Raw genomic sequence first — 71644 nt, 5'->3', positions numbered from 1 at the left:
GGGCATATCTCCAACAGGTTCATACTTGTGTTTGCTTCAAACAACCTTGCTAGCCAAAGCCTTGTACTGAGAGGAAATGTTTCTCGTGCATCCAAAACCTTGAGCCAAAACCTATGCCATTTGTGTCCACCATAACTACCGATATGTGGTATTTTTCTGCCATTCCAAAGTAAATTGCTTGCGTGCTACCTTTAAAATTTCATTCCTTGTCTTTGCAATACATAGCTCATGGGAAAGTAGCCTAAAAAACTATTGTGGTAATGAATATGTCGCTTATGTATCTTAGTTCTTATAAGTTGCTTGTTGAGCGGTAACCATGTTTCGGGGACGCCATCAACTTTTTTACTTTGTTGAATATCATGTGAGTTGCTATGCATGTTCGTCTTGTCTGAAGTAAGGGAGATTTCTCATGATTAAATGGTTTGAGTATGCATATTGTTAGAGAAGAACATTGGGCCGCCAACCAAAGCCATGTATCATGGTGGAAGTTTCAGCTTGGACATTAATCCTCAATCTCTTATGAGAATATTATTCGTTGTTGAATGCTTAAGCATTAAAGAGGAGTCCATTATCCGTTTTCTATGTTGTCCCGGTATGGATGTCCTTAAGTTGAGATCTATCAAAACCGAGAAATCAAATGCGATCTATCTCCTTGGACCTTTGTTCATGTGGCATAGAGGTACCCCTTTGTGACACTTGGTTGAAACATATGTAATGCAATGATAATCCATGGAAGTCCGAGCTAATTAGGACAAGGTGCGGGCACTATTGGTATTCGATGCATGAGGCTTGCAACTTATAGGAGGTTTTATGCATAATCGATACGTCTCCGACGTATCGATAATTTCTTATGTTCCATGCCACATTATTGATGTTATCTACATGTTTTATGCACACTTTATGTCATATTCGTGCATTTTCCGGAACTAACCTATTAACAAGATGCCGAAGTGCCGCTGTCTTTGTCGCTGTTTTTGGTTTCGAAATCCTAGTAAGGAAATATTCTCGAATTGGACGAAATCAAAGCCCAGGGGCCTATTTTCTCACGAAGCTTCCGAAGTCCGAAGGAGAGACGAAGAGGGGCCACGGAGGGGCCACACTATAGGGCGGCGCGGCCCCTCCCTGGCCGCGCCGGCCGTGGTGTGGGGCCCCCGTGCCGCCTCTTGACCTGCCCTTTCGCCTATAAAAAGTCTCCGTGACGAAAACCCCGCACCGAGAACCACGATACGGAAAACCTTCCGCAGACGCCGCCGCCGCCGATCCCATCTCGGGGATCCAGAGATCGCTCCCGCACCCTGCCGGAGAGGGGAATCATCTCCCGGAGGACTCTACGCCGCCATGGTCGCCTCCGGTGTGATGTGTGAGTAGTCTACCCCTCGGACTATGGGTCCATAGCAGTAGCTAGATGGTTGTCTTCTCCCCATTGTGCTATCATTGTCGGATCTTGTGAGCTGCCTAACATGATCAAGATCATCTATCCGTAATTCTATATGTTGCGTTTGTTGGGATCCGATGAATAGAGAATACTTGTTATGTTGATTATCAAAGTTATGCTATGTGTTGTTTATGATCTTGCATGCTCTCCGTTACTAGTAGATGCTCTGGCCAAGTAGATGCTTGTAACTCCAAGAGGGAGTACTTATGCTCGATAGTGGGTTCATGCCTCGCATTGACACCGGGACAATGTGACGAAAGTTCTAAGGTTGTGTTGTGCTCGTTGCCACTAGGGATAAAACATTAGTGCTATGTTCAAGGATGTAGTCACTAGTTACATTACGCACCATACTTAATGCAATTGTCTCGTTGCTTTGCAACTTAATACCGGAGGGGGTTCGGATGATAACTCCGAAGGTGGACTTTTTAGGCATAGATGCAGTTGGATGGCGGTCTATGTACTTTGTCGTAATGCCCAATTAAATCTCACTATACTCATCATGATATGTATGTGCATGGTCATGCTCTCTTTATTTGTCAATTGCCCAACTGTAATTTGTTCACCCAACATGCTGTTCGTCTTATGGGAGAGACACCTCTAGTGAACTGTGGACCCCGGTCCAATTCTCTTTACTGAAATACAATCTACTGTAATACTGTTCTACTGTTTTTCTGCAAACAATCATCTTCCACACAATACGGTTAACTCTTTGTTACAGCAAGCCGGTGAGATTGACAACCTCACTCGTTTCGTTGGGGCAAAGTATCTTGGTTGTGTTGTGCAGGTTCCACGTTGGCGCCGGAATCACTGGTGTTGCGCCGCACTACATCTCGCCACCATCAACCTTCAACGTGCTTCTTGACTCCTACTGGTCCGATTAAACCTTGGTTTCTTACTGAGGGAAACTTGCCGCTGTGCGCATCACACCTTCCTTTTGGGGTTCCCAACGGACGTGCCAACCACACGCATCAAGCAAATTTCTGGCGCCGTTGCCGGGGACGTGAAGGAACAAGATTTCTAACTCCCACGTCAACTACGCGCCAGCAAAAATTTCTGGCGCCGTTGCCGGGGAGATCAAGACACGCTGCAAGGGGAGCCTCCACTTCTCAATCTCTTTACTTTGTTTTTGTCTTGCTTAGTTTTATTTACTACTTTGTTTGCTGCACTAAATCAAAATAAAAAAAATTAGTTGCTAGTTTTACTTTACTTGCTATCTTGTTTGCTATATCAAAAACACAAAAAAAATTTAGTTTACTTGCATTTACTTTATTCATCATGTTTCCTTTTAATTTTACCACAAAAAGCATACCGGTAGGACATGGGTCTATAGTTGGGAGAAATAATATAGAAGAATTTTTCAATCATGTTAGTACAATTGAAAATTTTGAAGATAAACACTTGGTAGACCTTGCGCCTACTTATGAAATTGCTGCTGCGCATTTAGTTCGCTTGTTGGAAACTAAATTTGTTAATCTTAATCCTATAATCCAACACATGTTCTTCACACTTGGTGATATGGAAGAAGGGGAAAAGAAAGATTTTGTGGTAGAAACCCTTCTTAGAGAATTTGGTGGTCTAGCAAGAGAAGCTAGAAAGGTGTTTGCTAAATTTAATATGCTTGGTTCTCCAACTAATTTTGTTAGTCTCCTTGAAAAGATGGATATGGATAGAATAAGATACACTAATAATATTGATGATGGAGGGGAGATCAAAGCACCAATACCATGTAAGCTCTTAGCTATGAATGATGCATTAGAAAATAACTATGCTTGGCTAGTTCCTGAAAATTTGTTTGATGAGAGTAGCACGCCTAAGACTAATGAAAAGGGAGATGCTGAAACTTATGTATCCAATATACTATGCCTAGTTGAGAAAACTCCACACCCCGCTGAGAATGCATCACCCTTCGATAATACTTGATACACACTTTCTGCGCCTAGCTGAAAGGCGTTAAAGAAAAGCGCTTATGGGAGACAACCCATGTTTTTACCTACAGTACTTTGTTTTTATTTTGTGTCTTGGAAGTTGTTTACTACTGTAGCAACCTCTCCTTATCTTAGTTTTGTGTTTTGTTGTGCCAAGTTAAGCCGTTGATAGAAAAGTAAGTACTAGATTTGGATTACTGCACAGTTCCAGATTGCTTTGCTGTCACGAATCTGGGTCCACCTCCCTGTAGGTAACTCAGAAAATTAAGCCAATTTACGTGCATGATCCTCAGATATGTACGCAACTTTCATTCAATTTGAGCATTTTCATTTGAGCAAGTATGGTGCCATTTTAAAATTCGTCAATACGAACTGTTCTGTTTTGACAGATTCTGCCTTTTATTTCGCATTGCCTCTTTCGCTATGTTGGATGAATTTCTTTGATCCATTAATGTCCAGTAGCATTATGCAATGTCCAGAAGTGTTAAGAATGATTGTGTCACCTCTGAATATGTCAATTTATAATGTGCACTAACCCTCTAATGAGTTGTTTCGAGTTTGGTGTGGAGGAAGTTTTCAAGGATCAAGAGAGGAGTATGATGCAACATGATCAAGGAGAGTGAAAGCTCTAAGCTTGGGGATGCACCCGGTGGTTCACCCCTGCATATATCAAGAGGACTCAAGCTGTCTAAGCTTGGGGATGCCCAAGGCATCCCCTTCTTCATCGACAACATTATCAGGTTCCTCCCCTGAAACTATATTTTTATTCCATCACATCTTATGTGCTTTTTCTTGGAGCGTCGGTTTGTTTTTGTTTTGTTTGAATAAAATGGATCCTAGCATTCACTTTATGGGAGAGAGACACGCTCCGCTGTAGCATATGGACAAGTATGTCCTTGGTTTCTACTCATAGTATTCATGGCGAAGTTTCTCCTTCGTTAAATTGTTATATGGTTGGAATTGGAAAATGATACATGTAGTAATTGCTATAAATGTTTTGGGTAATGTGATACTTGGCAATTGTTGTGCTCATGATTAAGCTCTTGCATCATATGCTTTGCACCCATTAATGAAGAAATACATAGAGCATGCTAAAATTTGGGTTGCATATTTGGTTTCTCTAAGGTCTAGATAATTTCTAGTATTGAGTTTGAACAACAAGGAAGACGGTGTAGAGTCTTATAATGTTTTCAATATGTCTTTTATGTGAGTTATGCTGCACCGGTTCATCCTTGTGTTTGTTTCAAATAAGCCTTGCTAGCCTAAACCTTGTATCGAGAGGGAATACTTCTCATGCATCCAAAATACTTGAGCCAACCACTATGCCATTTGTGTCCACCATACCTACCTATACTACATGGTATTTTCCCGCCATTCCAAAGTAAATTGCTTGAGTGCTACCTTTAAAATTCCATCATTCACCTATGCAATATATAGCTCATGGGACAAATAGCTTAAAAACTATTGTGGTATTGAATATGTAATTATGCACTTTATCTCTTATTAAGTTGCTTGTTGTGCGATAACCATGTTTACTCGGGGACGCCATCAACCTGTTCATTGTTGAATTTCATGTGAGTTGCTATGCATGTTCGTCTTGTCCGAAGTAAGGGCGATCTACACTGAGTTGAATGGTTTGAGCATGCATATTGTGAGAGAAGAACATTGGGCCGCTAACTAAAGCCATGATCCATGGTGGAAGTTTCAGTTTTGGACAAACATCCTCAAATCTCTAATGAGAAAAGAATTAATTGTTGTTGAATGCTTAAAGCATTAAAAGAGGAGTCCATTATCTCGTTGTCTATGTTGTCCCGTATGGATGTCTAAGTTGAGAATAATCAAAAGCGAGAAATCCAAATGCGATCTTTCTCCTTAGACCTTTGTACAGAGCGGCATAGAGGTACCCCTTTGTGATACTTGGTTAAAGCATATGTATTGCGGTGATAATCCAGGTAGTCCAAGCTAATTAGGACAAGGTGCGGGCACTATTGGTACACTATGCATGAGGCTTGCAACTTATAAGATATAATTTACATGATGCATATGCTTTATTACTACCGTTGACAAAATTGTTTCATGTTTTCAAAATCAAAGCTCTAGCACAAATATAGCAATCGATGCTTTTCCTCTATGGAGGACTATTCTTTTACTTTCAATGTTGAGTCAGCTTCACCTATTTCTCTCCACCTCAAGAAGCAAACACTTGTGTGAACCGTGCATTGATTCCTACATACTTGCTTATTGCACTTATTATATTACTCTATGTTGACAATATCCATGAGATATACATGTTACAAGTTGAAAGCAACCGCTGAAACTTAATCTTCTTTTGTGTTGCTTCAATGCCTTTACTTTGAATTATTGCTTTATGAGTTAACTCTTATGCAAGACTTATTGATGCTTGTCTTGAAGTGCTATTCATGAAAAGTCTTTGCTTTATGATTCACTTGTTTACTCATGTCATATACATTGTTTTGATCGCTGCATTCACTATATATGCTTTACAAATAGTATGATCAAGATTATGATGGCATGTCACTCCAGAAATTATCTGTGTTATCGTTTTACCTCGCTCGGGACGAGCAGTAACTAAGCTTGGGGATGCCGATACGTCTCCTACGTATCGATAATTTCTTATGTTCCATGCCACATTATTGATGTTATCTACATGTTTTATGCACACTTTATGTCATATTCGTGCATTTTCCGGAACTAACCTATTAACAAGATGCCGAAGTGCCGCTGTCGTTTTCGTCTGTTTTTGGTTTCAGAAATCCTAGTAAGGAAATATTCTCGGAATTGGACGAAATCAAAGCCCGTGGGCCTATTTTCTCACGAAGCTTCCGAAGTCCGAAGGAGAGACGAAGAGGGGCCACGGAGGGGCCACACTATAGGGCGGCGCGGCCCCCCCTTGGCCGCGCCGCCCGTGGTGTGGGGCCCCCGTGCCGCCTCTTGACCTGCCCTTTCGCCTATAAAAAGTCTCCGTGACGAAAACCCCGAGACCGAGAACCACGATACGGAAAACCTTCCGCAGACGCCGCCGCCGCCGATCCCATCTCGGGGATCCAGAGATCGCCTCCGGCACCCTGCCGGAGAGGGGAATCATCTCCCGGAGGACTCTACGCCGCCATGGTCGCCTCCGGTGTGATGTGTGAGTAGTCTACCCCTGGACTATGGGTCCATAGCAGTAGCTAGATGGTTGTCTTCTCCCCATTGTGCTATCATTGTCGGATCTTGTGAGCTGCCTAACATGATCAAGATCATCTATCTCGTAATTCTATATGTTGCGTTTGTTGGGATCCGATGAATAGAGAATACTTGTTATGTTGATTATCAAAGTTATGCTATGTGTTGTTTATGATCTTGCATGCTCTCCGTTACTAGTAGATGCTCCGGCCAAGTAGATGCTTGTAACTCCAAGAGGGAGTACTTATGCTCGATAGTGGGTTCATGCCCGCATTGACACCGGGACAAGTGACGTGAAAGTTCTAAGGTTGTGTTGTGTCGTTGCCACTAGGGATAAAACATTAGTGCTATGTTCAAGGATGTAGTCACTAGTTACATTACGCACCATACTTAATGCAATTGTCTCGTTGCTTTGCAACTTAATACTGGAGGGGGTTCGGATGATAACTTCGAAGGTGGACTTTTTAGGCATAGATGCAGTTGGATGGCGGTCTATGTACTTTGTCGTAATGCCCAATTAAATCTCACTATACTCATCATGATATGTATGTGCATGGTCATGCTCTCTTTATTTGTCAATTGCCCAACTGTAATTTGTTCACCCAACATGCTCGTTCGTCTTATGGGAGAGACACCTCTAGTGAACCGTGGACCCCGGTCCAATTCTCTTATCGAAATACAATCCATCGTAATACTGTTCTACTCGTTTTTCTGCAAACAATCATCTTCCACACAATACGGTTAACTCTTTGTTACAAAGCAAGCCGGTGAGATTGACAACCTCACTGTTTCGTTGGGGCAAAGTATCTTGGTTGTGTTGTGCAGGTTCCACGTTGGCGCCGGAATCACCGGTGTTGCGCCGCACTACATCTCGCCGCCATCAACCTTCAACGTGCTTCTTGACTCCTACCGGTCCGATTAAACCTTGGTTTCTTACCGAGGGAAACTTGCCGCCGTGCGCATCACACCTTCCTCTTGGGGTTCCCAACGGACGTGCCAACCACACGCATCAATAACACATATGAATTATTACTACCGTTGACAAAATTGTTTCCATGTATTCAAAATAAAAAGCTCTAGCACATGAGTAATCCATGCTTCCCTCTGCGAAGGGTCTTTCTTTTACTTTATATTGAGTCAGTTTACCTACTTCTTTCTATCTTAGAAGCAAACACTTGTGTCGACTGTGTGCATTGATTCTTACATGTTTACTTATTGCACTTGTTATATTGCTTTATGTTGACAACTATCCATGAGATATACATGTTACAAGTTGAAAGCAATTGCTGAAACTTTAATCATCCTTTGTGTTGCTTCAAACCTTCTATTAAGAATCTATGGCTTGATGAGTTAACTCTTATGCAAGACTTATTGATGCTTGTCTTGAAAGTACTATATGATTCAGCTTGTTTAGTCATCATCTAGACCATTGCTTCGAATCACTTCATTCATCTCATATGCTTTACAATAGTATTGATCAAGATTATGATAGTAGCATGTCACTTCAGTAAATTATCCTTGTTATCGTTTACCTACTCGAGGGCGAGTAGGAACTAAGCTTGGGGATGCTTGATACGTCTCAAACGTATCTGTAATTTCTTATGTTCCATGCTTGTTATATGACAATACTCACATGTTTTATATATACTTTACATCATTTTGATGCATTTTCCGGCACTATAACTTATTAACAAGATGCCGAAGCGCCAGTTCCTATTTTCTGCTGTTTTTGGTTTCAGAAATCCTACACAGGAAATATTTTCAGAATTGGACGAAACAAAATCCCACGGTCTTATTTTCCACGTGAGCCTTCCGGAACACCGAAGAGGAGACGAAGAGGGGACGCGAGGCGGCCACCCCACAAGGCGGCGTGGCCCCACCCCCGGGCGCGCCGCCCTATGGGGTGGGCCCCTCGCGCCCCCCGACTCGCCCTTCACCTATATATTCTCTCCGTCGCGAAAACCCTATCACCGAGAGCCACGATACGAGAAAAGTTCCGAGACGCCGCCGCCGCCAATCCCATCTTGGGGGATTCGGAGATCGCCTCCGCACCCTCGCCGGAGAGGGGAATCATCACCGGAGGGCTCTACATCACCATGCCCGCCTCCGGACTGATGCGTGAGTAGTTCATCCTTGGACTATGGGTTCATAGCAGTAGCTAGATGGTTGTCTTCTCCTGTTGTGCTATCATGTTTAGATCTTGTGAGCTGCCTATCATGATCAAGATCATTTATTTGTAATGCTACATGTTGTGTTTGTTGGGATCCGATGAATATTGAATACTATGTCAAGTTGATTATCGATCTATCATATATGTGTTATTTATGTTCTTGCATGCTCTCCGTTGCTAGTAGAGGCTCTGGCCAAGTTGATACTTGTGACTCCAAGAGGGAGTATTTATTCTCGATAGTGGGTTCATGCCTCCATTGAATCTCGGGACAAGTGACGTAAAAGTTCTAAGGTTGTGGATGTGCTGTTGCCACTAGGGATAAAACATCAATGCTTTGTCTAAGGATATTTGTTACATTACGTACGTACTTAATGCAATTGTCTGTTGTTTGCAACTTAATACTAGAAGGGGTGCGGATGCTAACCCGAAGGTGGACTTTTTAGGCATAGATGCATGTTGGATAGCGGTCTATGTTCTTTGTCGTAATGCCCTAATTAAATCTCATAGTAGTCATCATGATATGTATATGCATCTCTATTTGTCAATTGCCCAACTGTAATTTGTTCACCCAACATGCTATTTATCTTATTGGAGAGACACCACTAGTGAACTGTGGACCCCGGTCCATTCTTTACATCTGAAATACAACCTACTGCAATCATTGTTCTCTCGTTGTTCTTTGCAAACAAACATCATTCTCCACATCATACGTTTAATCCGTTGTTTACAAGCAAGCCGGTGAGATTGACAACCTCACTCGTTAGTTGGGGCAAAGTATTTTGATTGTGTTGTGCAGGTTCCATGTTGGCGCCGAAATCCCTGGTGTTGCGCCGCACTACACTCCTTCACCAACAACCTAGACGTGGCCTTCATCTCCTACTGGTTCGATAACCTTGGTTTCTTAATGAGGGAAAACTTGCTGTTGTACGCATCATACCTTCCTCTTGGGGTTCCCAACGGACGTGTGCTTTACCGTCACAAGCAAGAAGCTTCAGTCCAAGCGTGAGTACTTTGGAGACGCTCTCGAGATATGCGAAGAGCAAGGGTTGATTCCGTTGATGACCTTCACTCGCCACTTCTCCAAGGAAGAGATATGCCAGTTCTACGCCACAGTGGTATTTCTTGAGGATGAAGGTGGCTTCCGCAAGCTTAAGTGGATGACCAAAGAGCACGTGATGGAAGCCACTTGGCAGGAATTTGCTAGGGGCATTGGGTATGATCTCCCCAATGATGATAACAACTTCTTCCGGTTCATCTCCAATCCAAGCCCATGGCCAAAGAGAAGATGGTCAACCTCTACATCCCCGGAAGGACATTGTGTGGAAGTGCCTACCACCTTCTCCCCGTCTATGACATCATGAACCGTATCTACCGAAGCACCATCAACCCCAAGGACACCAATCATGATGAAGTGCATGGTTTTCTCGTCAACCTCCTTGTGCTCACCGATGAGATGAAGGGGTCCGGCAAGCAATTGGACATCATGGACTACATATGGCATGAGATGCGTGATTGTGCCTTCCTCCGCAAGCTTCCCCAATATGCACCCTACATCATGAGACTCATTTGCCTCAAGTGGGATGAAGCTCACCGTTGGGATCTCATGGAGCAATGCCGCCCTCTCACTATCCATAAGGAGAAGAGCCCTCTCGTCAAGAAGCATGATCCTCCAAGGTATGGTAAGAATGCTCCCAAGGACACCGAGGAGCAAGAAGCCGATAGTGATGATTCCGACTTCGTGCCCAACTCCATCAAGACCAAAGGCCTCTTCGCCAAGCTCAGCCGCTCGCCTCAAGAAATCCTTTTGCTTCAAGGAGGACCTCCAAGATAGGATGTACCAAGCTCACCATGACAACAAGAAAATTCGCCAACGCCAAAAAGGCGATGATGAAGCACATGGGCCTTCCCGTCTCCGAGGGTTCCGAGGACAACATCACTCCCCCGAGAATGGAAGTCCAAGCACACTTGGTCGAGCTCCGAGGACTCCATCCCCGAGCGCATTGTTCGTCCCTCTCCACCACCTCATGGCAAGGGCCAAGTTGAAGATGAAGACGACGATGAAGAGGACGAGGACAAGGAGATGGACAATGATGAGGAGGAGGGCGATGAGGATGATGATGATGAGTGACCCCCTTGGGACGTTAGTATGCTTCTTCTCCCTTTTTGGTGTTTCGATGCCAAAGGGGGAGAAGTTGATCTATTTAGGACGGGAATTTGCATGGGGATGCCAAGGGCTTGGTGCTTCATTTTGGTTTTTCGGCCTTGGCATCATATTTTTCCCCTAGTTATTTGAAACTTTATTCCTAAGTGTGCTTGCTACTCTATTCGTGGATCTCCCGATCCCCCGGTTTGTATTAAGACTTAATTATTGGTAGCCTATTGGTCTTCACTCTTATCTCGTGATTGGCTACATCAATCCTATGGAGTCACTTATTGTGAGTTTGGGTTTTTCTCAAGGCAAAGGTATGAAAAATTCGCCCAAAACTCCTATATGATCTTGTGTTGCCTCCATAGTGTGCATATGCTATATGTGTGTATCATATATCTTTCTTAGCATATGTGCATGGTTTGTAGAATCTAGGGGGAGTTGTTCCTCTAGGATGTGTGCATTTGTATACAAATGCATGTTCCAAATATGCACACATCTAGGGGGAGCTCCGTCTACTTTTGCAAATCAAGAATCTCATCATAATATCTTATGCTATGTTGCAAATTCTTGTGTTGTCATCAAACACCAAAAAGGGGGAGATTGAAAGAGCAAATTTGTATCCCGTGTTTTGTGTGTTTGATGACAACACTTGAATGAATTTAACCGTGCACAAAGATTATCTTTGATAGATTTGCAAGTGTACGGTGCCCTCGCCGAACACGTTATGATCGGAAGAATGAAGCGTAGCTCTTAGGTTTTCTGGTTTTGTGTGTGTGTCGCGAGGTGACATGGTAGGAGAGGAAAAGAGGAAAAAGCAGCTTCAGCCAAGGCGGTACTGCACGGTACCGGAGCGGTAGTACCGCTACCCCACCGGTACCGCCTGGCAGCATCGCTCCGGAGATTTGCACCGGAAAAGTCTCACGTAACAAGGTGCGGTACCTTTGCGGTACCTTGAGCGGTAGTACCGCTTGAGAGCGGTAGTACCGCCCGGTACCGCTTAAGTACCGTAAATTGAGTTACGGCAGTACCGTTGTGGTACCGTTGTGGTACCGTTGTGGTACCGCTTGCTGTCCGCAGAAGCTCGGAGACCATTGCGGTACCTCGAGCGGCACCGCAAGCGGTAGTACCGCCTTCTGTCCACGTGGACCAGATCCGTGGGGATTTCGAATCCAGTAGCGGTTGTACCGCTTCCCAAAGCGGTAGTACCGCTTAGGCAGAAACTGCACATAACGGTTGGATTTGAGGAGCCCTATAAAAAGGCCCCTTCTTCCCCAGCTCGTTTTTAGCTCTTCTCTTTCTCTCTCTCTCCTCCATTGTTGTTGAGCTCAAACTTAGTGGATCTCCCTACCTACCCAATCAATCTTGCTCATACTTTGAGGAGTGGTGGAGGAGACCCCGATATATCGTTCTACTGAGAGAAATTTCACCAATTCGTGGTAGTCCTTAGTGGATCTTGTTGGTAGGGTTCCTATGGTGGGGTCTTGGAAGAAGTGCTCCTATGGAGGCTAGCTTGGAGTTGTGCTAGCCCCATAGGGTGTTGGGAGCCTCCTAGTGTTGTGGAGCTCGCCCCAACCTTGTGAAGGAACCACCGCCTTGACCGGTGCCTTAGTGGAGAAAAGGAAGCCCCTTTGTGCAGCTCTCTTGAGGAAGAAGGTGAGGCCTTCCTTCGTGGTGTGGCCGTCTAGTCTCTTGTATGAGACTAGCACCTCCTCAACGCAGACGTACTCCCTCTTGTGGGAGGAACTGCGTGGAAACAAACCCTCGCCTCGACTCCGCGCCCTCCGGTTGTCCCTTTCCTTATCCTTGTTATTTGTGTGGTTCCCTTTACTTGTTGCACTAGCCTAGGATCATACTAGGAACATCACCACCACTAAAGCTATCACCTTTACCTTCCGCTTTGCTAAAAACTAAAAAAGATATAAAAATTGAGTAACGCCCATTCACCCCCCCTCTTGTTCGCTACGATCCATTCAGATATGCTCTATTAATTCTTAATACAAGATTGCATGGAGTTTTATCTTTCTTGTGGAGTATAAGATAGATGTGTTGCATCATCTCTATGTTAGGACATGATGCCAATATGAATGCTTATCTTACTCATATTATTATTTTGCATCATCATATCTCATTGATGAATTACTATTTGTCCACTGGAACTTAAAAGAGAGAATAGTCAAGTGAACCCATGAACCCATGTCCACTTTTTATCATAAGAAACACCGTTATCTTGATTTTATCTTGTTTTCTATTTACTGCACTATTTTAATCTGAAAATACAAAAATATTTATTTTTCTTATTTGCATCCAAAACACCAAAAACAATCAACCCCTTTACAATTTTTACTTAGTAACTTTATTTTATCTAGTTTTACTCGCTTTATTTTTACTTGTGTTTTATTACTTACACGAAACCTTGTGCTTGGGAACCACGTGGTGGAGTTGGGAACACAAGGCTTTTATTTTACTTTGCAGGATTGCTAGAAGAAGAGAGAAGAGAATACTCTTTGCTCAGTTCTCCGAGAGCTCGATATAACCCTTGAGTCACCCTTGTGGGGAAAATACTTTGCTGTCGCAACACTCTACACTTGGATTCCCAAGCAACATAAGCTTGACAACAGTGGTGGAAAGTCTTGTCATAGTCGATGCTCCAAGTCCGAGAGTACCCACGAACGACCCAACACGCCTTTTAGCGAGCGAGAGTGCCATCAGAGTGAAACTTCTGACGACAAATCCACTTGACGGTGACAATGTTTGCATGTGGAGGGTGAGGAACGAGAGACAAAGTGTTGTTGTCGACAAGAGCCCAGTAATCTTCTGCCATGGCAGCAGGCCAGCGAGAATCCTGCATCGCCTGACGGAACATGGTGGGGATGGGGGGCGACGGTGGAGTCCATGCCAGAAAGGTTCAGCCAGTACAAATGGCGCACTTGACATCCAGAGTGCGTGATCGAGCTCGTGGTAGCCCTCTGGTCGATGCAACATAAAAGGCGGCAGCGGCAGCACCCTTCACCGTCGTGGCAGCTTGCCGAGAGGCCGCAACAGCCTGGCGCGTGACGGCGGTGGTAGGCGAGGGGCCAACCACGTAGGTTGTGGCAAGGAGGCAGGGGCCTCCTGGTGTGGTGCAGATGACGATGTCAATGGGCCCAGCGGAGCCAAGGGTGGTGCACCGAACAAGAAGTCGATTCGGCGGGGCGCTACATGCACGGGCGCCGATGAGGATGCTTCAAACTAAAATGGAAAAACGGTTTCACCGAAGAAAACGTGACGTGAGATTAGAATTTTCCCGGTGGTTGGATTACAGCGATAACCACGATGGTTAGACTAGTACCGAGCACTAAGCTTGTGTGTGGCAGTGAATAAAATGTCGGGATAGCATAGACATCCAAAGACACGAAGATTATCCGACCGTAGAGACGTGTGTATGGAACTTCAGAGTTTATGGCGGTACTAGGACCACGGTTTAGGAGGTAGGTGGCAGTAGCTAGATCCTTAGCCTAGAGGTGTTCTGAAAGACGAGCCTGGAACATATGGGTGCTAGTGTAATTAATGGTACGTATGGCACGTCCAGCTTTGTTGTTTTACCGGGAACTGTATGGACACGACAACCATAGGATGTACCATTTGTGGTGAGTAGAGTGTGAATAGGCTTGTTGAGGAATTCGGTGCCGTTCTCTGTCTGAAGAGAGTGAATAGTGACGCCGAACTAGGTGTGGCGTAGGCGGAAAAAAATCTGATAGTGTACGGGCAGCACATGATTTGTGACGTAAAGGAAAGAAACCAATAAAAATGTGAATAGTCGTCGACAATAATAAGATTGGAAAACCCAAGCTACTAATAATTTAAAATGTCCACAAATCACCATGTATCAAATCAAAGACGTCGCTACATGTGATAGTAGACTGACTGAACAATAGACATTACACTTGATAAAGTCTAGAAGCTCGAGAGCCGACATGGCATGGCAAGAGGTGAGCACGGCGCTGGTGCAACAAATCTGCAGTGGCGGTCACGACCACAGCGGTGCAGAACGACCAATATAAGCTGGTTTTTTTAGGAAATGTATAGAATTCTCTGTCACTATTACAACGAAGAATCACGCGACGAGTCTTCAGGAAAAAAACCAAAAGCATCAAACTCAATAGAACACATGTTATCGCAAACTTGCGAACTAAAAGAAAATTGCAAATAGAACACTGCTATACACACTATGGTGAAACCGATACGAACTGGTATTTCTATCTGGTACGATACGAAGTACGAACGAACGAAGTGAACCTTTTTCTTGGGATCGTGAACAAACAAAAAAACGCAACGTGTGAAACGTACCAAACCAAGGAAATTATTTTTCTTTTATTATTAGATATACATATACATATAGATCTAAATTAACTCATGTTGTTAAATACAGATATTTCATATATCTTTCGGCAATCGGATCAACCGAGTATCTTCAGGTAAAATATAGTGGTAATCACTTGTAAGTTGTATACTTGAATTTCCGAATCATGAGAAAATGAAACACCTCCTTCTATTTAAATCCCAAGCACAACTATATGTAGCACACAAACACTATTGTCGCAGGTGAAATTTGATCGAACAACATAAGAACGGCAAATGGCAGGCATATCCAAGTCTTGTAAATCTCTAGGGAGTTGATAGCATATATAACCAAGCATGATTTGTATAAAGAGAAAACGTTAGGTGCTACGTATTAAAACGCTACTTATTGATAAACCGATTGACGTGGGTATTATCCTTCGGATACCCAACATTGCTATACCCGGTACAGATTATGAAGATGGATCAGCACAAGGACTCAACAAGCTAGACCCATAAAGAATATCAATTTGGATTACAACAAAGAAGACTCTAATACGAATTCTGCTAGGACTCTTGTAAACCCTAGTCTCGGTTTATATATAAAGCCAGGCAGGGGCACCCCTTAGGGCATATGGAGAAACAGAAAAACATAGAGGCGATACGTCTAGACATTGCAACCCGCAGATTAGAACTAGACTAGATACAACAACTCCGCCTATGGCGGCCTCCTGTACACATATATTCTTCATATAGTGGATTGCTAGCAAGACGTAGCGATCCTCCACCGCGGGGACGTGAACCTGGGTACGTTGTGCCTTCTCTCGCTCCCGGAATCTCCATCGTCGCCTTCCGTCAACCCTAAACTCCTCATGGTGGGCATTACCAAGGAACCGTCTCGTCAATTGACGTTGTCTGTGGAAAACGCGACGACTGGATTTTGTTATCCGGGCGGAATCCTTCATCATCAACAAAGTTCAGATTGCGTTCTAGCAGAAGATCTACTCCGATAAGTTCATCATCGCCTGAAAATAAAAATAAACACCGGATCGGATCTCACCGGAGTCAGAGTCGTGCGATCACTTGGCGAACATGCGCTTACATGGAGCCAAACCTAGGCAAAATCAGCCAAAGAACAAGTCTAGATGTGAAGACTGGATTAAAAAAAGACACTTCAGATTAGAGTAGTTGATGAATACAACCTCTCGTGGAAACTACAGTCGCCACGACAAGCTGACGTCTAACTAGCGACAAATCTGCTCACATGCCCAAGTTACGAGGAAAGAAAGCAATCAGGAGCAAACATGCATTATGAAAAGCACTCTGGCCCATTGAGTTGACGGACGAAGAAAAATTATGGAGCATACACAAGCAAAACGGAGCTGCTACAGGTCTACCAGATTTAATGGTCGCGCATCCATTTTTGTGCCGTAATTTGTCTGCAGATCAGGAATAATCTTCGACTACTCTGCTCGGTCGACCGCGCCCGCCAACGCGCATTGGTTGCACTCGGGGCTTACCTGTCTTGGACCCGATATTGCGGACTCGATATATTCGTGTGCTCGCCTCGTCGCGGATCCACCATATCAACTACGTCTTCTTCATCGGCCACGCCGCCAGGCGCCGCGCGGCTACATCGACTATTTATGGTCGGGTGATTGCTTCACCGGGCGGCCTGCCACATCAACTATTTTTTTATTGCGCAATTATTTCGACTCCATCCACCATGCGACCTGCTACCACATTGGCCTCGTCGCAGACGAGCTAATGGCTTCATCATCTATGATTATCAATGGATTTATCTTCTTCGACTCTAGATATATCTTCTCCCGATGCACTCCCGAGTCAATGGCTTCATTATTTATGGTTATCAATGGATTTATCTTCTTTGGCTCTGGATGTATCTTCCCTCGATGCACTCTCGGGTCAATGGATTCATCATCTATTGATTCAATGGATTTATCTTCTATGTCTATATAATATTGATCCGATACATTCTCGGGTCAGTGGATTCATCGTTTGGAATATTCAATGGATATCATCTTATATAATATTGATCCAATGCACTTCCATCGGGAGCGCTGGAATTACTCGGGGCTCCTAGAATATCTTCGGCTATTACAACTATCACTCCCATCGGGAGCGCTGGTTCGCTGGAATTCAATAAAACATGAAGAAACCTTATACTCGGGGGCTGCGAAGTTTTTATCTTGTAATTTTCGTCGAAAGCCTCAGGGAACATGCGAGTGCTGCAATCGATGGAAAATAAATACGGCTCAGCAAGATATGTTGCGATTACTACTGGTCCATCGGGCCTGCAACGTGAACTGATCACTCACAACTTGTTGATGACCACCATACAACAAAATATACGGCTCAGTAAGATGAAATGAGTCCGTCGTGCACATGGTTCCCTCATTGACTCGGGGGGCTGCTGCCGACATAATACAAACAAATATACGGCTCAGTAAGATGAAATGAGTCCGTCGTGCACATGGTTCCCTCGTTGACTCGGGGGCTGCTGCTGACATAATACAAACAAATATACGGCTCAGTAAGATGAAATAAGTTTGTCGTGCACATGGTTCCCTCGTTGACTCGGGGGCTCCTGCCAACATAATTCAAAATCATCGGCTCCTCCGGGACATCATCCAAATCATCGACTCCTCCGGAACATCATCAAAATCATCAACTCCTCCGTGGCATCATCAAAATCATCGACTCCTCCGTGACATCATCTAAATCATTGACTCATCTGTGACCTCATCAAAATCATCAACTCCTCTATGACATCGTCAAAATCATCGACACCATCAAAAGCATCCAAATGTTCTCGGAACTCGAAGAAATCTACGGTATTCAACTTAGCATTTTACACCCTATACATGAATACTTCATATTCATCTACATGCTCGGGGGCTACTCCCATCGGGAGCGCTGGCCATGCACCCGATAAAAAGATGGAAGCCTCGTCGATAAAGAAGAATGGACCCGAAGATTCTAATAATCCAGCTCTTCGCCATCTCTCGAAGCTTGCACCGTTTTGAAGACCCGATAGATTTAAAAGTATCGGATGATAGGATAATTTAAAGACGTCAACATCAACATCAAGCTCTTCGAGTAGTACAACTTGAGTCTACGCACGGGTGCAACCACCCATCCATAGACTAGGGGCTACTCCCATCGGGAGCGCTGGCCGCGCACCCGATAAAGAATAACTTCGACTCTACATCAAGCACAAGATTCAACAGATGATCAAGACATTCGGACAATGACAACTTTAGTCCCTGCCCGAAGCTTCACTTCGGCCAGACACTCGGGGCCTACTGATGTGGGCATTACCCTTCGGGCACCCAACATTGCTATACCGGGTATAGATTATGAAGATGGACCAGCACAAGGACTCAACAAGCTGGACCCACAAGTAATATCAACTTGGATTACAAGAAAGAAGACTCCAATACGAATTATACTAGGATTCTTGTAAACCATAGTCTGGTTGATATATAAAGTCAGACAGGGACACCCATTAGGGCATATGGAGAAACAGAAAAACATAGAGGTGATACGCCTAGACATCACAACCCGCAGATTAGAACTAGACTAGATACAACAACTCCGCTTATGGCGGCCCCCTGTACACATATATTCATATAGTGGATTGCTAGCAGGACGTAGCGATCCTCCACCGCGCAGACGTGAACCCGGGTATGTCGTGCCTTCTCTCGCTCCCGGAATCTCCATCGCCGCATTCTGTCAACCCTAAGCCCCTCATGTTGGGCATTGTCGAGGAACCGCCTCGTCACCGATATAGAGAGAGTATATAATACAAGTAAATTACATTTGAGGTGATATACTTATTCCGTCCAGTAGGGACTATATACAAATGAAAAACTATCTAGCCGTTGTGGTAGATATGATCACATCGGTAGTAGTACCCGATGCCTCTTCATTACCTACCCTTAGATGGAAGTATGGTGGGTGCTTAGGCTCCCGTTGGATCATGGTCTCTCCGCTTAACATTGCGATCACATCCAACATGGTTGGTCGATCTGATGCATTCTCTTGTACACATAAAAGCGCAATGTTAAGGCACATCATCATTTCTACCGAGTGATACTTGGGAAGCAATGACACATCAACCAGCTCGGTCCATCTTCCCTCTTCCCATAACTGCCATGCCTGTTTAATATGGCATCACTCACTTAGATATGAGACATGATGTAATCAATGTTTTCATGAGATATGGATATTATGCACTCACATATCCAATAAAACTGATGAACCCTCCGCATTGGTTGCTACCAGAATTCTTTTTCCCGCTAAGGATCTCAAGAATTAATACACCAAAGCTGAATACATCAGATTTGGTAGAGAAGAGGCCCTCGGAAGCATACTCGGGAGCCATGTAGCCACTAAAATGATATAATGATAAATATGAAGTTAATATATGGTTAGATTTCAATAAATAAGTTCATAAATTTACCAACTGATAGGAAACTTACTATGTACCAACCACTCTTCTTGTCGTGTTTTCTTCAATGTTATTTGAGGTGGAAATTTTCGCTAGTCCAAAATCTGAAATTTTAGGATTCATTTCGGTGTCCAAGAGTATGTTACTTGGTTTAAGATCTCGATGTATGACACGTAACCGAGAGTGCTTATGTAGGTAAAGAAGTCCTTCTGCAATTCCTTCAATTATCGCAAGACGTTTGTTCCAGTCCAATAAAACTTTTTTATTTTCATCTGCACATGTGAGCTAAAAGTTAATTAGGTTAACAGAGAAATTGACATTTTTTTAAAAGGGGAAGCCCTGGCCTTTGCATCAAATACCTATAACTTATTGAGAAGTTCAACTATATACATGAGGCTGGTACAACTATATTTAACATATCATTCCAAAAGTTCAAATATATACCAAATATGAAGAAGTCGAGGCTTTTGTTTGGTAAGTATTCATAGATCAGTATTTTCTCTTCTCCTTGAGAGCAACATCCCAAGAGTCTAACCAGGTTCCTGTGTTGAAGCTTTGCTATTAGCTCGACTTCATTCTTGAACTCTATGAAGCCTTGTCCTGAATTTGAAGCGAGTCTCTTAACTGCTATCTCGCTTCTATCCGGAAAGTGTCCCTAGGGGAAGATATTAAAATATTCTTTAAAGATATTATGTCGCAATACATTTTCTACAAGATACACAAGTTAACCCACGATTACTAATTATAGAGTAAACTGGATCAATTCTTTTCCACTTCATTATTGTACTATATATGCTATGATGAGGCTATGTTAGGATGCTATTTTCTTTCACGTATGGGATTAAATTGGAAAAAACTTGAAAGATAAAATGTATATATTTATACTTTTCTGATTGTAGAAGTAGGATTATAATAGATCTGCCGACTTCTATCAAATGTTTGGGGGGGGGGGGGGGGTTATTAAAATATACCTGGTGAATACGTTTGAAAAATTACAACAAGGGAAATTATCATCATTTCTACTAATCTATGGCACGATTATTTTGTTCCCTAAGAAAGAAAACACAATTCAAATTCAGAGTATAGGACAATTTGTTTGAAATGTGAGCTTCAAAATTTGCACAAAGGTTGGTAGAAATAGGGTTATGGAGGTCGCACGTGGGGTAATTAGACCAAAGCAAAGGGTGTGCATGCCAGGGAAACATATCTTAGAAGGTGTACTGATTTTGCACGGGACTATCCACTAACTTCATAGGAACAAATTAGATGGTGTACTGCTTAAAATCGATTTTGAGAAGGCCTATGATAAGATACGAGTGGCGCCTTGTTTGCAGTAAGTGCTGAGAATGAAAGGCTTCGACCCTAAATGGTGTCAATGGATAGATCATTTTGTTAGTGAAGCAAGTGTAGATATTAAAGTAAATGATGATATTGGGAACTATTTCTAGACTAAAAAAGATTCAGGCAAGGTGATCCGCTATCACCCATGTTGTTTGATCTTGTGGAGGATATGTTAGAAATTTTAGGTGAACAATTCAAAGAAGATGCGCAAGTAGAAGGCCTCATACCTCATCAGGTTGAGGGAGGAATGTCTATTTTTCAATATGTCGATGCCACAATTATTTTTATTGACACTGATATACAAAAATCATTGAGTATGAAACTGATACTTTTGGCGAGCAAATTGTTGTCATATGGGTTCCGTTTGGTTCTCATTAACTCTACTCCCTCTGGTTCATATTACTTTCCACTAGTATGAATGTACCTAGAAATAAAATATGTCTAGATACATCTATATTAGTGGCAACTAATGTGGATCGGAGGGAATATCATAACTAGTCTTCCGATGTTTATGTTTTCATTCTTTAAAATACTCAAAGGGTTAAGGAAAAGATTGGGCTTTTTTTGCTCCAGGTTTTATTGACAAAGTGATGGTCATAAAAAAAATTAGGCTTACAAAATGGAACATCATTTGTCGCCCAAAGAACCAAGGCGGTCTTGGAGTAGAGGTTCTTGATATTAAGAAAATATGTTTATTGGGAAAATGGCTTTTTAAATTAATGACCAAACAAGGTGTATGTCAAGAGTTAATAAAAAAATCTACTCTCAAAATCCATGTCCCAAGTTAATTTCAAATCGAAGGATTAACCGTTCTGGAGAGGCCTCAACTCATGAAGGTGAAATATGATTTCTTCAACAGAGGATCCTTCCATGTAGGAAATGGAGAGGATACTCCTTTTGGGGAAGACACGTGGTTACAAATACCCATTTGTATACAACAGATATCCACCTATTTAGATGTATTCACTTGGGAATTAATTAGTATTGGATATTTTACGATCATATCACTTTATCTAGACAACATGAATAACCATACGAGATTCCCTCGCAGGTACACTTTAAAAATAAAGAACCACTAGAAAATATGATTTTCATGTGACCGAGTGCTTCTTACTAAAGATAACTTAGTAAAGAGAAATTAGCAAGGTAGTAAAAATGATATTTTATGATCAAGATGAAACAGTTCAATATTTATTCATATCTTGCCCGCTAGCAAAGACTGTTTGACTGATTGTATATATGGCTTTTTAATATAATGCCCCCAACAAATGTTACACAACTTTTTGGGAACCGGCTAAGGCGAGTAGTTAAAAAAGATAAATCACAAATATGTGTAGGAGTATGTACTTTACTTTAGACCAATGCAAACTCTACTTCTTTTATGCATGTTATTCTGCTGGCTAAGCATTGAACTTGTATGTGGTTCAACCTATAGCCAACGGAGAAGCGAGAAGATTTCGATTGGGTGGAACCAGCTGAAGATGGTTGATCGGGATTTATACAGCTTGTGCAAGTAGTGTTTTGATATTCTTCGGATAACTTCATTCTATGTTGTCTTCCATTTTTTTCCAATGGCTGATCCATGTATCCACATATATGACCCATGAGGTTCGGATTTTGTAATAATTGATTGGTAATAAAGTAAAGAAGGTTGTATGCATCAATCAATGCAGAGGTTTGAAAAAAGAAGTAGGTTATAGACATGTGTTATATTTGTACCTTATATACAGGGCCGAATCCACCTTGTCCCAGTTTGTTTTCTTCGGAAAAATTACATGTAGCCTCTAATATGTCATGGAAGTTATAAACTGAAAACTCCGCTCCCATTTCCCAAACAATTTCATGATCTTGTCCTTGAGATTTGTGAGAGCTCTTTTCTGCTAGTCTTGTTGTACCTGAAAAATAAGTAATTTGTGCAATCGGTCGATTTATTTAATTATGGTTATTTAGGTAAGCGTAATACATATATTCGGATGAACATTTCACTGGTAACTAATTTAACTACCTTTTCTGAATCTTCTTCCCAGGCGACGACGGTAAAGGATGAAGCAAACTACTACTAGTGCCACAGGAGCAGCTACACATATAGCAATCACCCAAGGTTCTGTTCCACGTCCTTTCAAATTTGAACAGACATATGCAAGAATTATCACAAGTCTTTAATTAATAATATCATGACAAATTGACAATTACTTTTGCCTGGTTACTGAAACAAAACAAAATTATCATAACATGTCAAGTTTTGGGCATTTAACATGATTACTGAAACTAAATTAATTAAATTTCATCACAGCTCGTAATCATACTTTTGCCTGGCGGCGCCGGAGCGATGGACGATGGATTGATTCGCCTTGTGGGTTGGTCGAAGAACATAAACGCCTCGAACCTGATGTTGCAGCGCAGCACGAAGATCCGTCCTCCCAGTCGCATGGAAGTGGTGGCGTTGACCATGCCGTTGAGCCGCTGAAGGCACGCGAGGCAGTCGCCGGCGGACAGGTCCGGCGTGCACTGCGCCAGGGAGTAGAGCGTCTGGACGGAGTCCATGACCGTGGTGGCGTACCGCCTCGCAGTGTCGGCGGCCGCGTCCTGAGCCGTCACCGTCAGTAGGTTGTGGACGTCGGCGGAAACGACGCTGGCAGTGCCGTCGCCAGAGATGTTGTTCGAATTCCACGATTGGAAGAGCGTGGAGTTCTCGGTGATACCATTGGCTGGGCTGAGGAAGTCGTTGTCGCCGGAGAAGCCGACGACGCACCCTGACCGCTGTGTGTCGTCGTACTCGTAGTAGACAGCGGCGCCCTTGCGGTTCGGGCAAGCCTGCTGCGCGTCCTGGAACGAGGCGGCGACGCAGTCTCTGCACGCTGTGTCGTTGGCGAAGTCGCCGCGGCAGAGCGCGAGCGCGTGCACCGCGTCGGGGACTGGCCGGTGCTGCCGGCGGCGAATAGCTGTGGAGAAGAGGATGCGTTGCTAGCGAGTGTGGTGGCGAGGACGGCAAGATTGGACTGGTAGGTGCTGTTGGCCGTGTAATTGCCGCCGTTGCCGCAGAGCTCCGCTGTTGCCGTTGCCGACAGCGGCATCAAGAGGAGGAGGAGCAGGACGAGCATCATGCTCGTTTTTGCATCGACCCTTTGGAAAAAATGTAACGAGAGAAAGATTATTCGGTGGCTGGCCTTTGTCCCTTTTAGCAGTCAGTCTCAGTCGAACAGTCAAAAACTATGAAATCGTCAATCACGGGGTCCCGTTGATTGAATAATTATTCACCGCCCAGCACGATCTAATAGAGGAAGCTCACTCCATAAACTGATGTTGAAGTAATCCATCCATGCATCTATCTATGTATCTATCTATCTATTATATACTAAAAGCACAATACTGAATGTTTAAAATTTAAAATAGAGACACACCGTTAATCCACATCATTCTAATTATTTTGATGGTTAGATCTAAAATTCATGGTTAGGATTTAATAGGAGTCTAATGGTTACGTAAATGTATAATCGTGTTTAACACGTTCAACTATGTATAATTTATAAAAGAAAATTGCATCATATAAGACCAGATAAGTTAACAAAAAAATATTCCATCCGTTCCGACCTAGCTTGGCCCGAGCCATGCCATTGCTCTTTTGTTCCTACCCAAACCGGTCAGGTTGTCCTGCCAATGGAAAGAACAAAAAATAAGATGCGTGCCTAGAGTGGACTCCATGAACAGAAGACCTTCCAAAAAAAAAAACGTTCAGATGACAGCCTGTTTTTTTAAGTGATGTCATATCAGCGTATAGAACTATCTTTTACGTGCTCCATTAGTAATTTAGTACGCAAGTTTATTTTAGATTCTTATATTTTTAATAAGAGTATAATGGTTACGTAAATGTATAATTATGTTTGACACGTCCGAGTATATGTACAAATTAGAAAAGGAAACTACTGCACCAGATAAGACCAGATAAAATGTGAGTAGATTTGACCGGTTCATGTTGTTTGTTCAAATCACGCGTATGTTTCTAGGACTCCAGCTATGTTAGATTAACAAAGTCCATGTAACTTTAGTCCGTGTTAGTTATACGCGCAAAGTCTCTATGTAATACTAGAGGAATACCAGAACCGATCAATCCATCGTGTATTGGATTCGTGCATGTATGTTAAGCGTATATTGGGCTATAAAGTATAAATTGTATTCCTTTTCTAGCGTGTTTTGTAAGGAGAGACCTGCTTGTGATACGTAGTTAGGATTTAACAAGAAATTGGTATTCATACAGCCGGCAAATTCCTATTGACTTGATTTATGTAGATAGACTCTAGGCCGACTATAGCCATATAGGGGAAGCTAATACCAAAACGAAACTTTGATGACAATATAACTTGATGGCTGGTCTATTCTGATTTCAACCATATCTGAAGAAAACCTTGAAGCACGATGATGAAAAAAAAACACTGAAACCTGATTACTATGTAACAACAGCTAAGCTACACGATCATGTTTTAATTTACACATGTGATATGTGTGTCACCGGAACTACTATAAACTAGAAAAATTGATGGAAACCTAAGGGGAAAAACCTATGAGCAACTCTGAAAAGAAAAGATTTGTACATGTCATACCTAATAAATTAAATATTAAACATAAAACTGAATATCCAAGTATACAGAATAATTTCACACATGGGGCCACAAAGACATATGTCCGAACTGAACAAAATATCACAGAAACAACAAAATCAAACAAGCGGAACGACATAAAAACACACGGAGACAGATAACTTAATTTAAAATTTGATGTTCAACTCTCGCAACAAAAATCCAGAGCATGTCGTTTAAACCACTATCAAACTGTAGTAGATTAATAACACATGAACGATTATATGAATGAATTTGCTACAACAGAAGTGTCCACCTACTTGAGAGTCCCTAGCTAGGAAAACTACCAGAACTTGATTACAGTAATCACAAAGAGATGTAATGGATATTTCCTTATGTTTGCATTAAAAGGTTAATTTTAAAATAATAAAAAATAAATTATATCACATCTCACACAAAAGTAAATTCCCTCTTTATTTTCCAGATATGGAAGGAGACTCAAGGCTGGGATTCAACCTTCATACATATGTTTAACATTAATTGGGGTACTCAATGAAAGAAAGTCTTAGTGTTGATAAATTATTTTTTATGTCATGTCAATAAGCTAATTGGTTTTCTTAACGTGTTTGAAAAATCAAACATCATTTTCCAATGATTAAAGGGACCATAATTATTATCCGGAGCATGCCATAATCGGAAGGCAGATCGAAGGATGCATGTTTGATCAACATTTTGATTTTTGTACACTATTGCACATGTGAGTCTCAATAGGATTTAAGTATAAATTTTAATGACATAATCATAATTCACCACCAAATTATAGATAATAAAATATATTACAAGCGATAGTATATTTAGCTTTGCATTTCCTGCCACCAAATATTAATATAAATGAACTATAAGTTTATTCCACACACTTCCGACACACCAAAAATTATGCCCTCGCAACATTTCCTGCCACCAAATATGAATATAAATGAACTATAAGTTTATTCCACACACTTCCAACACACTAAAAATTATGCCCTCGCATTTGCGAGCGCCACCTTGCTAGTTATGTAATAAAAATAAAATAGAGGTGTCACGTTAATCCACATCATCAAAATTACAGTTACATCTGCAATCTACAGTTAGAATTTAACAATCGATTGCGTAACTTTATCGTCAAGTCGCGAACACTATGCAAATAATACTTATACTTTGGATTCACCCGGCACGAGGTAAATTGGTCACCACACAAAGCAGTGCCAAGATAAGAAGAAAAAAGGATATGCTTAGATGAAGCACCCTGCACAATAAGAATTGTACAGAAACACAACCAAACGTTTTGTTGCCCCAGTAAACCTCAACAGTCAAGTAGTCAACATACATGCAAACGTACCAATATTTTCCTTTCCTTCCATGCGTGGCCACGTACAAAGGAGGATAAGAAGCAAAACTAATTCCGATCATAGCAAGGATGAAATTAAAATATATTCACCATACTACTAACAATTCAAATAATGTTGTAAGACAATCATTCACATGTTTTCTATTTGGTTTCATGCATACACTGCCATCTAGAATTTTCACAATCTTGGCCACGTAAAATACTCGAGATAAGACGTGTCTAAATATATTTAAATATATCTATCTTTTATATGTGAAAAACAATATACAAATATTTAATATAACCACCACGTTAAGCCACATCATTGTGTAAGTACAAAATTATGTGTGGATTTTGTACACGCACGCATGGGTGTGGGTGTGTTCTAGACCGTCAATTTATTCTTCCAGATTTCCGCTTGTCTTGATAGATGAAAATATTATTTTGTCTCTCCTCATTTTATCCGAATCTCAAAGCAAAACGGACGGTGATAGAAACACCCACACATTCAAAACAAAAAAGTACAAAAGTATTTCATGTTGGATCCAAGATTGGTGGCTAGGATTTAACCAAAAAATATTAGTTATGTCATTCAGTAATCTGGTTTCACATGTTCAATAATAAAAAAAATATACAAATGTTTAATAGAGCCACCACGTTAAGCAACATCATTTAAAAATTTGATAGTTTGATCTAGAATTGTGGCTAGGATTTAAGAGAGATTATAGTAACGTAATTTAGTAATATGTTTTTTTCACATGTTCAATATTGAAGCTACTTATCAATTATAAAAGTAATAGATATAATGTGGAATCTATTATATAAAACGAACTAATATGACATGCAATTTTTTTTGGTCAATTCTATATATCAACATAGCACTCTGTATGCGCTCTCTAGAAATATTAGAAAATATAGTAATAAGAGTACTTGTCATTTTAAAGAGAGATCATAATTTGTATCCAATATTATGCTTATAATGCAAATCTATCTATCTATTATATACTCAAAATACTAAATTCAATATACAGATCTTTAACACAGTCAGAACGTTATACCACACCATCAGTATTATTTTAACTAAATCTCAAAAAAATATTATTTTTAACTGTTAGATCTATAATTTTAGTAGGGAATATTTAAAAAATTACATATATTTTGTGAGAATAAATTAGGTCATATTTGACACGTACATGTCCCCGTCCCGTAGGAAAAACTAAAAGGAGTCGAGAGGCTTCCTAAAAAAAGAGTGTGGAGGCAATGATTACTTATAGCATCAGTCTCCAACTTTTTTTTAGCCTCAACCCCTGTTTTATAAATTACAGGGATATTCACACCCGCAGGTGGATCTACTAGCCAAACTAATCGGTCAATGTCACTGTGAACAGCAAACCTTTTGGATGAACAATCCAAGTGAACCAACGAGGAGGAGAAGATAGTCCGACTACACCTAATTGACGTTATGTCTAGACTCTACATCCTCTACGCGTTTAACTTGAAGTAATCATGTGATTTTTATGATATTATTTTGCATGGGAGAAATTTTAACTTGTGCTAGTGACCTAGTGTAGCCACACCCGTCCTCCAATAGATTCTAGACACAACAATATATGAAGGCATACATTTCCTTCTTGGTCGAGTCATGGTGGAGTTAGTTTCACATTTTAAAAAAAGCTGATCATGGTCAGTCGGAACTAAGAGAGTGCATGACTGTTGATAGTGTGACTGGAAAAAAATTCGAGTATCAGCGAGCTGGTGGTTTATGGTACTTTGGGAAAAGTCATGAACTGATGCTGGTGAGAATGATGTGCGTGGTGCTTTGGGCATAACTATTGAACTTATGCAAGTGAAAGCGATGGCTGAGAAAAAGATAGTTTCACACCCTATACTTGGTGTGCTTGTGGTCGCAACTGTGACTAGTTGCTTTGCTCTATTGTGCCCTAGGTCTAGTTTGCTTAAGTTGTTTTCCCTTTGTGAGATGTTTTGTGTAGATTCCTCTGATTGAAGTTCATCGCTTACCATGCAAAATGTTCTACAACGAATTGTTTAAATATTAATGTAATACGATGGAACAACAAATTATATATCCAAATAGGAAGGCAGCGACCAGTTAAACTTTCACATGAATATACATTAGGATACTAGAAACCACATAACACGTCTAAAACTCTATCTCCCAACTACAACAGATATGGTCATATCATTAATACTACATGACTCAGTAGTGGTGGACGGCTCTTCATTTCCTACCCTAACATTGAAGTACGCCGGTTGCATGGGCTCAGCAAGGATCATAGTGTCACTACTCAGCATTGATTTAACATCTGTCATGGTTGGTCGATCTTCTGCATTCTCTTGTACACACAACAAGGCTATGTTAATGTACCTCATCATCTTCACCAAGTTAATTTTGGGAAGCAATGTTGCATCAACGATATCAGCCCACCTTCCTTCTTCCCACAATTGCCACGCCTGTTTGCAATTTTGAGGTTGTATTATATCATCGAGTTTGTAAAAAATGTAGGGTGCATGGAAAATTAAAGAAAAAACATGTTTAAATTCTTATGTGTATGTTCATGATCTCACATATCCAAGAAGGTTGATGAAATCTCCACATTGTTTGCTTCCCGAATTCCGTATCCCGCTAAGTATCTCGAACATAATAACACCAAAGCTGAAGACATCGGATTTAATAGAGAAGATGCCCTCTGAAGCATACTCAGGCGCCATATAGCCACTAAAATGATATATGATAAATGTCAAAATTATTTTATATACTGATTTTATAATATAAATATTTATAGTAGAAATTTCTGAAACTTACTATGTACCAACCACTCTTCTTGTGATGTTTCCTTCATTGTTATTTGAGGTGAATATTTTTGCTAGCCCAAAGTCTGAAATCTTTGGATTCATTTCGTTGTCCAAGAGAATATTGCTTGGTTTAAGATCTCGATGTATGACACGCAGACGGGAGTGCTTATGTAGGTAAAGAAGTCCATGCGATATTCCTTCAATTATTGCTATGATATTGGACCAATCTAGTAAAGCTCTTGTCTTTTCATCTGCACATTTTCAGTTATATAGTAATGTAACAGAAGAAAAAAGGATGCAAAATGATGAAGTACAAGTCAGTTGCCGAGGGAGTACACTATACTAATGGGTCTAACAGAAACAAAATGTCTGGGTCAATCCTTAGCAATTCTGATGTGCTGATAAAAAGTATGTAGATTCAGTTCAGAAATGCAAATACCAAAGATGAAGAAATCCAAGCTTTTGTTTGGCAAGTATTCATAAACCAATATTTTCTCCTCTTCCTGAGAGCAACATCCCATGAGCCTAACCAAATTACTATGCTGGAGTTTGGCTATGAGTTGGACTTCATTTTTGAACTCTGTGAAACCTTGTCCTGAATGTGAAGCAAGTCTCTTCACTGCTATATCCAATCCATCAGGAAGCTTGCCCTGGGAAAAAAAATGTTTTCAAAAGTAAGGCTCTTCCAGTTCGCACCCAAATCCTCTAGGTTGGGGCTTCGCTTCCCCTTAACAAAAAATATCAGGTAGGTTGGTCATAAGAACCTAGTCTTATTAATTGATTCAGTTGATAATAACTATAATCCATTAAATCATGTTAGCAGCCTAAAGTAGTTCCTAATAAAATATAAACATAACACAGACACACATACACTAATTTACCTTGTAGACAGCACCAAATCCACCTTGTCCAAGTTTGTTTTCTTCTGAAAAATTATTTGTCGCCTCTAGTAGCTGTTCAAAGTCAAACACGGAGAAGTCTGAATTTTTTCCTTGCCAAACTAGTTGTTCCTCTCGTGCCGAATCCTCAAAACGCCTTGATCCTTGTAGTCTCAGCACTTTGCCTGAATATATGATTGAGGCCATGTGTAATTTCTCTTGAATCATAGTTACATTATCTTGATATAGAAGTACGAGTATATTAGTTGGAGGTGGATATTGGAATCAGAAACAAATTAGCATACCTTTTCTTTGCTTCTTGAGCCGACGAGAGTATAAGAAGACGCACAGAAATGTTACTGCAGCTAGAGGAACTAGAACTATGGGAATTGCCCACAGCTTGCTCATACGCCCTGACATATATGGTAACCAAGCGTGAAAATAATGATGATAAGGCAGAAATTGCAATCAGAAGTCAGGTTAACGGATTTACTCTTGTGTTCACTCGGAATCGGAGGTAGTGGCGACGGCGGCCCGAGAATTAGCATGGGTTGGCCTTGGTAGAACTGCGACGCATCGTATCTGAAATTACACCGTATAAAACTCATCTGCCCACCCATGCGAAGGGCCATGGTGGAGTTGACCATGCCGAGGAGGCGACGGAGGCACGCCAGACAGTCGCCGGCGGATAGGTCCGGCGTGCACTGCGCCAGGGAGTACACCTTCGGAAAGTTGGTGCCGCTGTCCACGACCCCCGTGGCGAACCGCCTCGGTGCTGCACTGGCCTTCTCCACGGTCCCCAGCAGCAGGTCGTGGATGAGGCCAGCGATGAGGGGCACGTCGCCGGTGACGTTCTTGACGTTCCATCTTTCCAAGCGCAGAACACCGTCGTCGATTTCGCCAAGGATGTCGGTGGCGTTGTAGACGATGGTGCAGTCGGCGTAGTAGAAGCCGGCCCCGTAGCACTGCACGCCAGGTGGCGTAGCGTTGGAGATGATTTCGAACTTGTTGGCGATGCAGTTGGCACAGGTGGAGTCATCGAGGATGTCACCGCGGCAGAGGGCGAGCGCGTAGACAACGTCGGGAGCCTGGCCGACGATGGCGGTGGCGAAGTGTACCGGGGATGAGGAGGTTTTGTTGGGGAGGGTGGCGGCCACGGCCTTGACGTTGTCGCAGAATACGGCGAACTGGGCGGCCGCCTGGAAGGGCGTGAGGCTGCTCAGTAGGAGCAGCAGAATGATCGCCATATGGCTAGAAGTGCTTCTTGTTCTTCTTCTCGCATTCAAGATGATAACTCGGTTACTGCCTTTATCTAGGTCTATCACCAGACCACCATCCCTCACCTGTAATTTCATTTTATCGAAACTTTTTTTTCAGGTGATTTCTTCCCTGGTCAACATATGAAACGATCAAGCATAACCAAGCATGCTTAATTTCTCGAATCATTCTTGACCTCACGTGGTCTTCGGTAAGTCGCATGCCATCTAGCTAGGGTAGAACAGTTCGGTGGATTTTCTTCGTTTTTCTTTCGAATCAAAACTAAAACGCGCTTCTATTTTGTCAGGAGCTTTGATATTTTCTTCTTTAGCAATGTTATCTGCACAAGTTTTTCCATTTGTCTTTGTAAGTATGTTCCTGGCCGTCCGATATAAGCAAGTTTTTCCAGTTCCATCTTTCAGAATGGACCAATGCTAGCATCGTCCGGTGTCGATCACTTTCCTGTGAACAACACATGTACTAGCAACAAATAATTTCCACACAACGTCTTGACTAGGGCACTGTGAATTGCAAAGAAACCATTTGGCGTGACGTGGCCACGACAACTAATTATGTGTTCGTCTCTAGCGCCGGAGCTGGTGGTTCCACCATACAATCTTAATGCTAGCATCGTCCGGTGTCGATCACTTTCCTGTGAACAACACATGTACTAGCAACAAATAATTTCCACAGAACGGCTTGACTAGGGCACTGTGAATTGCAAAGAAACCATTTGGCGTGGCGTGGCCACGACAACTAATTATGTGTTCGTCTCTAGCGCCGGAGCTGGTGGTTCCACCATACAATCTTAATCAGTCACCATCCTGATCGATTCGTCGCATACTAGTTAATACTAGATCTTTTTTTTTCTTTTCAAATGGTCCCTTTGCAAGTATAGGTTTATTTTTGTTTTCAATTAGCTCACCGATCGTACCGCTCGGTTTTACAAGTATAGGTTTAACTAGCTAGGTGGTCGCAAGGTACGTGTTGTCTCCAACCATGTCAAGAAATTTCAGTAGGTGTTATTAAATTTTGATTGTTTGTTTGGGAGACCGTATCTGAATTTCATGCTCTGCGATACTCCAGAGGTAGTTGATCTCGTATTTTAGTTTTTTAAAAAGGTTAAGTGCACTTTTAGTGATCCCTCAAATGTTACAGAAGTTTAACTTTAGTACCTCGTCTTTATTTTGGTCTAATCGTGCCCTCAAACACTTAATAAATTCTAATTATTGTCTCTAACAACAGTTTATTGATGACTGATTGGTTTCTGGACGGATTAAACCATGTAACATAAGCTCATCTAGCTTGGGGTTTGGTCATGGAATTAGAATTACGCTTGTTCGACGGCACAATCACGATCAGTATCTTGTTTATCGTAGGAACCCTAGCTCTTGTGCCGAATATCTCGCGGCGGCAATTTCACTTCAATGGATTGTATGTGCAAACTGAACCTTGGTTAACAGTCCAACCCGAATTGCCTCCCTAGGGTGACCTGCGCGGAGAGCCTCTCATCCACATTAAACTCCCTTGCAGAGAGGAGGTGCTCCAGGTGCTAAGCAGCGCACCTGTGTGCGGCGGCACGGCCCCTCGTAAGGTGTGGAGGCCCTCGCCGACGCATGGCGTTGACGCTAAGGCTCCAAATGACCAACGCACCAGAGCAGTAACCGTCGTCAAAGGTGAGGCCCATAGATCGGAAGAGCCATGCTTGAACACGAAAAGCGACTGGATACCGGGACACACAACTCCACGCGTCCTCCGCTGGTACTACTGTGTTGCACCACCGTAGTGAAGAGAGAGAGAGAGAGAGAGAGAGAGAGAGAGAGAGAGAGAGAGAGAGAGAGAGAGAGAGAGAGAGAGAGAGAGAGAGAGAGAGAGAGCTTATTCTAACTTTAAGATATAGCCGCCGCCTCACCATCTTGAATTGAAAAAAAAAACTAAACACGGAACAGGAACCGTCTCGCCAGCGAGGGGTTGTGGTTCACCGCACACCTCTAAGGCCCCAAGGCGCCCAGAGGCGGAGCGGACCGACAGCTTCGTCGGTGAGAGGGGCGGAACCCTAGATGGATTTTACAGTTGCCTCACAATCGCCTCTGTCCCCTATCTTGTACGTACCAGTCATGTGCTGAAAAATGATAATTGGACCTTCTTCAAGCAGGTTTAAACCAAAATAGAGTTGAGGGGTTAAAGTTGGCCATTCGCAACAACTGAGGGACCAAAATGCACGTAACCTTCTAAAAATGTATTTTAGTTTCCTTGCCCGCCAATATCATGACGTAATGTTTGGTGGTGTGATCAAGGATAATTACAGCGGAAAGAATTTTTGGAGACTCTTGCAAAATTCAGTACATTACAAAATTAGGATCCAATGCTGCCCAGGTGTCACTTCTCAGTGTACAACACATTAAATGGTAATTTCTTTGCAACGTCTTGACTAGGGCACTCATTAATTGTGAAGAAATAATCTATAATGATGTGACCAGCAACTAACTATGTGTTTGTCTCTAGTCCCTGAGGTCAGGACCGGCCATCCCCAGATAATGACAAAGAAGCGACCAAAGACCTTGGAAAGGAATGTTGGAAGAATTTTGTCCACGGCACGAATACAATCGCCAGATCCTCCAATTGCCACTGGCAAACAAGTGATCACACCAGGAGTTGAGTGGTGGGGCCGTGCCTGAGGGCTTCGACAGGATGGTGGTCACGATGTTGCTGGCCGCCGGTGGTCCTTGAAGTAGCCCTTGCCGTTCTGCTCCGTCTCCAGGCCCAAAACCCTGCAGAGCAAGTAGGGGAACGCGGTTTTCAGAAACGATCTTGTAACGCGGCATGGATTCAGGTGATTCGGAACAAGGACGCAAGGCGCGTGCGTACCCAACCAAGCTGAAAGTGTGGATGTCCGTGGTCTCGTGCTTGCCGGTGAGATGAGACAGCGCTCGTTGCCCTCGCCGTATGTGGTGATGTGCTTGTTGTGCCTCAGGTTGAGCTTCTGGATGGCAGCCACGATGGCTTCGAACGAACCCACCGTCTTTCCTCATCGACTCAGTACTGAATGCAACCCAGCAGCAATCAGCAGAGTAACACATTAAGATGAACAAAACGCCTCAAGGCTCAAGCAATTCAAGAATCTTGATGTTACCTGTAGTTTGTGTGGGCACCAGCACCGTTCAAGTCTAGTGGGATGGGCTTCAGGTCGACTCCGGGTCTCCAGCAATCTCAAGTGATCCTCTGAAGAAAGTGGGAGGATAACATTCAGTCACAAGGATATGATGACAATAAGATCATATGGGTAAGCAGGTGTCTCAAGGGGAGAATGAGGACCTGCTACTCACTTTCACGCCTGCGGAATTGGATGAGGTGCTGGCAGAGATGAAACCAGACTCGGCACCTGGACCGGACGGGCTTCCGGTGGCATTTTTTAAGAGGTTCTGGGAGAGCCTTAAAGGACCTATCCTCAACATCCTGAATGATTTTGCTCTGGGGAGAGTTGACATTGCACGCCTTAACTATGGTATTATCTCGTTGATCCCGAAGGTTAGAGGGGCGGATGAGATCAGACACTACAGACCAATTGCGCTCATTAACGTGATTTTCAAATTTGTAGCCAAAGCTTATGCGACTAGATTGACCCCGATTGCTCATAGGACGATTGACAGAAGTCAGACGGCTTTCATTAGAGGTCGGTGCTTGCACGAGGGGGTGCTAGCATTGCATGAGATTGCTCATGAGCTACGTGTTAAAAAGCTCAAGGGCCTGTTGCTGAAGTTGGATTTCGAGAAAGCCTATGACCGAGTGAACTGGGAGTTCCTCCGTGAGGTCCTGCTGAGAAAGGGCTTCTCAGCCGGGATGGTTCATAGGTTGATGCAACTGGTTTCGGGTGGGCAGACGGCGATTAACATCAATGGTGAGGTTGGACAATACTTCCGGAATGCACGGGGAGTGCGGCAGGGAGACCCCCTGTCCCCCATTCTCTTTGACTTCATGGTGGATGCCCTGGCAGCTATCCTAACCAGGGCCAAGGAGAGTGGGCACATTCAGGGGGTTGTGCCCCACCTGATTCCAGGGGGAATCACACATCTACAATACGCTGACGACACGATGATCATGATTGAGCCCTCGGAGATTGGGATTGCGAACCTGAAGCTACTCCTTCTTTGCTTCGAGAACATGTCGGGTCTCAAGATCAACTTCACAAAAAGTGAAGCGATTGTCACAGGGGTTGACGATGCGGAGAGGCGTAGGATAGCGGACTTGCTTAATTGCAACCTTGGGAACCTGCCAATGTCTTACCTGGGCCTTCCGGTTTCGGACAAGGCGCTATCGGTGTCTGACTGGTACTTCCTGACGGAAAAAGTGGGTCATAGGGTTGACCCATGGCAGGGACTTTTTCTGGCATCGGCTGGGAGGCTTGAACTGACTAACTCATGTCTGTCGAGCCTACCGATGTTCGCGATGGGGATCTATCTTCTCCACGAGGCGACACATGGGGAAATGAATAAGTCCAGAGCCCGCTTCTTTTGGGAGGGAGCTGGGAACAAGAGGAAGTACCATATGGTAGACTGGGCGACGGTGTGCAAACCCAAGGAGTTGGGAGGATTGGGAATCCTAAACACGAAACTGATGAACATCTCGCTGATGTTGAAGTGGATTTGGAAGCTCTACCAGGGAGCGGAGGGTCTATGGGCAGACCTGCTCCGGGCCAAATACCTGGGTGGGAATGATATTTTCTCCCCACTTGTGCCGACGAAGGGATCCCAGTTCTGGAATGCCATACAGAAGATCAAGTGGTACTTCAAGCTGGGAGCGAGACACAAGGTTGCGGACGGGAGACGCACGTACTTCTGGCTCGATTGGTGGACGGGGAAGGGTCCCCTGAGGCTCCTGTTCCCTCGCCTTTTCCAATGCTGTGACAACCACTTTGCCACAGTTGCGGGAGTGAGGGATGCCAATGGGTGGCACATCAGGGTTAGGAGGACCTTCGATGCAGCGGAGGTGGTGGAATGGGAGAACCTATGTAGGATCTTTGACCTCCACCCTTTCTCGACCGGGGAGGATGAGGTTTCCTGGGCCCTTGAGCCGTCGGGATGCTTCTCCACCAAGTCCATCTACGGGCGCCTGTCGCAAGGGGCGGTGGTGACGCACTTCAAAGAGGTTTGGAAGACGAGAGTTCCGCCCAGGATTAGAGTGTTCCTGTGGCAGCTCATCAGGGACCGCCTTCCGTCTGGGGTGCAGGTGGCTAAGAGGAATGGCCCGACGGCCGGGGCATGCGCTGTCTGTGGGGAGGACGAGGATTGTAACCATATTTTCTTCTCATGCCACCTTGCCAAACTGGCATGGGCGGGAGCAAGGGAGCTCCTGCAGTGTAGGATCGGAACCCGGCGAGGGCTGGGCAGTTCATCGCTCTAGCTCGAGTCTTTCGGGGTCCTTACGTAGGCTAGCTTGGTTCACCTTCGCGGCCCAATGTTGGGCGCTTTGGAATATTAGGAACAAACTAGCTATGGAAGGAAAGCTTATTAGTAACCCCGCTGATGTTTTCTTCCACATGCACTCCTATATGCAGCGCTGGAGGGTTCTGGTCAGACAGAGGGACCGTGCGACTCTGGACGTGGTGATGGAAGGGGTTAGGAGGCTCCAGACGACGACGCGTGCACAAGACGAATGAAGACTGGTCTACCCGAGCTCGGTGGTGCCTTGTGTGTGTGTGCGTTGGCCTCTTGTATCGTGTTAGCTGATGATGTGTGGACTTGAGATGTGACTGGTGTTGGTTCCAGGAACCTGCGTGTATGCTATTCGAACTATGTGGTTGCCGTATGGCTTTATATATATAAAGCCGGGCCGATGGCCTTATGTTTAAAAAGATCATATGGGTATGGCTATTTCAGATCATCTTCCAGATTGAATGATATTGATACCTCAAGAATGTAGCAAGCAACCAACATGTCACCAGCAGAAACGCCAACTCTTCTGCGTCAAAGAAAAAAATGCCAACACTCGGGCCATCTTGGAACTCTCACTGAAAAGTGGTCATAATTTTTTACCATTGTCAAAAGACAGGATTTTACAAAGAATAGTAATTTATCTCACCTGTCCTAGGATGATCTCGCGGTTGGTGCCACTGATGTTACCGGCAAAGAGGCAGCAATACTAAGGACCCTACACAACACAGTTGAGATCAGTAGGGTTGATTATATACTTAATCCCAAAAGTCAATCGATAAAACGTAGAAATGAGTACCTGAGAACCAGTGAACCCACCAACGGGCCAGCCGAGAGGTCGGTTGATACCCGTCTCTAGGAGGGTGTGCTCCTGCTCAACACCACACTGGAAGAATATCCATGAGAAGGTAGCAGATGCCTGCTCATCGCCGGAACACATTGTGATAAATCTTTGAAGCTGAGACAATGAACAGTTGCTGGAATCCTTCTCAGCCTGGATTGGTTTCCTCCACTATCTCACATATTGTTCAGTTAGCTAGTTTGGATTGGAAGCGCGTAATGAACTTGGACGAAAATTCTCCATCCAGGTAGTAAATCTGACCCATAACACTCTCTACAGATAGCTCCTGCAGGCATGAAAGAGCTATATATATGCATCTGGTTGAACCGCTGGGAAGTTTGGTAGTTTGGTGCACATTTTTGTTGTGTGATGTAAATGCATGAGGTTTTGATGTCCATGTGCAGTTAGCATGAGCCAATAAAAGTGTAATCTTATGTGCCTTAAAGCATGCCTATCTTGCCTTTATCGTGAGATTCTCCATTGTTTCCAGCTCCAGGCAGATCACGAGTTTCTTGTCTCTCTAAAAGTTGCAGTCTGGCCTAAATAGTGGGGAAATAAAGGAGTCCAAACATTTGTAAACTGTAACATGAAAGAGCAAGTAATACACTGTTTCTTTTCCAAGAACTTCGTGCCCAAGGAGAGTTGTTCCCACGTGTAAAATGTGTGGCAGTCATTCACTAACCGTGTTTCAAAAAATTTGCTTCGCTGGCAGAAAATGTAGAATGATCTATTTTCTTTGAAATCTGATCGAGTACTTATGAAGGTATCAGGGAGCAAACGCGCGCATACATGTAACTTTGTGATCAGATGCATACTTATGAAGGTATGCTGGTGTGCTTTGTTCCAGAGTGGGATTATAGCTTTCACAGTTTTTACTCTAATAACAGCAGCAACAAACAAACATTGAACCACCAAACATCACGAACGATGCAAAGTTTCACAGCAAAAAACATTATCAGATTAACTCACTGCACGACTTGAAATACATAGTTCAACAAGACCTAACAAAAGGAGATCCCCAATAAGTTCTTGACGATTTGCTAGATAATTCAAAAAGCAGACAAGCATCTAATAAGGTAATACTACTTGGCTTCCATTATTACAAAGCTGTTGCTCTCCTTAATCCACACAAAGAACATGTATGATGCCCATGTTGATAAAACAAATGGAAGAAAAGACAAGCAACCAGCTCCTCCAGATATCCATCGTTATTGTTTAGATGACCATATTGTCACCCTGGGTGCGCATCAGGAAGATGGATCCAGCAAACAAACCAGCAGCCTTTAGCACCTTCTGCAAATGAAAAAACAATAACAAGGTTAGTAAGATGAAGATATTGTCTAAACAACAATGGTACTAAATCACTATAAACCATAAGCAGTTGATCCGAAATTCTTTGAACCAATCACAATACTGCCAAGATAATAATTAGCAATAACTTCAAGCCCTTTTGCACCCAACAGAAATAAGGATTCCTATTTTGTGACCAAGAAGAATAAATCAGATATGAACATATAAAGGTTCAACTGCCACACCTAATTTACATTGCAGAGTTGGTATCCACCATGGCAGAAATTTAATGTCAAGCATAACTCAATTTAGGGTTCACCAGCAAAAAAAGATTCACTGTCACGCAGAAATTTGGTAGCTCTCAAGTATAAGTTTAAGAGATACACAGGATCACTGCCACGCATAATTTAACCAACTCTCTTCAGAAGGCAAGTAAGCAATTCATCAGTGGAGGAACCAAGGTTGTCGACCTAGATTGACTGACCATTCCTATCAGTTCTTGAACTATCCTATGACGAGTCATGGTACTGGGCTCTAGAATGATCAGCCGAATTGCGCTCATAGTGTGGAACCACCAGTTTTATTCAGCATCACGGTTCTGGAAACGCTTGGGAGTAACGCACAACAGGAAACAGAGGTGAACACAATGGAACATAGAGGTGGATATATCGACCAGGAGATGCAGAAATAACGCCACGGCCGTAGCTGCGCACAACCTAGCAGGTTAGTAGTTGTTCTATCAAATTACTAGTAACACGCCACAGAACACTATAACCAGGGGCACACACACAGTAATCACCTTACAGAAAGCCAGGTACTAGAAATTCCACAATGATAGCAAGTGCCACACCCTAATTGTACCACCATCTCTCAAAGCAGCAGCATGACAATTCACAATCAAGCTGGCCGGACACACAACCTAACGCAACAATCAAAATAGCGGTGACCAACCTACCTATGCAAACCCAAATTTACTCTGCATCCGTAACAGCTCGCGAAATACTAGGATCCTAGCAGGCAACCCTACAGCAGCAACGCCGGAAGAACATGGTAAATTAATCAAGTAGGCAACGCATAAATAGCTAGATCGATGGGGGCATAACAGCGAGAGGAGAGGGGGAAAGAGAGATGCTGACATAGTTGAGCGCCCAGTTCTCCTCGTTGTGGTACTGCGAGTCCCAGAACGCCTTGATCTTGTCCAGCGCCGCCGCCATGTCCTCCGCTCTCCCTGATTCTCCGGCGAGTTCTAGCAGCTAGGGTTTCTCTTCGCGTGGCTGCGGCTGGATACGCGTTGAGCTTTTGATGCGCAGCCGAGCCCAGCCCTTATATGGGTCTACTGGGCTTTTCACTTCAGGCCCGCGTGCACTCGTATTTGGGCCGAAAGAAGAGCAAACGAAATGGCAAAAAGGAAATCCGACTCCGCTGGGGATCGAACCCAGAATCTCTGGTTTCGTAGACCAGCGCCTTATCCATTGGGCCACGGAGTCACCTGATGACACAGACCAATTTAGAAGCTATCTATACAATAAACTTGTTAATGCATCATATCGTAAGTAAGATCTGTGAGCGCTGCAGAAATGGCCACGTCTCCCGCTTGGATAAATCAGGCAGAGGCCACACTGCCCACACATCATCTCTACCACTTCTCCTGGGAAGGGAACCTTGCACGTCGCCAAGCAGAGAACCATTTGTAGGAAGCAGAGCATAGCAAAGGATCCATCGCGACGTACTCGAGGACACCTACCTAGCGGAGGCAATGGCGTCACTCCTGTCGCCGAACACCGTCGGCGCGACCACGGCGAGGCCGAGCACCAGCGTCAGGAGAGGCCGTGTCACCGCCATGGCCACCAAGGGCCCGAAGCCCAGCTCCGGCACAAAAAGGTCATCGGTAAGCTCCTAGCGCCCACCGTTAACTCCTTTAATTTCCATACGTGTCCAAGAACGCGCGGCCGGCCGGCGATACTGACCGACGCGCGTCTGTGGCGCATGCAGGGCACGGTGACGGTGTTCCCGGTGTCGGTGGGGAGGCCCGCGGGCCCGCCGCGGCCGGGCACGACGAAGGGGTCGGCGCCGGTGAAGCTGCTGACCAACGTGCAGAAGCTGCGGCTGCTGACCAAGGCGGAGAAGGCGGGCCTGCTGTCGGCGGCGGAGCGCGCGGGGCTGTCGCTCTCGGCGGTGGAGCGGCTCGGGCTGCTCTCCAAGGCGGAGGAGCTCGGGGTGCTGTCGGCCGCCACCGACCCCGGCACCCCCGGCGCGCTGCAGGGGCTCGCGCTCCTGCTGCTCGCCGCCGGCCCCGCCGTCGTCTTCCTCGTCCCCGAGCAGTACCCATGGGAGGTCGCGCTCCAGGCCGTCGCCGCGCTCGTCTGCGTCGCCGGGGGGTCCGCTGCGTTCGCGGCATCCAATTTCGTGTCCAGGCTGCAGGGCTCCTCCGGCTGATCGGTCTTCGATATACTTATGTGCGGTTTTGGCGCGTTTCTAGCATCAGTAATCTTGCGTAGAGTTAATCTACTTGTGTAAAGATGGGCTCATATATAGTACGATGCAACCACTTCTAGTTGGTTTTCGCTGATGTACCATACTACCATGTGCTAGAAGGAATCAGACTTGCTTAAATTGATGAAGGATTCAGACGTGCTTAAAATCATGAAGGATTCAGATAATTCTTCGGACGGCCAGACCGTTCATATGCAAAACTTTGGGGGCTGTGGGAGTCGACTATTATTTTTTTGCCATTTTCAGAGAGATGCCTGACGTTTGTTAAAGTTTCAGTTCATGTTTTTGGATGGGGTTTAGGTCATTTGGGGCAAATAATAGTTCATGTATGAGGTTCCGCTATGATCCCACGTGGTGAAAATTATCGATGGTAAGCTCAGACAACAAAAGTCCAAACAACAGGTTGTTTTCAATATAGTAAATGTTTATTTTGTACGTTCTAGCTTTTTGGCCAATTTTAGCTAAGTATGAGATCTTGGTCCTGGCTAGCCAAATCGTTGATATGAACACTTGAGCACAAAGCCACAAACCAACAAAACCTTATTAAAAAAATAATAAGTTTGCATTTCTTTTACTAATTCCATGATGTGTAAGTCAACTTACTGAGAAATAACACATTTCCTAAGCAATATGAGCATATCAAATCAGATTTGTTGAATAGAAACTAGGTTTGTTTGCCTAATTATCAAACTTTTAGTTTTCAGCCAAGCTTGAACATGGTTTTTGCATTTTGTATGGATTTAAGGATATTTTAAAGGTTGTCGATCCTTAGGAAATATTGTTTTCTATATGAGCCTTTTGTACTATAAAAATTGAAGTTGTGAGATTCATATGGAAAACATTTATATGCATCCAAATTGAAAGGAATTTCGAGCATATATAAATCCTATTTTAGTGTTTCTTAAATAAGTTTAGTGCATTTGTCATTTGCTCGAATAATCGGGAGTGTAGTGTACTATTTTTTATATTTTAGATAGATTTGTGTGTTGTTTGTGACGATATCTCAACCATGAGACAAAAGTCACCCTAAATAAAATCTCACGACTCTGTCGTCGTCATTGTGTGGCTATCATGAACAACACGGCCTATATTGGAGAGCATGTGGTGTTTTGTCGCACAGATCTTTATTTGAAGACCATACAATTCATCATTTGGGGCTTGGCCTATTTGGCAAAGGTGACGGCAATGGTGGTGGTAATGGTTATCATGTTATGTTCTTTTGCGCCCGCAAACTTCTTATCAGACATCTGGTGATGAATCTGTGGTTCGACAACGTGTCTTGAAGAGGCATGTCAGGGACACATCAGGTTCAACCATCTAAGGCTCACTAGATGAGTGGCTCAAGTGTATCTTAATTTTTTCAAGATTAATTAGTCTAGCTTGTGCATATTTGGTCTTTTGCGAGTTTTAAAGCATAGGAGGACCGTCAAGATGTAAAAAGGGAGCCAAAGACGATGACTTCAAAGATCTTCTAACACATTTTTTTATTTTTTTCCAAGATATTTGAAATTTGTATATTTTTCAGTTAAGCCGGGTTAGTGTATTCATGTAAATTAATCAACGAAGTCAAACAAGAAAATGATGCTCTTCCCTCATCTCCAAAATTCATGAGTTTATTTCGAATGCATCATCTCAGAGCATCACACCAAAATATATGGTTTTTCGAGAGTATTAATGAAGTTGTACTACGTGGTATCTCAATTGTATGTCTTTCCGCCTCTTATGTTTTCTAACTTCTGCCATCAAAAGAGCACCTAAATAAAATCGTGCTACTCAAGTTAACTAAGCTTAACTAAGGGAGTAACCTATTCTCTATATTCATTTGTTTCCAACTAAGTAAAATAAACCCAAGAGCTCACATATTAATTGTAAATTTGTTGAGAGTATAACCAGTGATGCCTAGCCAAACCCTAAAAACTCAAGATACTAGGAAAAGGACCCCTTGGTCATTATAAAAGGAAGAGCATATTAAATTTTACCAAATGTTCTCCACCGATGAATTAAAACTAACAAGTACAATAAAGCTGAAATGCCTAGCCGTACCACAAAGATAATATCATTAAATCATTGATAATCCTCAAGTGCAGAGAATCACCGTAGTACAATTCGAAAAATATTTGAGTGTCGAACCCACGAGGAGATAAAGGTAAACTATCTATTCTCTACGGCCCTATAACCCACTTATATAGCCTTTCGTGCAAAGCAATGTACTAGAGTGTATAAGGTTGTTTTTACTGCTAACTAGAAAACGGTGATGTGTTGAAAGTAGAAACAGGTATCTCAAGGAAGCAAGTGTGTAGAATTTTTTTATTTCATTCGTATGGTTGTTTCAATTAGTGAAGCACATGGATAGTGTTTTTTATGTTTTTTCTAGAGATGAGCCGTAGATTGATGCAACCATAAAACATGTGCAATTACACCCCTAGTGTGATTGATATGAGTGTCGTTTCCAAGCAAACTATGGAGTTATTAAGACATTAAGTCCAAGCACAATTGTAAGTTTCAAGATCTCCATAGTTATATTCCTCGTAAATTAACCATGAATTAATATAGCATGCATATTTAAGACTTGGGACAGGGTTTTGTCAATCTTCGGCTTTCTCTCCTCCTATCATAATGCAATGGTGACAACCTTATGCATCCCGCAACATATGTGTGCACTCAAATATCAGTTCATAAGATCATCGTAGAAGATAACATATACTTGTATGCAACCAACAACAAACTATTTCACAATTGCCATAAACAAGTTACTACTCAAACATAGACATAGAGACACAATAAATTTCATCACACATCAAGTTTGCCAAGAGATTACGGTAGGGGAATGATGGATATCAAGAGCGTGGTGATTGAGATGGCGGCCATGACGCCCACGACCAAGGAGGTGGCGGTGCAGTAGCCCACCGACGTTGACAACGGACACCTAGGGTGGCGACTGCCCTAGGGGCGGAGGCCCCTTGACTTTCTTCCTCCCTTGAGTTGGTGCTGGTATGGAGGAGCTCCTCCACCTACTTGGCGGCTGCAAGAGGGATGATTTTCGTCATAGTGGATGAGTGCCTTAAAAGCAAGGTTTTTTCCTTCAATTATGGATGTGGAGATGCAATTTAGGCCATGGGATGGACTTGGATCCAACAGCTATTGGGAACCTCTAGAACCTTCATAGGACTCCTCTATGTCCTATATGAGCCCATAAAATCGTGGCTTGGCCGAAATCATCATAGATGGTAGGAGTTGGAGTCAATCACGTCACAAACTTTCGGATTCCCGAAAGTGCTTTTGGACTCCGCAATAATAGGGCTCTATTTTGGGATTTCGGAGTCTGTTTGGGGCGAATTTTATTCTCTAGACGATTGGCCGAAAATTTCCATCAACTTTTATGTTTTGACTTTTCCATTGAATGCCGTCTTCGGGGGTTCGTGGCAATCTTTGAAAACTGTCAGATTCTAGGAAACTCCGAATTTCACCAGAATAAGCGGTTTCCATCCATATTTGTGTGTTTCTTACAGAACAAATTGTAAAACAAGAACTTGTACACTTTTGCAACTATTAATAGGTATTACCAATAAATATAATAAATTTGCATAATAATAATTTTTTTTAAATAAACTACAAAGTTCATGTAAGCATTTTATATGCACCAACCATTTACCATGAACCTTCTATCAGAGTAGTGCAAATAAAAAATATCAGAGTTTTCTTGAAAATAGAAGATATGTTTGATAGAGAACCCCATTAGTTATGAGTTTTGGTGTTTGCTCTCCACACTATTACATTTTTATGTCACAAATGTGGCAAGCTGCATTCTTTTTCGTATGCCAAAATTGTTGTCATGTGTGTGTGTAAAAGTTTGATGTATATTTGGATCACGGCAGGCCCGCGCCCATGGGAGTGCGGCCCGTACGGCCGCACAGGGCCCATAATTTTTTGGGGCCCCAAAATATTAGAGTTTCTCTTTATATAGCATAAATATGTAATATAAACACAAATCGAATATAGCCCAGTCGGTTCACAACTAATGAATTCTTTTTGGTTTAGTGGGAGGTTCCATGCTCGAATTCTGGTTGTGTAGTTTATCATCTTGAGCTTTTTGCTAATGCTGTGTTTGGTTGCAATGAATTAGGCTCTGAATTGAATTGGCAATGGAAAACCAAATCAACCAATTCAATTCAATACCACAAATGTTGTTTGGATGCACGTGGTATTCAGCTATAGAATCAAAAGATCAATGGAATTCTAAATCTTGTGATGCACATTGTGTGGAATTGCAAAATTTCAATTTGAATCAGCACCGGCCGGCGTGCCCGAGATTCTTCTAACGACGGCGGGCAGGGAGAAGCGCTAGACTGCCGGCGAGGGATGAACGAGATCCGCGGCGGGACAGGGGGAAGGGCTGGAGCTGTGGCCGCGTGGAGCTGCCGGCGACGCAGGTGGAGCAACGACGGCGAGGGGGTGTCCGTGTCGTGGTGCCGAGCTGGTGCGGGGAGGCCGGAGATGCGAGGGCCCAGGCCGGCCGCGCGAGGGGAGCCGGGAGATGCGCCGCCTCCTGCCGGCCGCCGGGGAAGGCGGCGGAGCCGTGCAGGATGACGGGGAGGCGGAGGTAGCCGGGACTGCGCCGGTGGCAGAGGAAGAAGAGGTTGTGGACCGTGGGGATGGTCGGGGCCGGTCGTGTAGTTGCGGCGGCGCTCGGCTGGCCGGCGGGGACAGGGGGCGGGGCGGCGAAGTCTACTGGCGGCGCCGCCGGGAGGAGCTCCTCTCGCGTGAGCTGGCCTGTTCGGGGGCGAGGAGGCAGGCGGCGGCAGAGCTCGGGGGCGAGGAGGCGGCGGCGGAGCTCGGGGGCGAGGAGGAGGCGGCGGAGCTCGGGGGCGAGGAGGAGGCGGCGGCAGAGCTCGGGGGCGAGGAGGAGGCCTGCGGGACGGAGCGAAACGTTATGCTTCAATTCAGAGCCAATACGGAGGTCCTGACCTCTGAATTGGGGAAGGGATAAGTTACACACGCGCGGGAATGAGCTCGGAATTGGGCCCGAATTCCAAGATCCAATTCCGAGCGCAACCAAAGAATTGGCCTTTTTAGCCCTCAATTCCAATTCCGAGTCCCAATTCCGCGCAACCAAACATGGCATAATTTTGATTGGATGTGTGTGATACAAAACTGCACTTCACTGAAATATCTTAAATTCTTGGATTCACATTAAATAATAAGAACTGCCATTTTAATTTGTATAGGGTGAGGTAAATTTGATATATAGTGTTATTCTATTGATTTTATGGGGATATAATTCTTATAATGGAATTATATCTATATACATGTACTTATTAGAATAACCTTACATGCTATAAGCTTTTGAGATTCGAAAAGTTTCCTTTTTCTGTTTTTAAAACCGAAATAGTTCAATGTATCAAAATCATTAGATGTTGGTTATTTTTGGTCAGAACGTCGGTCCAACTGGCTTTGGAAACTATATATCCCTCTTAAAACAGATATTAAGATGAATTTACCACAAATTTAGAATCAAGACATTAGCTTTTCATTTCAAACGTCTACAAAAGGTATATACACACAAAATGATTATTCATTAGTTTGATTTTTCTAGGGATATAGGGGCCCATATTAAATCTTCGCAGAGGGCCTCGGTTTTTCCTGGCCCGGCCCTGGATCACGGCTAAATTCTACCATGACAATTCATCGGTCATGCTCACTCTTTTTTTTTTGATGATTGCTATTTGGTTTCTGGTTGGTGACTGATACGTCTCCGACGTATCGATAATTTCTTATGTTCCATGCCACATTATTGATGTTATCTACATGTTTTATGCACACTTTATGTCATATTCGTGCATTTTCTGGAACTAACCTATTAACAAGATGCCGAAGTGCCGATTCGTTGTTTTACTGCTGTTTTTGGTTTCAGAAATCTTAGTAAGAAAATATTCTCGGAATTGGACGAAATCAAAGCCCGAGGGCCTATTTTTCCACGAAGCTTCCGGAAGTCCGAAGGAGAGACGAAGAGGGGCCACGAGGGGGCCACACCCTAGGGCGGCGCGGCCCCCCTTGGCCGCGCGGCCCTGTGGTGTGGGGCCCCCGTGCCGCCTCTTGACCTGCCCTTCCGCCTACAAATAGCCTCCGTGACGAAACCCCCAGTACCGAGAGCCACGATACGGAAAACCTTCCAGAGACGCCGCCAACGCCGATCCCATCTCGGGGGATCCGGGAGATCGCCTCCCGGCACCTCGCCGGGAGAGGGGAATCATCTCCCGGAGGACTCTACGCCGCCATGGTCGCCTCCGGTGTGATGTGTGAGTAGTCTACCCACTGGACTATGGGTCCATAGCAGTAGCTAGATGGTTGTCTTCTCCCCATTGTGCTATCATTGTCGGATCTTGTGAGCTGCCTAACATGATCAAGATCATCTATCCGTAATTCTATATGTTGCGTTTGTTGGGATCCGATGAATAGAGAATACTTGTTATGTTGATTATCAAAGTTATATCTATGTGTTGTTTATGATCTTGCATGCTCTCTCGTTATTAGTAGATGCTCTGGCCAAGTTGATGCTAGTAACTCCAAGAGGGAGTATTTATGCTCGATAGTTGGTTCATGTCTCCGTGAATCCGGAGGGGTGACAAGAACCTCTAAGGTTATGGATGTCTTGTTGCCACTAGGGATAAAACATTAGTGCTATATTCAAGGATGTAGTCACTAGTTACATTACGCGCAATACTTAATGCAATTGTCTGTTGTTAGCAACTTAATACTGTAGGGGGTTCGGATGATAACCTGAAGGTGGACTTTTTAGGCATAGATGCAGTTGGATGGCGGGCTATGTACTTTGTCGTAATGCCCAATTAAATCTCACTATACTCATCATGATATGTATGTGCATGGTCATGCTCTCTTTATTTGTCAATTGCCCAACTGTAATTTGTTCACCCAACATGCTCGTTTGTCTTATGGGAGAGACACCTCTAGTGAGCTGTGGACCCCGGTCCAATTCTCTTTACTTGAAATACAATCTACTCGCAATACTTGTTCTACTATTTTCTGCAAACAATCATCTTCCACACAATACGGTTAATCCTTTGTTACAGCAAGCCGGTGAGATTGACAACCTCACTCTGTTTCGTTGGGGCAAAGTACTTTGGTTGTGTTGTGCGGGTTCCACGTTGGCGCCGGAATCCCTGGTGTTGCGCCGCACTACATCCCGCCGCCATCAACCTTCAACGTGCTTCTTGACTCCTACTCGGTTCGATAAACCTTGGTTTCTTACTAAGGGAAACTTGCTCGCTGTACGCATCACACCTTCCACTTGGGGTTCCCAACGAGCGTGTGCTTTACGCGTCATCAAGCTAAATTTATGGCGCCGTTGCCGGGGATCTGAAGAAAAGTTACACCACAGAGATCTCTAACTCCCACGTCAACTTCGCGCCAGCAAGTAAATTTCTGGCGCCGTTGCCGGGGAGATCAAGACACGCTGCAAGGGGAGTCTCCACTTCTCAATCTCTTTACTTTGTTTTTGTCTTGCTTAGTTTTATTTACTACTTTGTTTGCTGCACTAAATCAAAATACAAAAAAATTAGTTGCTAGTTTTACTTTACTTGTTATCTTGTTTGCTATATCAAAAACACAAAAAAATTAGTTACTTGCATTTACTTTATCTAGTTTGCTTTATTCTGTTGCTAAAATGGCCAACGCTGAAAATACTAAGTTGTGTGACTTCACAACCACAAATAATAATGATTTCTTATGCACACCTATTGCTCCACCTGCTACTACAGCAGAATTCTTTGAAATTAAACCTGCTTTACTGAATCTTGTTATGCGAGAGCAATTTTCTGGTGTTAGTTCTGATGATGCTGCTGCCCATCTTAATAATTTTGTTGAACTATGTGAAATGCAAAAGTATAAAGATGTAGATGGTGATATTATTAAATTAAAATTGTTCCCTTTCTCATTAAGAGGAAGAGCTAAAGATTGGTTGCTATCTCTGCCTAAGAATAGTATTGATTCATGGACTAAATGCAAGGATGCTTTTATTGGTAGATATTATCCCCCTGCTAAAATTATATCTTTGAGGAGTAGCATAATGAATTTTAAACAATTAGATACTGAACATGTTGCTCAAGCTTGGGAAAGAATGAAATCTCTCGGTTAAAAATTGCCCAACCCATGGACTGACTACTTGGATGATCATCCAAACCTTCTATGCAGGACTAAATTTTTCTTCGCGGAATTTATTGGATTCAGCTGCTGGAGGTACCTTTATGTCCATCACTCTTGGTGAAGCAACAAAGCTTCTTGATAATATGATGATCAACTACTCTGAATGGCACACGGAAAGAGCTCCACAAGGTAAGAAGGTAAATTCGTCGAAGAAACCTCTTCCTTGAGTGATAAGATTGATGCTATTATGTCTATGCTTGTGAATGGTAGGCCTAATGTTAATTCTAATAATGTTCCGTTAGCATCATTAGTTGCTCAAAAAGAATATGTTGATGTGAATTTCATTAAAAATAACAATCACAATGATTCTAGGCCATACCACGCTAATGGTAATTCTTATGGTAGATATGCTTCACCTAATGAAGAAAAGATGCTAGAAATTGAAAGATCCACCAAGAGCTTTATGCAATCACAATATGAGCAAAATAAATTGTTTACTAAAAATATGAATGAGCAATCTACCTTGTTGAAGAATATAGGGAATCAACTTGAAAATCTGAATAGGGAGATCTCGGGGTTGCAAACTAAACTTGCTAATGCTGAAACCCGAATCTCATACATGTCTGCATCACAATCTTCTTTAATTAATAAAATGGCTGCTAAACCTGAGGATTTAGATGATAAAATTACTACCACAGCAAATGCCATTCAAGTTAGAATTAATGAGAATATAAGATTAATGGTTGAACTGCGTGCTAGGTGGGATAGAGAAGAAAATGAAAAACTAGCTAAAGAGAAGAATGTAGCTAAAGTTTGGACTATTACCACCACTAGTAATGCTAATGCTACACATGTTGCTGCACCTCCTACTAATACTAATAAAAGAATTGGTGTTAGCAATGTTTGCACTTCTAATGCAAAGCGCGAAAAGCTGCTCGAAACCGCAAAACTAGCTGAAACCGCTCGTGATAAAGCTTTGCTGAAATTTTTTCCAACATTGGGGATGATGATCCCATTGCTTTAGATTATAATGGTTTGAATTTTGATGATTGCCACATCTCTGAATTTATAAAGTTCTTGCAAAAACTTGCTAAAAGTCCTAATGCTAGTGCTATAAATTTGGCTTTTACACATCATATTACAAATGCTCTCATAAAAGCTAGAGAAGAGAAACTAGAGCGTGAAACCTCTATTCCTAAAAAGCTAGAGGATGGTTGGGAGCCCATCATTAAGATGAAAGTTAAAGATTTTGATTGTAATGCTTTATGTGATCTTGGTGCAAGTATTTCTGTTATGCCTAAGAAAATTTATAATATGCTTGACTTGCCACCGCTGAAAAATTGTTATTTGGATGTTAATCTTGTTGATCATTCTACAAAGAAACCTTTGGGTAAAGTTGATAATGTTCGTATTACCGTTAACAATAACCTTGTTCCCGTTGATTTTGTTGTCTTGGATATTGAATGCAATGCATCTTGTCCCATTATATTGGGAAGACCTTTTCTTCGAACTGTTGGTGCTATTATTGATATGAAGAAAGGTAATATAAAATATCAATTTCCTCTCAAGAAAGGTATGGAACACTTCCCTAGAAAGAGAATGAAGTACCCTTTTTATTCTATTATGAGAACAAATTATGATGTTGACACTTCGTCTCTTGATAATACTTGATACACACTTTCTGCGCCTAGCTGAAAGGCGTTAAAGAAAGCGCTTATGGGAGACAACCCATGTTTTTACCTACAGTACTTTGTTTTTATTTTGTGTCTTGGAAGTTGTTTACTACTGTAGCAACCTCTCCTTATCTTAGTTTTGTGTTTTGTTGTGCCAAGTTAAGCCGCTGATAGAAAAGTAAGTACTAGATTTGGATTACTGCGCAGTTCCAGATTTCTTTGCTGTCACGAATCTGAGTCCACCTCCCTGTAGGTAGCTCAGAAAATTAAGCCAATTTACGTGCATGATCCTCAGATATGTACGCAACTTTCATTCAATTTGAGCATTTTCATTTGAGCAAGTCTGGTGCCATTTTAAAATTCGTCAATACGAACTGTTCTGTTTTGACAGATTCTGCCTTTTATTTCGCATTGCCTGTTTTGCTATGTTGGATGAATTTCTTTGATCCACTAATGTCCAGTAGCATTATGCAATGTCCAGAAGTGTTAAGAATGATTGTGTCACCTCTGAATATGTCAATTTATATTGTGCACTAACCCTCTAATGAGTTGTTTCGAGTTTGGTGTGGAGGAAGTTTTCAAGGATCAAGAGAGGAGTATGATGCAACATGATCAAGGAGAGTGAAAGCTCTAAGCTTGGGGATGCCCCGGTGGTTCACCCCTGCATATATCAAGAAGACTCAAGCGTCTAAGCTTGGGGATGCCCAAGGCATCCCCTTCTTCATCGACAACATTATCAGGTTCCTCCCCTGAAACTATATTTTTATTCCATCACATCTTATGTGCTTTTTCTTGGAGCGTCGGTTTGTTTTTATTTTTTGTTTTGTTTGAATAAAATGGATCCTAGCATTCACTTTATGGGAGAGAGACACGCTCCGCTGTAGCATATGGACAAGTATGTCCTTGGTTTCTACTCATAGTATTCATGGCGAAGTTTCTCCTTCGTTAAATTGTTATATGGTTGGAATTGGAAAATGATACATGTAGTAATTGCTATAAATGTCTTGGGTAATGTGATACTTGGCAATTGTTGTGCTCATGTTTAAGCTCTTGCATCATATGCTTTGCACCCATTAATGAAGAAATACATAGAGCATGCTAAAATTTGGTTTGCATATTTGGTTTCTCTAAGGTCTAGATAATTTCTAGTATTGAGTTTGAACAACAAGGAAGACGGTGTAGAGTCTTATAATGTTTTCAATATGTCTTTTATGTGAGTTTTGCTGCACCGGTTCATCCTTGTATTTGTTTCAAATAAGCCTTGCTAGCCTAAACCTTGTATCGAGAGGGAATACTTCTCATGCATCCAAAATACTTGAGCCAACCACTATGCCATTTGTGTCCACCATACCTACCTACTACATGGTATTTTCCGCCATTCCAAAGTAAATTGCTTGAGTGCTACCTTTAAAATTCCATCATTCACCTTTGCAATATATAGCTCATGGGACAAATAGCTTAAAAACTATTGTGGTATTGAATATGTAATTATGCACTTTATCTCTTATTAAGTTGCTTGTTGTGCGATAACCATGTTTACTTGGGGACGCCATCAACTCGTTCATTGTTGAATTTCATGTGAGTTGCTATGCATGTCCGTCTTGTCTGAAGTAAGAGAGATCTACCACCTTATGGTTAAGCATGCATATGTTAGAGAAGAACATTGGGCCGCTAACTAAAGCCATGATCCATGGTGGAAGTTTCAGTTCTGGACATATATCCCCAATCTCAAATGAGAAAATTATTAATTGTTGTTACATGCTTATGCATAAAAGAGGAGTCCATTATCTGTTGTCTATGTTGTCCCGGTATGGATGTCTAAGTTGAAGAATAATCAATAGCGAGAAATCCAATGCGAGCTTTCTCCTTAGACCTTTGTACAGGCGGCATAGAGGTACCCCTTTGTGACACTTGGTAAAAACAATGCATTGTGATGATCCGGTAGTCCAAGCTAATTAGGACAAGGTGCGGGCACTATTACTACACTATGCATGAGGCTTGCAACTTATAAGATATAATTTACATGATGCATATGCTTTATTACTACCGTTGACAAAATTGTTTCATGTTTTCAAAATCAAAGCTCTAGCACAAATATAGCAATCGATGCTTTTCCTCTATGGAGGACCATTCTTTTACTTTCAATGTCGAGTCGGTTCACCTATTTCTCTCCACCTCAAGAAGCAAACACTTGTGTGAACTGTGCATTGATTCCTACATACTTGCTTATTGCACTTATTATATTACTCTATGTTGACAATATCCATGAGATATACATGTTACAAGTTGAAAGCAACCGCTGAAACTTAATCTTCTTTTGTGTTGCTTCAATGCTTTTACTTTGAATTATTGCTTTATGAGTTAACTCTTATGCAAGACTTATTGATGCTTGTCTTGAAGTGCTATTCATGAAAAGTCTTTGCTTTATGATTCACTTGTTTACTCATGTCATATACATTGTTTTGATCGCTGCATTCACTACATATGCTTTACAAATAGTATGATCAAGATTATGATGGCATGTCACTCCGGAAATTATCCGTGTTATCGTTTTACCTGCTCGGGACGAGCGAGAACTAAGCTTGGGGATGCCGATACGTCTCCGACGTATCGATAATTTCTTATGTTCCATGCCACATTATTGATGTTATCTACATGTTTTATGCACACTTTATGTCATATTCGTGCATTTTCTGGAACTAACCTATTAACAAGATGCCGAAGTGTCGATTCTTCGTTTTCTGCTGTTTTTGGTTTCAGAAATCCTAGTAAGGAAATATTCTCGGAATTGGACGAAATCAAAGCCCGGGGGCCTATTTTTCCACGAAGCTTCCGAAGTCCGAAGGAGAGACGAAGAGGGGCCACGAGGGGCCACACCCTAGGCGGCGCGGCCCCCCTGGCCGCGCGGCCCCGTGGTGTGGGGCCCCCGTGCCGCCTCTTGACCTGCCCTTCCGCCTACAAATAGCCTCCGTGACGAAACCCCCGGTACCGAGAGCCACGATACGGAAAACCTTCCGGAGACGCCGCCAACGCCGATCCCATCTCGGGGGATCCAGGAGATCGCCTCCGGTACCTGCCGGGAGAGGGGAATCATCTCCCGGAGGACTCTACGCCGTCATGGTCGCCTCCGGTGTGATGTGTGAGTAGTCTACCCCTGGACTATGGGTCCATAGCGGTAGCTAGATGGTTGTCTTCTCCCCATTGTGCTATCATTGTCGGATCTTGTGAGCTGCCTAACATGATCAAGATCATCTATCTCGTAATTCTATATGTTGCGTTTGTTGGGATCCGATGAATAGAGAATACTTGTTATGTTGATTATCAAAGTTATATCTATGTGTTGTTTATGATCTTGCATGCTCTCCGTTATTAGTAGATGCTCTGGCCAAGTTGATGCTAGTAACTCCAAGAGGGAGTATTTATGCTCGATAGTGGGTTCATGTCTCCGTGAATGTGGAGGGGTGACAAGAACCTTTAAGGTTATGGATGTGCTTGTTGCCACTAGGGATAAAACATTAGTGCTATGTTCAAGGATGTAGTCACTAGTTACATTACGCGCAATACTTAATGCAATTGTCCGTTGTTAGCAACTTAATACTGGAGGGGTTCGGATGATAACTCTGAAGGTGGACTTTTTAGGCATAGATGCGGTTGGATGGCGGTCTATGTACTTTGTCGTAATGCCCAATTAAATCTCACTATACTCATCATGATATGTATGTGCATGGTCATGCTCTCTTTATTTGTCAATTGCCCAACCGTAATTTGTTCACCCAACATGCTTGTTTGTCTTATGGGAGAGACACCTCTAGTGAACCGTGGACCCCGGTCCAATTCTCTTTACTTGAAATACAATCTACTGCAATACTTGTTCTACTGTTTTCTCGCAAACAATCATCTTCCACACAATACGGTTAATCCTTTGTTACAACAAGCCGGTGAGATTGACAATCTCACTGTTTCGTTGGGGCAAAGTACTTTGGTTGTGTTGTGCAGGTTCCACGTTGGCGCCGGAATCCCTGGTGTTGCGCCGCACTACATCTCGCCGCCATCAACCTTCAACGTGCTTCTTGACTCCTACTGGTTCGATAAACCTTGGTTTCTTACTGAGGAAACTTGCTGCTGTACGCATCACACCTTTCACTTGGGGTTCCCAACGAGCGTGTGCTTTACGCGTCATCAAGCTAAATTTCTGGCGCCGTTGCCGGGGATCTGAAGAAAAGTTACACCACAAAGATCTCTAACTCCCACGTCAGCTACGCGCCAGCAGTGACTAAAATTTACCATGCCACATTACCAATTATCATGTGATTGGTCAACTATCTTTATACTACACGGTACTATTTATTGTCTAGATACTTTCAGACAAATATCCTTTTCAACTGGACGGAGGGATTTTCTTATTTTAGCGTAAAATTAATTGACGTAAATTTAGATAAATTTTTCCAAAATATAAGCTAAAGTAATATGAAATAAAGGGATTATCGTTTTTATTCTCTTTTTTAATGATTATTACTCTCTCCGTAAAAAAATAGGTGTCTCACTTTTATCTATATACGAATGAATCTAGATCTATTTTAGTTAGAAATACATTTGTATCTTGATAAAGTTGAGACACCTTTTAGACAGAGGGAGGGAGTAGTATATTTTAATTTTCGGTTTATCTTAAATATTTACCTGAAATTTCTGCAAGTTCAAACTTCAAAGCCACCGCATGGTTATCTAGGGCACCTGAGCGTGCGATTGCTTCCGACCCTCTGTCCACTGACAAGCGGGACCCGAAAGTCAGCGATGTGCGGCATAGCCCTCGTCCTCTCCGGCGACCACCTAGTCGTCGTCCCCTCCACCGCCGCCGCCGCCGCATCCGGAACACGGTTCCCCGACGAGGTACTGTCCCCGGCATTCGCCGCAACCTCCCAAAGCAGAACTAAACCCCTCCCTGTTGCGGTTTCCCAAACCCTAAACCCTAATCGAGCCAAGCAATACACGCGCGTGCAGGGGAAGGGCGTGTCGGTGGGCGAGCTCGAGGAGGCCCTTCGGCGGCGAGGCCCGGATAGCCTTGGACGCCACAGGCTCCACCTTTGCGTGGACGGCACGATCCTTGGTGGTAAGGGCGGCGCGCCCCTTCACTAGTATGCTTTGGAGTTTTGGTCGCTCTGGCCATTCCTTATGGCGAGTGTCGTGTGTTGCAGATGGGGTAGGTTGTGACCGTGGAGACGGGGTTGGGGGCGGCGTGGGTGCTACAGAGTTGTGCTTCATTGGCGCCACGCTGCAGCTCAGGGGAGCTGAGCCGGTTTCGCAGCCGCTTGTGGCTCAATCAGGAAATGTTCTAGTGTATAATGGTAATGCTGTTGAACTAAGAACAGTACAAATTTTTCCATTTTTTCTTCACAGATTGATGCTTTCTGATATTTGGCATATATGCTGTATATTGGGACTCGCACATTTTGCTAGAGGTTTACTTATAATCAAGCAGCTCCATATTTAGTTGATTATGTTTCTTAACTAATTTGAGACTTACATTCGGTAATCAGCCACAGTAATCCCTTTTGAATGGTACACATATAAGATGTATCTTTCTTCAGTACCAGGAAATTCATCTGAAAACCACACATTGATGTATGAATGATATTTATTCTTGCTTTCCTTTCATTTAAGTACTGCAGTCATTGCTATACTTGAAATTTTATACCGAACTTGTTATTTTCATTATAAGGTGAGATATATGGAGGAATTGACATTGCCAAAGATCAGAATGACACTCAATCACTTCTGTCTTCACTGGAATCTTGCTGCTCATGTGACACCCATGCTGTTGATAGCGATGAAGCATACCCTTGCTGTGAGAGTTCAGGGAAATCAGTTCCACAGATCCTCTCAACCATCAAAGGACCATGGGCTTTGATATACTGGCAGGCAGGTAATTGTGATGTTTGACTTGTTTGCATTATGCTGTAGATTCTGTTTCCTAACATCCAGGTCACTTTGAACTTCCAGGCAGACTCAAAAACATTGTGGTTTGGCCGGGATGCATTTGGGAGAAGGAGCCTCTTGGTACATTGGCCCACTCCTGATGATTCACGTTTTATATTATCATCAGTATCACCCCCTTCGTTCTCAGGGAATAACTCTGGTAAGATAAGTGTAATTTCGTGCATCTATCTTAGTATCTTATCAATGGTTTGTTCATCCTCCTTTCCGAAAATTCGAAAACAATTGTGAATTTAAAATAAGCTGTGATGTTGCGTCTGATGTTTCTGGTTCTGTATGCTCTGAATGTTGCAACTCATCTAATTGTGCATGTCCATTCTCATATATCACTCCTACAGCAACGGAAGTAACTGGATTGGAGTCAGGGGCAGACCCTGATATTTCTGGCTATACCAAAGTTAGCTACTGGGAAGAGCTTCCTTGTGGGATATATAACATTCACCTGAAAAGGCTTGAGAATACTGCCACATGTATGGAGAAAGGACGTGTTGTTGAAGTTAGAAAACATGACTGGACGGATTCTTCTTTGCACACATTAATACGATGGGAGAGAAAATCAACAGTTCCTACTCCCTCTGTCCCGAGCAACAGTTCTGTTGACGAAGGTAACCAGCAATTGTCCCCAAGTTTCAGAAACTTGAGAAAAGTTGAAGATAGTACAAGTATTGGGCTTGAGAAAGGAGACCTCCCAAACTGCATAACACAGTCAGGTGCATGATATGTTTGCGAGAAATTAAGAAATCATTCAACTTTACAAAGTTGCTAATTCTGACACCTCTTTATCATGTTTCAGTACATAGAGTATTGATTGCACTAAGGGAATCTGTAATGCTGCGAACTAACATGAACAGATTGTATGAGGTTTGTAACCAACTCTTAAGTTTTAACTTCTGCCTTTTGTAATATCTCCTTTTAAACAACCCCATCAGCCTAATAATGATTTGAGACTTTCATACTTGAAATGGCTCTATCTTCTTTCTTGCAATGCTTCTATGTTTTCTCATGTTGCATTTTTTGTTAGCTAGTCTACCAGGCTAACGTTACAGAGTCCTTGTCTTTGACAGGGTGATCTAAATAAACTCAAGGATGAGGAGTTGGCTCCGATAGCAATCCTTTTCTCTGGTGGCTTGGACTCCATGATACTTGCCGCATTACTAGACCAGTGCCTTGATTCTAAATGTATGTTCAAGTGTGTTTCTTTGACCACATTTTATTCATGACTAACTTCTTTTGAACATATAGTGAGGAAGTTAGCTGGTTCATGGTACTCCACAAACTATTGGTTCTGAGGAAAACTAACTATGATTTTGAGCAGGGACAATCGATTTGCTGAATGTCAGTTTTGATGGTCAGCTTGCTCCAGATAGGGTTTCTTCACTGGCAGGACTAAAGGAGCTACAAAGAATCTCCCCTCTGCGGAGGTGATTTGACCTGAACATTACATGTTCTTTGCCTTGATGGCTCGTATCTGGTGCTGAACATAGTTGACTTATACTGATGCTTGTTTGGTACACCCATCATGTTTCTGTGCAAAATGAATTCTGGACTTAGTTTCTGGGGCTCGTTTTATAGCATAATGAATTCTTCATACATGATTACCCTTATGATGTTTCTTTTGCACGCCTTCTACCCAGCTGATAATGTCCATAATCTGTCATCTGCATCCTGCATTATGCTTAAATGTCCATAATCTGTCATCTGCATCCTGCATTATGTTTAAATGTCCATAATCTGTCATCTGCATCCTGCATTATTTCACCTTTGTGCCTCCTTAGTGACTTGTATGTTCATCATCCATTTTGGTGTTCCCATGTTAGCTGTAAATATTTTGTGGGTTTAATTGGAGTGATTGATTCTGTTACCCTTGTGTATCATTCACTTCCTTGACCTTTTTTATCCTACAATTTTTTTTACCATGTTAGCGAAAATTATGCTCATGCATCTGTCTATTCTATGGAAAGAAATTTGTATAATGGTCTGACTAATACTAAATAAAGTGTTCACTATGATCTTCATTTCACTATCTTTTCTTGCAGATGGCGGCTTGTTGAGATTGACACTGATTTGGCCAATTTGAAAGGGGAAAGTGAACACGTGATGTCACTAATACACCCTTCAAATACATATATGGTGTGTATCTTCCTAGATCCTATTCCTACTAATGCTTTGTTAGGTTAGTTTCATCAGTGCACAATGCTGAGGCCCAAAATAACATATGAACGATTGAAATTATCCTTGTAGTTGCTCTCAATTTAAATCAAGATTTGGATTTTGGAATGGTGTTGTAAACTGGGCATCATGCATTTTTTTATCCGACAATATAAAAAAAAGATAACGTGTCAAGACCATCTTTTATTTTGAGATCACATTCAACATATAATAAAAGATGGAGTTTAGTACTGGTCTACTAGACTATTCCTGTTTGTTAATAACTGTGAGAGGGAGTTTAGATGAAGTAGTTTAAGGTAGGATTTGACATGGAATTTGCTTTTGGTCCTGACCCCTTGTTTTGCAAGGGATGAGAAACTATAGATGGATTTTATTTGTAGTTTTAACACATCCAAATGTATGACGAAACACTTAGATTTATGAATCTTTCTTTCAACAACTATGCACATCGAATTCCCAAACCCCTTCAGGCCTTCACTGATTTATAATGGTGGAAGTTGGACCGTCTTCCAGCTCACCTCACTTAAATTTGCATGCCCATCAACTCCCAACTGCCAAATTCCCTATGCCTTCTAAACAAGTTTATTTATAAAAAGTACTACCTATGTCTATAAATAGATGTCTGAGATTTTTCGAAATTTAGATGCTATTTAGTGTCTAGATACACCCAGATTTAGACAAACCTCAGACATCTATTTATAGACGGAGGGAGTACTTAGGTTTATCATCTTTGTTCATTAGGGTGATGGCATCTTCCTAAGGCGTGGGAGATTATGTTTTAAGAGGCTACAGTAGGATTGGTGGTGGAATGCTGGGAGTAGAATTCTGAACACCCTTTGGCATCCTTGAGACCACATTTCACCATAGTTGCATAACATGAGACAATCGTCTTCATGTGGGCGCACTACCTACTAGATAATAGATATAACATATAGAATTGCTGCTCTATTGAGTTTCTGACATCCGCAACGCCTTGATGGGGCAGCAGGGGGATATTGAAAAGACGATAGAGGCCATCTTGCAATGCCAAGGGAAGCCCACAAACTCCCTATCGTCTTTCCTAGATCTTAAATGTGATCTGGAGCACTCGAAAACAAACATATCTGTTTATTTGAAAATGTGGGCTGTTGGTAATCTTTTAGGCTCGTGCTCCTGGTAAATTCATTATTAGAGTTAAAGGTAGGATTTGACATGGAATTTGATTATAGTCCTGATCCCTTGTTTTGCAAGGGACTAGAAACTATTGGTGGATTTTATTCGTAGCTTCATCACATCCAAATGTATGATGAAACACTTAGATTTATGGATCTTTCTTTCAGCAACGATGCATACCAAATTCCCAACCACCTTCAGGCCTTCACCGATTTATAATGGTGGAAGTTGGACTGTCTTCCAGTGCTCACCTCACTTAAATTCACATGCCAATGAACTCCCAACCCCCAAATTCCTTATGCCTTCTAACCAAGTTTATTTATAAAAAAATGGTCATAGGTTTATTATCTGTGTTCATTAGGGTGATGGCATCTTCGTAAGGTGTGCTACAGTGGGATTAGGTGGACTGGTGGGAGTAAAATTCTGAACACCCTTTGGTATCCTTGAGACCACATTTCACCATAGTTACATAATATGACACCGTCGTCTTCATCTGGGTGCACTACCTACTAGATAATAGATATAATATATAGAATTGCAGCTCTATTGAGTTAAAATGACTAAATGAGAGAGGCCATCTTGCAATGCCAAGGGAAGCCCACAAACTCCCTATCGTCTTTCCGAGATCTTAAATGTGATCTGGAGCACTCGAAAAAAAAACATATCAATTTGATTTGAAAATGTGGGCTGTTGGTAATCTTTTAGGCTCGTGCTCCTGGTAAATTCATTATTAGAGTTAAAATGCTGGATCTCTTGCACAGGATTTGAACATTGGTATAGCCCTATGGTTAGCTGCTGGTGGGGATGGTTGGGTGAATGGGCAAGATGGTCATCGCCACAAGTACAAGTCAACATCTAGAGTTCTTTTAGTCGGTTCTGGAGCTGATGAGCAATGTGCAGGTTATGGTAGACACCGTACTAAATATAGAGTTGGAGGGTATGTATGCATCGATTTGATCTACTGCGTGCTAAATAATTTGAATACCATTTGGGATGCTTTTGCATAGACATTGCAAGAATTATATTAATAATTTTTTGTACACCTATTTAGATGGGTTTCACTGGATGCGGAAATGAGACTAGATGTGCAAAGAATCTGGAAAAGAAATATGGGAAGAGATGATAGGTGCATTTCTGACCATGGCAAGGAGGTAAATATTTGTTATGCTTTAGGAATTAAACTGGTCCGCATTTTACAGCTCAGCTTTGGTGTTAGGCTTTTAGCGGCTGATGTTTGTCGATGTCCACACTGCAGGCTCGTTTTCCGTTCCTTGATGAGAATGTGATAAAGACTTTGCTGGAAATTCCACTATGGGAGATCGCCAATCTTGATGAACCTGCGGGGAAGGGTGATAAGAAGATTCTGAGAGAGGTTTGTATTTTGTATTGTCTTAGCTCCATATATGGAAGACATCGTAGTCTGTTTTCCATATTTTGTTTGCCACAACTATGTACGGAAGTTGTTACATGTAGTCTGGCTTTCATCGTATTTTGCTGATCCAAATATCTGTGGCAACATTGAAGGTTGCAAAGCTGCTGGGCCTACAGGAAGCGTCTTTTCTGCCAAAGCGAGCAATCCAGGTACTACATAATTTATGACCATTTGTTTCCTTCAGTAGTATAATTACATCTCTGTGTGGTGAAAATGACACTATTTAGATTGTAGGCAAGAAGAGAGCAATTTTTAACTATGGTTGGTTTATTCGTGTGAATCTTAAAAATGAAAACATAATTAATCTTGCTCAGCTGCATTCTGGTTGTTCTCACATACGTGCACTGATGTGCTGGAAACTTATATGTGTGCTCACTCCCATTCCATCTGATGTTGTATGCAGTTTGGTTCGAGAATAGCGAGGGAATCGAACCGCAAGAACTTTGGCAGCAACCGGGCCGCGAACCAGGCGTCAGCAGGAAGCGTGGAGGTTCACAAGCGTAACCACTGACGGAGTCCCCCCCATCATCGCAAGCAGAGGACGCTGGATGTTGCACTGCCACATGCTCACCGCAACATGGGATCGCCATGGTCAGGTTTCGGTGGTCAGTTCAGCCGATATGGCTTGTAGTCGGCATGAAGAGTGATCGCCATGCTGTTTCACCCATGCAAATTTTGTTCCTTTTCATACCGTCTCAGTCATTGAACCATTGGTAACAGAAGAACAGATTTTTTTTTTTTTTTTGAGCAACAACAGAAGAACAGATGAAGGTTGTTTCTGTAGCGTCTATTTCAACTGTAACTGTAACCGCAAAAAAAAAAAAACTGTGGCTGGTCTAGCTGGGCCTTGCTTTGCGGAGGCCCGTGAGGAACACGGCGTCCATCCACGCTGGAAAGAGTCCACGGCGGACAACCAACCGTCCGCCGACATGTGTAGGCGTGTCCGCTACGCGCACCCCGACTCGCGCACACGGGGATCCGCCCGCCCTCCTCTATAAAGTCAAGACGCCTCGCTCGTCCCTTCTCCCCAAAGCCTTCCTTCGTCTCCACCGTGCTCGGACTCGGATCGGAGCCCACCCAATTCTTCCCCAAACCCTAAATCCCCAACGGTCTCCTCCTCCCAAACCCCGCGCCAAACCCAGCCATCCCTCCGATTTCCCGCCCAATCCCCGCTCCCCGCCACCGCGCGGGCTCCGCCGCGTCGTCCAATTCGAATCCCACCCAGGGACCTCGAGCTCGAGGCGGTCGGTCGCGCGATTCCGGCGCGCGGCCGCTTGTAGCACCCCCGGTTCCGGCCCGGATGCCGGCGCGGACGGCGCGGGCGGTGCAGAGATCTAACCCTAGCTCCGGATCTGGGACCGCCACGCCCTTCAGCTTCTCGACGGCATGACCCGCCGCGAATCCGCACCACCATGAGCGACCGCGGCAACGCCAGCGGCCGCGGGGACGACTACGGGCGGGCGATGGCGCGCGCGGCGGTGGCGCAGGCGCTAGAGGCCGCGGGGTTCGACTGCACGCACCGCTCCGCCGTGGACGCGCTCGTCGACGTGCTGCTCCGCTACATCACGCACCTGGGCCGCGCCGCCGCCTTCCACGCCAACCTGGCGGGCCGCACGCACGCCAACGAGTGCGACGTCATCCAGTCGCTCGAGGAGATCGGGGCCGACTTCGACGGCTTCGCGGGGGCCGGCACCCACTCCGCGACCCGCTGCCTTGCGGGCTCGGCCGTCGTGCGGGACCTCGCGGCCTTCGTCGACGCCAGCGACGAGCTGCCCTTCGCGCGCCCGCTGCCCCGCTTCCCCGTGCCCTGCGCGCCGCTGCCCGCGCCCAGCTTCGCGGCCGCCGGGCGGGACGCCGGGGGGTTGCGGCACGTGCCCGACTGGCTCCCCGCGTTCCCCGACCCGCACACCTACGTCCGGACCGAGGTGTGGAGCGAGCAGGCCGCCCGCGACCGGGTCGACATGGTGGAGCAGGTGCGGCAGCGGCGCAAGGCTGAGAAATCCCTGCTCAGCTTGCAGCAGCGGCTCGCCCTCGCCGGCGCCGACGGGTTCCGCCCAGCAGTTTCCGACCATACTCCTACAGCAAAGGGGAAAGAGATACAGCTCGCTGGGACCAAGAGGAACCCGTTCCTCCAGCCCGCATTGCCGCCCGGTGACAATAATGTTCCAGAGCTCGACATGCCGCCGGAGCGAAAGAAGCTGTCTATCCTCGAGGCGTTTGCGCCGGCGATTCAGGGGGCGGATGCCATGGAGATCGACTCTGGGACGGGCTGGGACCAGGGTCAGAACCGGAAGAGCATCGTGCCCAAGGAGAGGGCACCGGTGCGCCTGAAGATTGGGATAGACAGGAAGCCGCTGGCGGCAGCTCTGAATTCGCAGTCTGTGGATTTGAGGGAGGATCCCTCGTTTTTGAAGGAGGAAATAAAGGATGACCGGAAGCGGAGGGCTGGGATGATATTAAGGGCGTCGATGGAGAACCCGCAGGAACTTCCCCAGCTTTAGTGTGGCTGCTGGAAGGACTGCATTGCTTGCCCACAATGGTGGAGTTGCATTAAGGGGAGCTGAAATGTGGGAGTAGGGGATCTATATGTGATCAGTTCAGTTTATGGTGGATCTTCAGTTTGCGAAATCTTGAGGTACGTTGAATTGTTTTGCTTGTGGTAATTAGTGCTGTCTATCAGTTGCTTTAGATTTCCATCCACTTATACTGAACATAAATGATTTGAGATCGGACACCTATTTGTTTGTAATAAGCGTAATAACACTGAACAGGGAATTGATCAAATAATGCTAGTACCTAGGCAATGTTCTGTGTTGGTCACTTGGCAGTAGGCCAATCAGCCAATGATGCACCATGGTTGTTAATAATCTAAGTAGACTACCCCCTTTGGTGTAGAGATTATACAATAGAAACTTGAGATTCATGGATGTGTCAGAGTCACCTTTCACTTAGGGCTTCCTGTGTTTTTGTATGCTTGATAATTTTTTATCAGCCAGATGAAAATTTGAGGACCATTTAAGAATTATTCTGCCACCCTGTTACTGTTATGTGGCATTGAAAGAGAGATACGTTGTAAGTAAATAACTGTATTTGATGAAGAGGAACACGGCCGTTAGTGGTCTAGATATGCGACATGTGCTCATCATATTACCTATCAAATGGTAGTAAAGATTCTCCTGATTAGTCTCCCTTTTTGTAAGTTATAGTAGTTTGATTGATTAAATATCTAAGAAGTTAGAGATGCCTATTAATGAAGAGAAGGATTATCCTATGTGGTTTATTGGAATATAGGAAGTTGTGTGATACTGTGATACATACAAGAGGGGTCTGTATCTATGGGAAGAGCTCTTATCTCTGTATTGGAATATAGTAAAGATTCTCCTGATTAGTCTCCCTTTTTTGACGGCTAGGAGTAAGTTATAGCATGTACACCAAAAATTATATGGAGTAGTAGTTTGATTGATTAAACAACTAAGTTAGAAATATCTACTGACGAAGAGTAGGATTAGCCTATGTTGACCCTGTGAGCAACGTAATCGTGTTATGGTGGCAATGTGGTTTGTTGCAATATAGGAAGTTGTGTGATACTGTGATACACACAAGAGTATTGGTCTGTATCTATGGGAATAACTCTTACCTCTGTATGATGCACACAAGAGGATTGGTCTGTATCTATGGGAAGACCTCTTACCTCTGTATGATACACACAAGAGGATTGGTCTGTATCTATGGGAAGTACTCGTATCTCTGTATGATACACACAAGAGGATTGGTCTGTATCTATGGGAAGAGCTCTTGCCTCTGTATGATACACACAAGAGGATTGGTCTGTATCTATGGGAAGAGCTCCTATCTCTGTATGATCCTTAGCCCGCAACTCAAACTTCAATAAAACACTGAACATAATTTTTTTCATTCGGTAGAGGTGTTCTATTCTTAGTTAAGTAAATATAGCCTTCAGTTCTACACCTGCACTAAATGTTCAAGGGTACCACTACAGGTTTGTTTGCAGCTGAGTGTTGATGCTGCATGTACAAAACCAAGGTTTGAAAAGCGCTAGTTTTGCCTCTGGCTAGAGTCTATTTCGCCTAAGCGCAATCCTAGGTGCACAGACAGAGTGCTAGGCGTTTTGCTGTCGCCTATCCCTAGGCGCACCTCTTTTAATAATGCTAAAACTCGGTAAACTAGCACAAAATTCTATTCGTAGGTAGTTGGGTAAAATGTCGTAAATCCCTACCTTTAGTGCTTACACATGTTGTGTGGGGTACCACTACACCTGTTTGCGTAGCTGAGTGCTGCTGCTGCGTGTGCTAAAAGCTCGGTAGGCTAGCATGTCCTGTATATACTGTATGTGGGTTTGTGTTAAACTTTTTTGTCTACGAATTGCATGGAGAATATTATGGTAATGGACAGACTAACCAGGAGCTAGCTTGTCATTTTGTTCAGAATTCATATATCGGCTGTAAAACTATTGGCTATACAGATAATAAATCAGAGATAGACACAGCTGGTACAGTATTTAACACTTTTGTGGACACCAAACAACAAATGAAATAGTTGGAATTATTCAGCATTTGCTGAATGTGTTGTTGGAGTAGACAGCTATCTCTACTGTTTGACAACTCAGTCATAGGAATATGTGGAACTACCTATGTCTAATTATTTCATCATTTCTGACTAGATATTTGGTGATTTATGCAGGCCAGGCATCCAATGATGCAACCTTTACTGGAACATCAACCTTGGTAGCCTGCACCCAGTCTCTCGTGTCAGCATCAGCTTTGGGATCCCCAGACACTGATAGATTTTGTAGTTCCTGCTTGTCCCTACACTCCCCTGGAATGAAGCGAGCCTTTTTTCGCAAGGAGCTGATTTTGGAGACATCCAGAGCATGATGCTCCTCCTTTGTGTAGCTAGAAAGATGGAGCGGGGATGTTTGTACAAAAACTGACATAATTTTCCTGACCAATGCCTCGTCTCAACAAGATGGATATATGTACTGATTTGATTGATTTGTCTCTCGATCCAAGCTAATGGAGCAGCTTGATTAGTACTGTTGCAATTTGTAATTGGAGCCTGTTGATTAGTCCGCTGGAAGCTGTAACAGCACTGTACTATATCATCATTCTTTTGGCCTGTTTTCAGCTGTGTAACGAATTTGAGCCGAGAATCGCCATTATTCCAAATACACTGCATCCTGGACTCCTGGTGACTCTTTCGCTGTAGTTTTCAAATGAATTTTTATTTGGAATGAGACTATCAGGGGACACTGGCTCTCTAGGGGCTATTGTAGTCGGCATCGAGTTGTCTTCGAATTCTTTGCTTTTGATTGATTAGCCTCCTACAAGGACAATCAAGTAGATTGCTTGACCTGGACAGAGAACACATTCAAGCCTCCTACAAGGACAATCAAGTAGATTGCTTGACAACCATGTGGTATACGTGGAGAGCAACTAAACAATTGGTATACAAACAAAAAGTAGACTGCTTGACATGGACAGAGAACACATTCAAAGGCTATGTTTCAAATTCGTGACATCAAGAGCATTTTCACCGGTGACTCCCATAACAACATAATAGAGCATATCCACCGGTGACCTCCATAGCAACCCAATAGTTTTATTGGGGTTCGTGTTGTTTTTGAGCTATATTAGCGTCCTCCAAAAGTAGTTGGCTGGTTTTTGAGACCAATCGAAGTGTCGGCACCCATGCCGGCCGTTATTGTTTTATTGGGTCCTCCAAAAGTAGTTGGCTAGTTTTTGAGACCAATCGAAGTGTTGGCACCCTGTGCTATTGGGGTCCGTGAGCTACATTAGCATCCTCCAAAAGTAGTTGGCTAGTTTTTGAGACCAATCGAAGTGTTGGCACCCTGTGCTATTGGGGTCCGTGAGCTACATTAGCATCCTCCAAAAGTAGTTGGCTAGTTTTTGAGACCAATCGAAGTGTTGGCACCCTGTGCCGGACGCTACTACTTTAGCTCTTGCTCAAAGAGATAAGTCATATTATTAAGGAGAATGATATGATGGACTTGATCTAATCAAAACGTAGCAATTGATCGCGTTACATAGTTCTAATTGCGAAGCTTTCCCGTCGTCATCTATACTATTACTTTGACCACAAAATTATACAACTCCCAGGTATTGGAAGAATACATAACTTGTTGCAAACGTCACTTCGTTGTTGGGTTGTATGTTATCAAGAGTGGGATTCTCCATCCAAGTAACGAAAAGATATTCTTTGTGCTCTCTCGGTAATACACACTCAATCGCTTGCAAGCCCGTGACTAAGTCACATGAGGGTGCGCTATTACGATGAGAAAAGAGTACTTATCGGTAATGAGATAAGAACAAGATATGAAGGTACCAATGATCAAATTTTAGGTAACTAAGATATCGCAGGACATAGCAATTATATATGAATGACATAAGTAGTTCACTCGATAAGATCATCATTGAATATGTGGGGAGTAATATGGATCTCCATATCCATCTACTCCGTATTAACCATTGGCTATGGATATAATCATGTCCGTATAACCGCGAATCCATAGGATCACACTTAACGTTCCACGTCGCTAGAGATAGACATATATCAACTGTAGTGTTTTCGGTGTCCCAAATTGATTCGGGATATCAGGGATGGATTCAGAAGGGCAACAAATATAGAAACATATATGGACTGAACCAGACGCTTGGGCCGTTGTGGCGCCTATTGGGCTGAATCAGACGCTTGGGCCGCTCGCGTCTCATGGTGTCTCCTCCAGGCGGGACCCTGACATACAAGGAGGCGGAGCCCGAGTCAGTGGGGTCGTACCTCGTACGATCTAGCCCTTCAAATAGTGCAAGTACGGTCCGGAACATGCTCTATAGAGCCAGCCGCTGCCGCCGGCTATAAGATCGAAAACGATCTCCTGTTCGTGGCGGAGCAGATCGGAAATCATGGGTTTGATATTTAACCCGGCGGAGGAGAGTAAGGCGGCGACGGCCGGCGGCACGAAAAAGAAGGCGGAGGAGGACGGCTCCTCCCAGCAGGAGGCGCCGGCCATGGACGCTGCGGCGGCGAATCGTGTGGGCGCTGATGCAGCGGCGACGGCGGAGTCGGATGATACGGTGGTGCCGTACGAGGACGCACCGGACGACTACGATTCAGAAGACGAGGATCCGGCGACCTCCTTCGACAGGATCATAGCGCAGTTCGTGGCGCGTGGCCGGGAGCGGGATGCTCGCTTCCCTGGGCTGACGTACAGAGATCACTCCGTCGTCAACGAGGACGAGCCTGGCGCTGGCGGCGCCGTGGCGGGTTGTTAAACGTATTGTACAGTAGTTAACCTAGTTCTAACCGTATACGTGTATGATGTAATCTCTATGTTGATCAATATAAAAGCACTGGAGGCCACGCATCTAGCGTCGTGCTATCCATCTATTCCAATACCTGTCCAGGGTTTACGTCTTACATGGTATCAGACGCCGCCGCGGACTCATCTACCACCGCCGCCATGACTTCCGCAAACACCGACGCCGCTCTCTCCGGCCTCACCTCCGGTGCTCTCCAGGACGGAACGACTGTTGCGCACACGCTCTCGACGCTCGGTGCCCTCTCCACCACCTCGGCTGGATCGATGTTGTCCGATCTCGGCACGTCCTCGACGCTCTTCTCGACACCGGCGCCGGCGCCCTTCAACTTCGCTCACCTCTTGTCCATCAAGCTTACGCAAGAGAATTGGCTGCTGTGGCGCGCCCAGGTCATCCCTCTTCTTCGGAGTCACTACCTTCTTGGCTTCGTCGACGGCTCCTACCCTTGCCCACCCGAGCGCGTCGCGCGCCAGGCCGCCGAAGGCCGTACGGTGCTCGTCCCCAACCCTGAACATCGAGCCTGGGTGCAGCAGGATGCTGCGATTCTATCGTCCATCGTGTCCTCCATGACACCAAGCGTGGCAGGTCTCATCCTCTTCGCCACTACCGCGGAGGAGGCCTGGACTGCTCTTACCGGGAGCTTCTCCTCCCAGAACCATGCCAAGGCGCATGAACTCCTCACCAAGCTAGCAAAGGCCAAGCAGCTGGATCAATCTGTCACGGTTTTCTATAACTACGTGCAGACTTTGGCAGATACCCTGGCGTCCATAGGCCAGCCCCTCCGAGACGCTCAGTTCACTTCCTACATCATCAATGGGCTTCATGAAGATTTCGACCCTCTGGTTGAGAACATCAATGGGCGGGATACTCCACTTCCGCCCCGGGAACTCTACGCTCGCCTGCTGAACACCGAACAACGCCTTCAGGCTCGTCGCTCCAACAACGAGCTCTCCGACTCGTCCGCAAACGCTGCCTATCGTGGTCGTCCGTCCCGCCCACCACCCAGCTCCGATGGCTCTACCCCCAAGCCACCGTCCACCTACAAGCCCTCGCCTCCTGGCCAGCTCCCCTCTTCCAACAACCATAATGGCGGGGCCGGAAGCGGTGGTCGCCGCTGGAACACCGCTGATGGGAACCGCCCGCTATGCCAACTCTGCAACGTGCTCGGCCACGTCGCCGCGGCCTGTTTCAAGCGCTTCAACAAGGATTACTTGGGCTTCGGCAACAACCACAACAATCTACAGCGACAAGTGTCGATGGCAACTCAAGGCCATGGTCGCACTCAAGCCTACAACGTCGACACTAGCTGGTACATGGACACGGGCGCGATAGATCATCTCACTGGCGAGTTGGACAAACTCGCCATGAAGGAACCGTACAACGGGAAAGACCATGTGCATACAGCAAATGGGCAAGGTATGCGCATCTCTCACATTGGTCAATCTTCTATTTCCACCAACACATCGAAACCACTTCATCTAAAAAATGTTCTCTATGTCCCTCAAGTCACACGTAATCTTTTATCCGCTAGTAAACTTGCTCGTGACAATAATGTGTTTATTGAATTCCATCCTTATGATCTTTTTGTGAAGGACCGAGATTCGAGGGAAACTCTTCTTAGTGGTCAGTGTCGCGGTGGCCTCTATCCCGTTGGTGCATCCTCCTCCAAACAAGTCTTCAGCAGTGTCCGTGTGTCATCGTCTAAGTGGCATGCTCGCCTAGGCCATCCTGCATCTCCGAGTGGTGCAGCATGTTCTCCATCGCCATGGCCTT

At 43.7% G+C, this 71644-nt stretch overlaps 4 protein-coding genes, 1 non-coding gene and 2 pseudogenes across 5 annotated transcripts; 2 read left to right on the top strand and 5 right to left on the bottom strand.

The window, feature by feature from the left end:
• Positions 1–19061: 19061 nt before the first annotated feature.
• On the bottom strand, positions 19062–24101 carry LOC124658200 (annotated as a pseudogene).
• A 4923-nt stretch (positions 24102–29024) lies between these two features.
• On the bottom strand, positions 29025–31931 carry LOC124658201 (cysteine-rich receptor-like protein kinase 4). Its single transcript, XM_047196607.1, has 7 exons — positions 31126–31931; positions 30938–31045; positions 30636–30817; positions 30194–30404; positions 29765–30005; positions 29527–29677; positions 29025–29412 (listed from the first exon to the last, which is right to left on the bottom strand). Exons 1-7 carry the CDS (start codon positions 31877–31879, stop codon positions 29110–29112), a joined length of 1950 nt encoding a protein of 649 aa, XP_047052563.1. The 5' UTR covers positions 31880–31931; the 3' UTR covers positions 29025–29109.
• Positions 31932–34587: 2656 nt separating this feature from the next.
• Positions 34588–38258, bottom strand: LOC124656260 (annotated as a pseudogene).
• Positions 38259–39236: 978 nt separating this feature from the next.
• Positions 39237–40726, bottom strand: LOC124657915 (mitochondrial import receptor subunit TOM5 homolog). Its single transcript, XM_047196391.1, has 2 exons — positions 40586–40726; positions 39237–39452 (listed from the first exon to the last, which is right to left on the bottom strand). Exons 1-2 carry the CDS (start codon positions 40661–40663, stop codon positions 39375–39377), a joined length of 156 nt encoding a protein of 51 aa, XP_047052347.1. The 5' UTR covers positions 40664–40726; the 3' UTR covers positions 39237–39374.
• A 137-nt stretch (positions 40727–40863) lies between these two features.
• TRNAR-ACG lies at positions 40864–40936 on the bottom strand. Its single transcript has one exon. It is a non-coding gene; the product is annotated as a tRNA-Arg (tRNA).
• A 166-nt stretch (positions 40937–41102) lies between these two features.
• LOC124656425 lies at positions 41103–42018 on the top strand. The gene is made up of 2 exons (XM_047195173.1): positions 41103–41337; positions 41442–42018. The coding sequence occupies exons 1-2, from the start codon at positions 41206–41208 to the stop codon at positions 41883–41885; spliced, it is 576 nt and encodes a 191-aa protein (XP_047051129.1). The 5' UTR covers positions 41103–41205; the 3' UTR covers positions 41886–42018.
• Positions 42019–56566: 14548 nt separating this feature from the next.
• Positions 56567–67714, top strand: LOC124656259. The gene is made up of 16 exons (XM_047195037.1): positions 56567–56882; positions 56968–57117; positions 57492–57695; positions 57777–57908; positions 58105–58476; positions 58560–58627; positions 58831–58945; positions 59082–59187; positions 59803–59896; positions 61849–62024; positions 62139–62238; positions 62343–62459; positions 62612–62668; positions 62923–63009; positions 64007–65154; positions 67221–67714. Exons 1-15 carry the CDS (start codon positions 56567–56569, stop codon positions 65018–65020), a joined length of 3108 nt encoding a protein of 1035 aa, XP_047050993.1. The 3' UTR covers positions 65021–65154; positions 67221–67714.
• The last annotated feature ends 3930 nt before the right edge of the window (positions 67715–71644 follow it).

The sequence above is a fragment of the Lolium rigidum genome, chromosome 5, assembly GCF_022539505.1.
Source record: "Lolium rigidum isolate FL_2022 chromosome 5, APGP_CSIRO_Lrig_0.1, whole genome shotgun sequence".
In the NCBI taxonomy this organism is placed as follows: Eukaryota; Viridiplantae; Streptophyta; class Magnoliopsida; order Poales; family Poaceae; genus Lolium; species Lolium rigidum.
The sequence above is the reverse complement of the archived record's forward strand: the minus strand, read 5'-3'. Positions and strand labels throughout refer to the sequence as shown.

Excerpts from the sequence above, each read along its gene's own strand:
- LOC124658201 (XM_047196607.1), bottom strand. The coding sequence starts at position 31,879 with ATGGCGATCATTCTGCTGCTCCTACTGAGCAGCCTCACGCCCTTCCAG. Across the intron at positions 30,818-30,937 it reads GCTCAAGAAGCAAAGAAAAG|GCAAAGTGCTGAGACTACAA; the intron begins GTATGCTAATTT and ends TCATATATTCAG. Across the intron at positions 29,413-29,526 it reads TCATCAACCTTCTTGGATAT|GCGTGGCAATTGTGGGAAGA; the intron begins GTGAGATCATGA and ends AATTGCAAACAG.
- LOC124657915 (XM_047196391.1), bottom strand. The coding sequence starts at position 40,663 with ATGGCGGCGGCGCTGGACAAGATCAAGGCGTTCTGGGACTCGCAGTAC. Across the intron at positions 39,453-40,585 it reads AGAACTGGGCGCTCAACTAT|AAGGTGCTAAAGGCTGCTGG; the intron begins GTCAGCATCTCT and ends TTTCATTTGCAG.
- LOC124656425 (XM_047195173.1), top strand. The coding sequence starts at position 41,206 with ATGGCGTCACTCCTGTCGCCGAACACCGTCGGCGCGACCACGGCGAGG. Across the intron at positions 41,338-41,441 it reads CCGGCACAAAAAGGTCATCG|GGCACGGTGACGGTGTTCCC; the intron begins GTAAGCTCCTAG and ends TGGCGCATGCAG.
- LOC124656259 (XM_047195037.1), top strand. The coding sequence starts at position 56,567 with ATGTGCGGCATAGCCCTCGTCCTCTCCGGCGACCACCTAGTCGTCGTC. Across the intron at positions 59,897-61,848 it reads ACCCTTCAAATACATATATG|GATTTGAACATTGGTATAGC; the intron begins GTGTGTATCTTC and ends TCTCTTGCACAG. Across the intron at positions 62,460-62,611 it reads ATAAGAAGATTCTGAGAGAG|GTTGCAAAGCTGCTGGGCCT; the intron begins GTTTGTATTTTG and ends GCAACATTGAAG.